The 72089-nt window shown below is 47.6% G+C and overlaps 3 protein-coding genes across 3 annotated transcripts in view; all 3 read left to right on the top strand.

Annotated features, from left to right (window-relative positions):
* Positions 1–1222, top strand: part of LOC143219944 (uncharacterized) — a 1503-nt gene extending 281 nt beyond the window's left edge. The window contains exon 1 of the mRNA XM_076445732.1: positions 1–1222. This exon is cut by the window's left edge and continues 281 nt beyond it. Within this exon, the coding sequence (XP_076301847.1) occupies positions 1–1222 (1222 nt within the window).
* Positions 1223–24197: 22975 nt separating this feature from the next.
* Positions 24198–25700, top strand: LOC143219942 (uncharacterized). Its single transcript, XM_076445730.1, has one exon. It carries the CDS (start codon positions 24198–24200, stop codon positions 25698–25700), a length of 1503 nt encoding a protein of 500 aa, XP_076301845.1.
* A 22978-nt stretch (positions 25701–48678) lies between these two features.
* LOC143219941 (uncharacterized) lies at positions 48679–50181 on the top strand. The gene has a single exon (XM_076445729.1). It carries the CDS (start codon positions 48679–48681, stop codon positions 50179–50181), a length of 1503 nt encoding a protein of 500 aa, XP_076301844.1.
* The last annotated feature ends 21908 nt before the right edge of the window (positions 50182–72089 follow it).

Genomic DNA, 72089 nt, shown 5'->3' with positions numbered 1-72089 from the left:
TTTCATCTCTTGCTACATCTCTCCAAATATAAGCTTGGAATCCTATACGGAAAGAATTTCAGAGTTAGAAAGGTTTTTAGACACTATAAACATAGATAAATGCATAATTGCTGGCGATTTCAATGCCAAGTCGACCGTATGGGGCTCAAGAATACTTGATGATCACGGCACGGTGGTAATGGAAATGTGCAATAATTTCGGACTGATTCCGAAAGTCAGTACAGGCTCGCACACGTTCGAAAGAAATGGTCACTATTCCACAATAGACATCCTACTATGCGGATCAACAGCATATAATGGTATCACTTCCAGCCAAATACTTGAAGACTACACGGCCTCCGATCATCGCTACCTGAAACATGTATTGTCTACGAACACAGCTAACACTGCCAACTTCGAGAGAAAGAAAAAATTCAAACTCGATGCTGATAGATTCTCCAAAACCTACCTTCAAATCACCAAGATTGCTGATCCCCTAAAAATTACATCAATAGAAGATATCGATGCATATATAGACATGATTACAGAAGTATTTGAATCCACCTCATACACACTACACCAAACCATTAGACGAAGGAAAGAGGTCTGGTGGTGGAATGCCGAAATTGCTGCTCTGAGAAAAGCGTCCATCAGCTCACGTCGATCGTTACAGAGAGCCCGCATCAAACTGAAGAAACACCCAGAAATATCCAATGAGGAGGTAGTCAGGAGTCTTAATAAACACAATAAAAATAAGAAGGCATTAAAACATGAGATAGCAAGAGCAAAAAGGAAATCGTGGACAACACTCATTGACGAAATAGATACTGACATCTGGGGAAGACCATACAAGGCCGTAATGGGAAGGGTGGCAGGTAAACCCCCGCCTAGTATTCCATCAGAAGAGGAGACCGAAGAGGTAATAAAAACCCTCTTTCAAACGTCACCCGAGCCAAACCAGACCAACCCTAACTCCGACGGGACAGACACTGCCTATGACGCTTCTGACCGTCCTTTCGCGGAAGCAGAGGTACTAAAGGCGATGAAGTCGGTGAAGAAGAAAGCGCCCGGCATAGACGACATTCCTTCTGAACTGGTGCAACTTCTCTCTAAAATAGCACTGCCTCACGTCACGCAGGTAATAAACACGTGTACAACCTGGGATATTTCCCAACACCCTGGAAGAAAGGACGTCTGGTTCTTATACCGAAGAAACCCGGGCCAGATGGACGTACGGGAGTGAGACCACTCTCGATTCTTTCTAATATGGCTAAGATATTAGAACATTGTCTCAAAGCAAGACTCCTTGAAACCATAAGTTACGAACCGAACCAGTATGGTTTTAAACGCGGCAAATGCATGGTCCACGCCATGCACGAGATCATAAAACGGTGGGACATGGCCAAAAATAAAACACACTACTGCGTACTAATTACCCTGGATGTTAAGAACGCATTTAACACAATAAAGTGGCACAATGTCATAAGGGCACTTAAAAAAAGAAAGCTACCGAGTAGACTCCTTAACATTCTGAAGAGCTATTTAGAAGACAGAAGAATTATTTACACTAAAGGTAACGGGCAAAACTGTGAAATCAGTTTTTATGCGGGAGTACCTCAGGGCTCGGTGCTTGCACCTATGCTCTGGAACCTGCAATACGACGATCTATTAAAAATGTTGCTCCCCAGAGGTGCTTATCTGTACGGTTATGCAGACGATGTCGCGCTGACTGTCACTGCCTCCACAGCAGAAGACCTATCCAGAATTGCTACGGAGGCTCTAGCAAAGATTAATAACTGGTTCCGAGTCAACCAACTTACACTTGCGCATGAAAAAACAGAAACGGTCTTATTGACAGGCAGAAAAGTGAGAAGAGGTATCGACATCAGACTCGGGAACTCAACTCTCGAGCTCAAAAAATCCACAAAATATCTGGGATTAATAATGGAGGGTAATCAGAACTTCACGGGTCACCTGAACTATGTCACAGAGAAGGCATCCAAGGTTGCAGGTGCATTAAACGGAATTATGCCCAATATCGGAAGTGGCTCATTCCTCTCACGGGTACTATATTACAGGGTAATAGAGTCCATCGTTCTATATGCGGCACCTATCTGGGCTAAATCAGCGAACAAAACTACCAAAGCCAAGACTCTGAACAGGATTCAGAAAATGTCACTGTCCAGAGTGATACGGGCATACAGGACGACTTCCCTGGATGCGTTGTGCGTACTGTCGGGTCTCCCCCCTCTCACATTGCTGGCAGAAGAGAGACGCCGCATTTTTGCTAGACAAGCTGAGATGGGCAATATCTCAGGGATAAACAATAAGAAAGAATGTGATAAAATCAAGGAAGAGGAAAGGGATACCACCCTGGAACTTTGGCAGACGCGCTGGAACGATGCCACACATGGACGACAAACATACAGCTTAATCCCGAAGATAGGGGAATGGATTAACTGGGGCCCTAATATCTTAGACTTCCACCTCACCCAGGTCCTAACAGGGCATGGGTGTTTCGCGGACTATCTCCATAAAATCGGAAAACGAAACGATTCAAATTGCATAATGTGCAAACAGAACCCTGACAGCCCCGAGCACACTGTGACGGAATGCCCAGCATGGAACTCCGAGAGGGAAGAACTGGTAGGCGAAAATGGTCAGTTGGAATGGAAAGAGATAGCTACGTGGCTAAAGGATCCCAGCAAGATGTCGAAATTGAGATTCTACATCAACAAGATAATGACGAAGAAAGAAGAGACGGAAAGAGAATTGCAGAACGAAGAGAGAAGAATAGCTAGACTAACGAGAGCTAGATAATGGCAACGATTGGACACCTACAGCAGCCCATACCCGTGTAGTAATGCTGTATAAGCGGTTCCGCGGGGAAGGGGTCTTTCCGTAGGGTTGTTAGACTGTGATTAGATAGAGGAGGAGGGGTTTTTAGGGGGTACACAACATCGGAGTCCCTCACTACGTACGCAAAGTATTTTCCCCTCCTCGTTAATAAAAAAAAAAAAAAAAAAAAAAGGTTAGGTTAGGTTAGGTTAGGTTAGGTTAGGTTAGGTTAGGTTAGGTTAGGTTAGGTTAGCCAGAGCGGTTTTAGCAGTTGAGGTAGAACAGCAATTGCGAAAATAGCGACCTTGAGTTATTCCGTTAGGATAGCTGGAGTATAGTGAGAATCGGGCGAACAGCGTTCGGTTTATTAGTGCAAGGTGTTAATTCCGAAGCTGGAGAGCGGCGAGTGGCGGACGGACGAGCGGGCACGCGACAACGAGGAGCCAATAAGGGATAGAAAAGGGATTTAACATCTGAGCATAGCTCGTCGGGTTCACCCTCCCTTTGGGAACAAAGCAAGGGTTGAGAACGTCGAGCAGGCTCCTCTTTTTTTTTTAAACTTACCTGCTCTCCACCCAGCTTTGGACACAAAGCTTGGGGTTGTGGAAGGGTTTCGGTGAGCTCCTCGGTGGCGCGTGGGCGTACGGCGGCGGTCTAGGGTGCTGTTGCTCTCGGGCTGCGGAAGAAGCCTGCAGTAGGATCCTAGGATAAAGAGTTAATTAGTGCGTTACTGTGATAGTGAGTGAACACTCAAACAGGGTAACAGAGTGTACGCAGCCTCACGCTCCGACCAGAAGCCAGGGTCACGCACGGACACAAACCGTGTAGGGAGGCGCTGGGAGGCGCGAAGGGTGAGCCTGCGTGCACACTGGTGTTAGAAAAACCGCCCGGGACTGTTCTAGTGTGTTCTAGTGTATTTTTGAAGAGCTAGGGTTGAGCCAGGACAGTAATAATAAATAGAATTACTCGATTGGCCGAGATAGGCGTGATAGTGCAGTGCGAAACAAACTTTGGAAAACTTCGCGAAAAATTCAAATCTAAAGTCCGTGTAAAGTCTGCGACGTTGTCCCTTTTTCGAACGGTTTTATGGCCGACGAAAAACGGTCAACCCCGAGATTTTATAGGCTCTGAGACCGGGCCGTGCGCGGCCGTGCGGACACGGTCCTCTCGGTGCAAAGGCGGAACTCGGTGGAGGCTTGAACGAACAACGCGACGATAGTTCGGGCGCCAGGTATTTAGAAAATACCACGCGAAACACGATGGTGACCTCGAACTCGGGGAAGCCGAGTCCGAGAGTCAAGCCTCCACGAAACGCGGTCTGAAATAATGACGCGAACGGCCAGATGATTCGAGCGCAGGAGATAACGGGGACAGCCCTCACGGCAGGACGGATCTCGCAGGTGAAGAATCAACAAACGGAATTGGCTCTTAATCTTTAATGGTCACGAAAGTAAAAGATACAGGTGAGCGGCCACGAGGCCGCGAACCGGGAGCCCGCGCTCCTTGTACACTTTAGCGGAAGATGATCGTTCGCTGAGCGCGTTAGTCTATCGTGATTCTATCGCGGACGTACGATGCTACGGTACAATATTCGATTTGTTCGTCGATACAAGATTCCGCGAGGCGCGGATGAACGGCGCAATTCCTACGACTGTCGCGAGAGTCCGAGACGAAGCGAAATTGCCGACGTGCGATGGATAATCCACGGCCGTACGCGGGATTCGAGGCGCGTAGACCGCCGCGGTTCACGCGTAATTCCGCCTACGCTTCTACCGTCGCCGACTATCCGAACCGAAGACTATTCGAGACTTATTCGATACCGACACAACTCCCGAGGAAGACTTCCGATTTACGAAATTAAGGGGAATTCTTGTCGCGAAGGCTCACAGCGTCCTTGAGGAGGACGCGAGCGAAGGCTCGAGGCGCCCTGCGCCTCGGCTCTTACGAAATCTCCGAGGACGAGACGAACACGTGTCGTCCTCGCGCGAATAACACGAGCCACCACGATTAACGAATCGAGGAATCACAGAATCGGCTTACCGTTGACGATATTTACGCTGGCCGCTACCGATGGACGTCGTAGGCCTCGCTGAAGGTTGCCCCTCGACCGAAATTCCGAGCTGGATCCGGAAAAGCCACCCGCGACGCGAAACTAAGCGGTATTCGGTAGTTGCAAGGACGAGATTATTTGAAGCGAAACGCGACTATACTCGATGAGCCTCTGTGCGACAGTGGTTCCTCGATCCGCATCGACGGAACGCATCGATCCTGGTTCCCCCCACTCCGAGCGTATTGCCGAATTTTCCGATAGGTGCCGTACGCAACGCAACTAGGTTGTCGCAGGATCGCAACTACGAAAAAGTCCTAGGGCCCCAGACTTTACGCGACCACTTAATTTACCGCGACCTTTGAATTCCCGCTCGCCCTCGGCGAGCGGTTCGCATAATCCTCGGCAGCCAATTCGACACACCACCCACGCTGAGATCCTAGTTGAGCGGGATGAGACGGCGGCGGGACTCGGGCATGCTGTTGTTCGCTATAGGATCTCTTCGTCCCACGACGGCGCCTCCGGGTTTGTTCGCCCGTGTGTGGTGACTTGTTTTGCTGCTTCCGGCGCCGGATTTGTTCGTTGGCCATCCTTTTATTCGGTATTTGATCCTTCGGCACCTTTTCGGACTCGTACGCTTTCTTTATGATCGATAATTGCCTGAAACGTCGTACTCCGTACGCACAACAGATGGCATTAGTACGGTGCACGAAATCGGAAGATTTTCCTCTCGGAGTGCTCTTATGGCCTGCGGGTGGCTTACGTAACCGAAAAAGGTCGGTCCGGTCCACACGTAATTCGGCTGTTTGACCGAGTTCAAACGGCGAAGTGACGTCGCACGCTTGCAACGTCACAACTCCCCCCCCCTTAAAAATGGACCGGACTGCCCCGTGGCTTGTCGACTCTGTGACTTTATGGCTCGCCAAATAAGAGCATTCCCTTCGGAAGTCAACCTTTACAGTAGAGCCTCCACCAGTGGACAAACACGTACCCAATTCTTACCCTTCGATAACCGCTATCTTCTTCATGCTTTTTCCTTCTACTTCGGACGAGACCTGTTCACTACACAAAAACGGAGGGAGAAGGTTCGCAAACTCGCAATGAATGTTACTACCTGTTACATACGAAAATATAAAGTTTTATTTATTCCCGCCTAACGGTCGGGACTGTCAACTTTCCGCTGCTGCGGATTTACACTTAGCGATATCTCCTCGGAACTAACAATCTGGACGGTCCAACAAAAAACAACAATTCGCCGACGCGTGGAACTAACAAAAAAAAAATGTCCTTGAGGAAAATAATCGTGCTCGCTCTTTTTGGCGGTATTATAACGAAATCTTTAGGAGACCGAAGTGGTTCCGGGAGTCGGTAGTGTTCCTCCCGATTTTATATTTCGCGGTATTCCCTTTTTGGAGCCCCGATTTTCGCGCGGTATTCTTCGTTCATTATGCGCCAAGCAGGCCCGCACGTCGGACACGTGCGCACCGACTTGCCGGGCTGGCCGCATTTAAAACAGTGTTCCTCCACTTTCTTCTTGCACTGGCTGCGGACGTGGCCATATTCACCGCAGTTCCAGCAAGCGTCCGGATCTTTGGCCCTGCTGGCGCTCGTCCCTTCCATTTTTGCTTCGAACTGCTTCCAGTTCGGAAGCTGGCGGCGGGGTTTGTGGTACTCCGGTACCTCCGCGGCCGCTTGCTGGGGTCGATCCGGTGTCGGTGGTCGCGCCGACGGTGCGGGGGCCGAGACTGGCAATTCCTCCCTTCTTGGGGCTGTTCCCGTGAGTCCGTACGGGGCTGCTCGTCTGGCCTCACAAACGGGGCATTTAGGCTCCGTTTTTGGAGGTTGGCGGAAGTATGCCCTCAAGGCCCTCAGGTGTTGTAGAGCCTTGCCAAAGTCGGTTGCCACCGCCTGGTAGCAACTATCCAGTTCCGGCCGAATTATCAAGGCCTCTTCTTCGGGTCCGTCGCGTGGTACTTCCGTCATGGTACCCTTTTCCACCGTGACCGGTTCGGGAGTGAGGAGTAACGCCAAGTTACTTTCCGCTTCGACTAGTGGTCCTAGTAAGTCGTCGACCGGAACTTCTGCGCCGGCCTTGGTTGGCGGTCGGAGAGCCAACTCGAGACCTTCGAGAGTTTTCTCTATCGACTCGATGTCGGAGTCGATTTGGCGGTACTGATTCCGCATCTCCGGATTCACCTCGAGATTCTGCATCTGTAATTGATTCCGTTGTCGTATCGAGTTGTTCTTCCTCGCTCTGCTTCGGCGGGGTGTACGTCTTAAGGTCTGACACGTGTGCTTTTCCTACGTCTTTGCCTTCCATTGTGGTCAGGCCGTAAACTACCGTCGAAAGTTTTTTCGCAATTCGCAACGGTCCGGCGTATTTCGGACATAATTTCGCAGCTATGTTCTGCGCTGCGGATGACAATACGCGATTTCGTCGCAGCACTAAGTCCCCTACCTCAAAACGCGTGTCCCTATGCCGTAGATTGTAATACCGCGATTGCGTTTCGTACGCCCTATCCAGATTTTCGGTTACCCAATGTCGTAGGGTCGCGAGGTGAGTCATGCGATTCCTCCACTCTCCTGTGAACGATACTTCAAGATCTACCGGCGGTTCCTGTTCCGCTCGACAACATTTTGCAGGTCTGGGCTCTCGTCCGAAGTTTAGGAACGCTGGCGATGTTTGCAGTACTGTGTGGTGTGCGGTATTGTATGCGAATCGAAATTTCGAGATATTCGCATCCCAATCGCGATGGTCTTTTCCGATATACGCGACGATCATTGTTTTCAATATCCTATTAACCCGTTCGACGGGATTTGCTTGGGGATGGTACGGCGGAGTTGTCGCGATTGTTATCCCGTAATCTTCTGCCAATTCGTGAATGGCCTTATTGACAAATTCGGTGCCGTTGTCTGTTAGTAATACGTCGGGGGTTCCCCATCGCGAAAATATTTGATCTTCTAATACTTCGGAAATTTTCGGTCCCGTGGCTCTACGGAGGGGGCAACATTCAACCCATTTCGTGAATAAATCTTGCATTACTAATAGATACGAGAATCCAGCACGACTGGGTGGAAGCGGGCCCATTATATCAGTGGCTACGACCATCCATGGTGCTGCGATGCGACGCCTTCCCATGAGCCCGGAGGGGAGGGATTGTTCCACCTTCGTAGCTTGGCACGTAGGGCAGCGTCGCACGTATTCCACGGCGGTTCGAAACATCCCCGGCCAATAATACTTGGTCGCGATGCGATGATATGTTTTCTCTACCCCTAGGTGCGCCGCTTGCACTTCGTCGTGTGCCTCTCTTAGTATCTCGGTTCTTTCGGCTAACGGGACTACGAGTTTCCACTCATTTAAATCTCCCCCAAGAATTTCCGAAATCAATGGGTCGGTACGACGGTGATATAGCCTACCCTCGCGAATTGACCAGTCGGGGTATTTTTCCGGATTCGATTCTACTACTTTGAATCTCTCGTCATGCCAGTCTAACTGTGTCGCGGCTACTATCGGAATCTGTTCCCCTTCTCCTTCTGTTCCTTCGAACATTCGCGAAAGTGCGTCTGGTACGTGATTTAACGCTCCTTGTCGGTATGTAATGTCGAAATCATACTCTAGCAGTTGTAATGCCCACCGCGCGAGCCTTCCCGAAGGGTTTTTCAATTGCCGTAACCAACGCAAACTACTATGATCCGTAATGATCGTAAAATGATACCCTTCGAGGTATGCTCGAAATTTTTCCACGGCCCACACGATAGCGAGACACTCTAATTCCGTCGCGGAGTACTTTCGTTCGGCGGAATTCAACGAGCGGCTCGCGAACGCGACTACCCTTTCCTCCCCCTCGATTTCTTGAACCAGTACTGCACCGAGCCCTACCGTGCTTGCGTCGGTCTGCAGGACGAATGGGATGTCAAAATGTGGACAAGCGAGAGTTGGCGCGGTTGCCACTAACGATCTTAATTTTTCGAAGGCGGTTTGTTGTCCGTCCTCCCATTTCCACGTCTTGCCTTTCCGTAGTAAGATATTTAAGGGCTCCGCTACAGTCGCGAAATCCGGAATAAATCTTCGATACCACGAAGCCATTCCGAGAAATCGTCGTAACTGTTTTAAATTCTTTGGAGCTGGGAAAGACAAGACGGGTTCAATTTTATCCGCGTCAACTTTTAACCCTTCGCGACTCACTACAAATCCCAGGTACCGAACTTCTTCCCTGCAGAACTCGCATTTTTCGGGATTTATAATTAATCCAGCTGATTTTATTTTATTTAATACCCGACGCAGCCACTCGAGGTGCTTTTCGAAAGTTGTTGTTGCGATAATTATATCGTCCAGATACGCAAAAACATGTGGCTCCATTTCTGGACCGATCAATCGATCTAACAGTCTCTGAAATGTTGCCGGTGCTCCTGTGAGTCCGTACGGCATTCGCTTAAATTGAAATAGCCCTTTTCCGGGGACTGTAAACGCGGTAATCTCACGGCTGTCTTTCTCTAGCGGTATTTGGAAGTAAGCCTGGCTCAGATCGAGAGTGGAAATGTAGCGCGCGGCGCGTAATTTATCGAGAATGCTCGTCATTATCGGTAGCGGGTACGCGTCCTTCTTGGAAACCGCATTGACTTTGCGAAAATCTAGACAAAATCGGTATTTGCCGTTGGGTTTTTTCACCATTACTACCGGACTGGACCATTCACTTTCAGATGGTTCAATAATATCGTTGGCCAGTAACGAATCTACCTCCTTGTAAATCGCTTCCTGTACCATAGGTGAGACAGGATAGTACCTTTGTTTAATAGGCCTATTCTCTCCCACATCAATTCTGTGAGTAGTCAAAGTGGTTAATCCCGGTACTTTGGCAAAGTCACTGAGTTCCTTTTCCAAGAATTCGCATAATTGTTCTTTTTCGCCGCCCGATAATATTTGCAGGCCGCAGCAAAGTTGCTCGTTCGAAATTGAACCGAAAGGGAATTCGATTCTCGGTCGCGACGCGAAGTACCAGCTTCCCCGGTGGTATTCGACAACGATACCGAATTGCGCTATTACGTCAATCCCTAGCAACAATGGATTCACAAGGTTATCGAGAACGCGAACGAAAATTTTTCGAGTTTCGTTCCGTATTGTTATATTTAATTCTGCCTGTTCCGAAGCTCTATCTACGGCCCCGGTGGCTAACAGAAAGTAGCAAGGTCTCTCCGAGATTGTTAACTTCGCGTGATTTCCGACAGCTTTTATTAACGCTCGATTAGCAAACGAAATGGATGATCCGGAATCTATTAACGCTCGTGCCCTGTACGTACCGATTTGCGCGTCGATAATTAATAAAGACGGTCGAGACTTGGAATCGTTCTCCGCGTTAGTTTCCGAAATTCGGGCCGAGATTATCATTTGGGAAACCGTTCCGACCCCTACGAGCGGTTCCGTCGGTAGTTTTCCGACTTCCGATCGCATTTACGACAGTCGCGAGTTGTTACGTCCGGTTCTCCGCAGCGATAGCAATGAATACGCGGTTTTTCCTTGCAATTCCTGGATCGATGACCAGGCTTAGTGCAATTCCAACAAAGCTCGTTGCTTCTCGGTTTGAATTCCGAGGAGCAGATAGCGCAGATGGTTTCGTATTCGACGCGTTTGCTATTCGGCTGATTTCGGGCGTTACCGCGCCTACTCGGATTTTCTCTCTGGCACGCGTGTCGTGTTACCGGACGGGACTGTTCGCGGGGACGGGGATTCCGTCCTCGGCAACCTCCCTTACATTCGGTCTCGGCGATGGCGTTTACCGATTCGTAACGCGGATTTCGATAAAATCTACCGCGACCAGATTCCTTCGACTGATTACTATCCTTCGGCGGTTGATATGCATAAATTTTATTGGCGATCTGCTGCGATCGATAATTATCTGCTCTACCGGGCGACACGTTGCTTTCCGCTTCGCGTAGTTTCTTTTCTACCTCTTTCATCGTTTTGATGTTATCGATCCCTAATACATTTCGAAGCTTTTCCCTCGCGTTCCAGATTATTCTCTTTACGCATTTTTCCTCCGACCACGGTTTATCTAATCGGCTCATCATAATTTCCATGCAAGCAAGATAATCTCGTACCGGTTCTTCTTCGCCCTGTTTCCGTACTCGTAAATCGTGTTCTAATAATTCCTGATAATCGGGATCGAAAAAATTTTGTCGCCACTCGGAGACGAATTCGGCCCACGAGGTTAATCTTCCGCGAGTCTTATACCAGAAGGCCGCGTTTCCCGAAAAACAAATTGGTAGACAGTCGAGGAGGTCTTCGTCCTCGATTTTCGAACTCGATCTCAAATCCTCTAGAGTGGAGAGAAACGTTTCCGCGTCCTCGTCCGCTCTCCCGGCAAAATTCAAACGCCACTTTCTAATGGTGTCGAATGCTGCTGAGGATTTATCTCGCTCATCGTCTGATGATTCGGAACTATCATCTGTCCTTCCTCCTCGAATCTCCGGTACTTTACGCGATCCGTATTGACGTGGGGACGGGCGTGGTGGCCGAAGTCTCGTATTATCGCTAGCTTTCGTTTCGTTTACGGTCTCTTCCTGTAGGAATGGACCGTGCGAGGGAGGATCGCGAGACGTCCCTTCTCCCGGATCATAATCGCTATCGCTGTAAGCGGAGCGATAGTCTCTGTCCATTTTCGAGTCACCCGATATATTCGGTACGAAATTCGGATGTTTATTTTCCCTACGATAGCTAGCGCGCGGTCCTTCGTCGCCAAGGCCTTCGGTCGCTCGCGTTGTTTACCTTCCGCGTCCGGACGCTCTATCTCCCCGTACGAGATCTCTTGTTACGCTCTGTCGCCACGCGGCTCGAAATTGTCTCTCGAAAGTCTCTTTGTTCTCGATAACCCTGACTCTCGAATTTGAAACCGTTGCCACACAGTACGCCTATTGTTCCTATTACCTTGAAGCGTTCTTGCTTCAACAAGGTCGCGAAGAAAAAAAAATTTAACCGATCGCGTAAATATTCTGTTCACGAACAAAGACGTGTACGACGAAATTCTAGGCTACGAAATTCTGGCCCAGCACCGTAAGACGTACACTCCCGTAATACAATTTATTACAATTTCACAATTATTACACGAAAATCAGTAAATCATGGCAATAAAATTGCTCGTCAATTTTGTACACAGAATATTTCGTGCTGGCTCTCCGGAATCTTCCTCGCCAGACTCGCAACGAATCGAAATCAAAATTTTTCGCTTTCGAATTGAGTGTGTTTCTCGTGTCTCACTGGGTCGGATCGAACAGTCTCTTTCGAACGTTCGCGATTTCACGATTCTACGAGAATACGACCTCGAGATTCCCGTAATTTACCACGATCAGGTAGTACCGTACGCTACCTGCGAGAGTCACCCGTTATTTTCCTGTGTCTCTCTCCGTTGTCGGGAAAAACCCTGGCGAGAGAGAGGTCCCTGTTCGGGCGCCAATTTGCGACGTTGTCCCTTTTTCGAACGGTTTTATGGCCGACGAAAAACGGTCAACCCCGAGATTTTATAGGCTCTGAGACCGGGCCGTGCGCGGCCGTGCGGACACGGTCCTCTCGGTGCAAAGGCGGAACTCGGTGGAGGCTTGAACGAACAACGCGACGATAGTTCGGGCGCCAGGTATTTAGAAAATACCACGCGAAACACGATGGTGACCTCGAACTCGGGGAAGCCGAGTCCGAGAGTCAAGCCTCCACGAAACGCGGTCTGAAATAATGACGCGAACGGCCAGATGATTCGAGCGCAGGAGATAACGGGGACAGCCCTCACGGCAGGACGGATCTCGCAGGTGAAGAATCAACAAACGGAATTGGCTCTTAATCTTTAATGGTCACGAAAGTAAAAGATACAGGTGAGCGGCCACGAGGCCGCGAACCGGGAGCCCGCGCTCCTTGTACACTTTAGCGGAAGATGATCGTTCGCTGAGCGCGTTAGTCTATCGTGATTCTATCGCGGACGTACGATGCTACGGTACAATATTCGATTTGTTCGTCGATACAAGATTCCGCGAGGCGCGGATGAACGGCGCAATTCCTACGACTGTCGCGAGAGTCCGAGACGAAGCGAAATTGCCGACGTGCGATGGATAATCCACGGCCGTACGCGGGATTCGAGGCGCGTAGACCGCCGCGGTTCACGCGTAATTCCGCCTACGCTTCTACCGTCGCCGACTATCCGAACCGAAGACTATTCGAGACTTATTCGATACCGACACAACTCCCGAGGAAGACTTCCGATTTACGAAATTAAGGGGAATTCTTGTCGCGAAGGCTCACAGCGTCCTTGAGGAGGACGCGAGCGAAGGCTCGAGGCGCCCTGCGCCTCGGCTCTTACGAAATCTCCGAGGACGAGACGAACACGTGTCGTCCTCGCGCGAATAACACGAGCCACCACGATTAACGAATCGAGGAATCACAGAATCGGCTTACCGTTGACGATATTTACGCTGGCCGCTACCGATGGACGTCGTAGGCCTCGCTGAAGGTTGCCCCTCGACCGAAATTCCGAGCTGGATCCGGAAAAGCCACCCGCGACGCGAAACTAAGCGGTATTCGGTAGTTGCAAGGACGAGATTATTTGAAGCGAAACGCGACTATACTCGATGAGCCTCTGTGCGACAGTGGTTCCTCGATCCGCATCGACGGAACGCATCGATCCTGGTTCCCCCCACTCCGAGCGTATTGCCGAATTTTCCGATAGGTGCCGTACGCAACGCAACTAGGTTGTCGCAGGATCGCAACTACGAAAAAGTCCTAGGGCCCCAGACTTTACGCGACCACTTAATTTACCGCGACCTTTGAATTCCCGCTCGCCCTCGGCGAGCGGTTCGCATAATCCTCGGCAGCCAATTCGACACACCACCCACGTTGAGATCCTAGTTGAGCGGGATGAGACGGCGGCGGGACTCGGGCATGCTGTTGTTCGCTATAGGATCTCTTCGTCCCACGACGGCGCCTCCGGGTTTGTTCGCCCGTGTGTGGTGACTTGTTTTGCTGCTTCCGGCGCCGGATTTGTTCGTTGGCCATCCTTTTATTCGGTATTTGATCCTTCGGCACCTTTTCGGACTCGTACGCTTTCTTTATGATCGATAATTGCCTGAAACGTCGTACTCCGTACGCACAACAGATGGCATTAGTACGGTGCACGAAATCGGAAGATTTTCCTCTCGGAGTGCTCTTATGGCCTGCGGGTGGCTTACGTAACCGAAAAAGGTCGGTCCGGTCCACACGTAATTCGGCTGTTTGACCGAGTTCAAACGGCGAAGTGACGTCGCACGCTTGCAACGTCACAAGTCTTACAATGATAGGTATAAGAATTTCTGGATAAATCTTTGACTTGAATCAAATCGGAAGTCTGTATAGACAAAAAATAAGAGATTTCGATACCAAACTTAAGGGGCTGTTCCAGAATTGTAAGGGTCAACTAACGCCAGTAAAGATTTGGCGAAATTTCAAAGTTTTAAATTTGGAAGAACTTTTGGGACAGCCGCTAGCGGTAGTCCCATAAATTCGACGTAAATTTAAAAAACACACAAACGGAGGTGTACTAGCCTAGGAAAACCGAGCCGTCTAGAATTTAGGTATTTTTTCAATTTTATCGCAAAATTCAGGTGAATTAGGGTGTTAAAATAGAAAACTGCGGAAAAGAGAGTAGGAGAATATTGTAAGGCAAGAGAGAGCTAAATTGTGGTATAAGTTATAGGACATAAATTATGAAATTTGAATTTTGAATTTAATAAATAAGTACAACTTTTCGAAAGGTTAGGTTAGGTTAGGTCAGGTCAGGTTAGGTTGGGGACCTAGGGATATGGGGCTCTCCAATGGTGACTCTGATCTATTGGAGGGTATGACTACAGGGGTGGTGTTCCATATCCTAAACCCTCTTGCTCCACCTCCACGTGGTGGTCCCTGGGGCACACTGCGGTGTGTGCTAACGGAGCGAGGGGTTACACAGGCACTCCCCGCTCTTTACTGCGTGCTTCTCACGCAGAAGGGCAGTGCCGGTGTACTGAGTGAATGTGTATGTATACATGTGTGTGTGTGTGGGCTGTGGCCGACTCACGGTGGATATTCCTCGTAGACTAAACAAGGGAGGAGTAGTAGCCTCCCGACCGGGGCTGAGGGATATGTCTGTACCTGACCTCTGTGCGTGGTAACACGTGCATGTTCAATGTGGGAAAACCGCTACCCTCAGCTGTCTGGAGCCTATGCGGGGGTTGAAGTCGTGAGATCGGGCGCAGGGATGGAGGATTACCTGGCCAGTATTTTCTCATACCCTGAGCGCTGGGGGGGTAAACCAGCGCACCGTCTAGCCTGAGGTTGGGGGAAAATCCGGTTCGGGCCCGGTGCCTCCCTTCGATAGGGGTGACGATAAACCTTTAACATAAGAATGGCGCGGGCCTATCCCGTTTAACCTTCAATTAGAGTCATTAAAAACACATTGATAGGCTTGGCCAGCTGACAAGTCGCCTCTCGACTTCGATGTGATTAACTAGGGCAAAACTCCGGCGGGGATAGTATCCCTACTGCGGTAGGGATCCCATGATGGGCGAACCGTCGTCAACTTTATAACTTACTAGCCATGGCAGGCATTTCTGAAAAAAATAAAATTATAAATGATCAAAAAACCCCAAAAAAAAATGAAGATGAAGAGATAGAAGAAGCAAGCTCTATGGACAAAATATACGAAATATCGGACACGACCTACATTGATACAACCGATATAGGCATAGACACTGGCATAAGACCGATCTCGTCTATGCCTACCACGTCCACCCCCTACAAGCAAACAACAGAAGACTGTTTCACACCTTTCACTCCTAAAAAGGCGCTTGCTAGGAGCCCAATAAGCTCCACAATTATGGCTGTTCCTGAGGTCAGAGAAATTGGACACAACACACAACCTACCAATATAGGTAGACAACGATCACGCTCTGATTCAGATCTTATTGAAGTGGTAGATGAGATGGAGCTTCTTGACTTCGATTTCGAGCACGAATCTCAATCCCCAGAGCAGCAAAGGAAAAGAAAAAGGACTACTAACAGAACTGAGACTACGACTAACAGCAATATTAATGCAAATGTTAAGACTCTAGCAGAAGCTTTAAAAGACCTTTCAGGCCTGGTCAAAGGACGAGAAGGTATTAAACTAGAAGTCAAATCAGCAATAACTAGGACAATAAAAATCTTTAATGGGATGCAACGAGCTATAAAAAATTCGTACTCTAGAGACCACTCTGTCAATAGACGAAACTTTCCCTCCGAGGATACACATAGTGGCAGAAAACCTAATAAGACTGATGATGCACTTAGAACACAGTTAAACCCTGCAGAACCACTTAAGAAGATCACTGAGACACGGACAATCGGAACACAGACGGGAAACCCCGATGAGCTGGATCCAGATGAGATGGAGACCTGGAAAGGCAAAGAAATTACATACGATAATTTCTGCACCTTACAAGACAGAAGTTGGAGTAACTTAATCTACCAGAGAACCTCAATTAGTAATGCTAATATACTTAGCATAAGAGAGTCTGATATAGCTTGCTTTGTCCCTGTTGACTTCGCGGTCGACAAAGGCCCCAGCAAGGCTATCCTAGATAAATATCAAGGACAGGAAGATATGAAGGAACAAGACCTTTCCCTAGGCTCGGTCTCATATCTGGTTGTAGCTACATGCCTGTCTGGCAGGAAAGGCAGGACTGGTCCAAAGATCCTGGACGAAAAATACGTTTATCATTTGATTGACAGAGAGCACGACGAGAGTCCTAGTAATCTGGAGACAATATATAACGCTATAAAAGAATTAAAAAACATCACACAAGAAAATGCCAGACAAAGAGTAGCAATTAGTCACGATCGAATAGACCCTATTATACTGAGAAAGATGGTGGAGGCCATCTTTTTCAATACAAATATTGAAATCAGCATCCATAGTAACCACTATAGAGGAGAGTACAAAAAATCTCAAACTGGTACCGAAACGGTCCTGGTCAACAATGGCACGAGATCTTATGCCGAGACCCTAAAGGCCCTTAAGAACAATATAAATATCGACAAGGAGGGTTTCTCCATTGCCGGAGTGAAATCAAATAAAAAAGGCGAAGTAATGGTCTCAATCAAAGGTGACACGGCTAAAGCCTCCATCTTTAGCTCGCTCATAAACACAAGAATTGCGGGAGCTAAATCTACGGTGTTTGGCACCTCTAAGAAAGTCCTACACCTTAAACAGCTGGACGGAGACGCCACAGCCGACGATATTAATAAGGCTATTATAAAACACTTACCTGGAACATCAGCTGATAGCATCTTAGTCAAGGCACTGCGACCTGCATACGCAGGTAGACAAAATGCAACGGTCATCGCACCCGCTGCAGTGGCTGACCAACTCCTATCCAGTCGGTCCCTTCGAGTGGGCTGGGGGATATGTAGAATAGTAGAACGCGAAGACATTTTACAATGTTTTAAATGTAGAGAGTATGGCCATACTACCAAGTCATGTCAGGGGGTCGACAGATCAAAGCTGTGTCGCCGTTGCGGCAGTGACGAACACCAGGTCTCCCAGTGTAACAACGCGGAGAAATGCATCTTATGTCAGGACGATGGCCATCGAGACGGTAGCCTGAAGTGCCCGATATACAGGAAGGCTCTGGAGACAGCTAGAATGAACAAAAAAACCAGAGAATCAATGGCTAGGAAAATCCTTCCGTCGGACAACAACTTACCTGCAGATAAACGACCTAACATATAATCACTATTATTTATACGAATCTATTTACTGTTTACTTCTGGTCTATTATACTTACCTGTCTATTTAATTTAGTTAGTTATCTATTGATACTTACCTACCTTTATTTATTGATATTCTATACTTACCTGTACCTATCGTCTTTACTTACCTGGATTTCTGTGTTATACCTGTTCCTATACTCACCTGTACCTATACTTACCAGTATTTATACCTATTTACTGATATTCTATACTTACCAGTACCTATTGTCCATACTTACCTTTCCTATACATACTTATTTATACCTACATCTACATACCTGTTTCTATCGATATTATTTATCGATTTCATTTTTTACCTGATTTTACCGATATTTTATACCTACCTTTATCCACTGATATTTATTTATACTTACCTGTATTTACTGATTATCTCCTTAATAGAAATTTTACACGTATAGCAAATGATGCCACCTTTAACAAACAATAAGGACAGCAAGAAATTTAAGATCCTACAGATTAATTTAAACCATTGCAGGATGGCTCAGGACCTGATCGCACATGCCGCAACTCAATACGAAGCCGACATCGTTATTATTGCCGAACCATGGTCACCTCTCTCCAGCTGGTTTAACGACGGGCACAAAAATTCTTCAATCTGGATCCCTCAAGGCACTCAAGGCGTGTTTAATAATATTAGAAGTATATACACCGGTAAGGGCATTGTGGCAGTTCAACTGGACACCTACATCGTCACGGCCTGCTACTTTTCTCCAAATATAACAACAGAGGCCTACGAGGATAGAATCTCAGAGCTGGAAAGATTCCTGGGAACAGTTGACGTAAGTAGATGCATCATCGCTGGTGATTTTAATGCAAAATCCCCTGCATGGGGCTCTGTGTCACTGGACACTCATGGAGGTATAATCATGGAGCTTTGCAATAGCTCAGAACTGATCCCTACCATCAGCCAAGGTACTTTCACATTTGAACGAAATGGCAGTAAGTCTCTGATCGATTTTATGATGTGCGGCAAGTACATGTCGGAATGCATAAACACTAGCCATATTCTGGACGAATTTACAGCTTCCGACCACCGTTACCTACTACACGAATTCTGTATGCAGGAACCTAAAAAGGCTAAACACTATACAGCGAAAAGGAAACTAAATACAAAGGAGTTCACCGAGATGTATAACCACATATCTGAAATAGCAGACCCGCTAAACATTGCCACCATTGATGACGTTGATGCATATATTCTACTTCTAGAAGAAATCTTCGAATCTACCAGCTATGACCCACACACATCTACGGGGAAAAGAAAAGAAGTATGGTGGTGGAATAAGGATATATACTCGCTTAGAAAGGCCGCTATTGCCTCACGACGAACTGTACAGAGAGCTCGAGCCAAAGACAAACCAACGGAAGAAATAGAGGAATGTCTTATCAAGCACAAAGAAGACAAGAAACAATTAAAACACGCAATCGCGAAATCGAAGAAAGATGCCTGGACTACCCTCATCGATGGAATCGAATCTGATATCTGGGGGAAACCTTATAAATGGGTAATGGGTACGGTGAAAGGTAGGCCCCCGCCTACAGTGCTATCCGACGAAGAAATGAAAAACACCATAGACTCTCTGTTTCAAACGTTCCCTGACCCGAGTACGCCGAACGCTATCGTTATAAACAACGCAACCGATGACCCGTTTACGGATACAGAAATACTAGAGGCTATAAAGTCGGTCAAGAAGAAGGCTCCTGGACTGGACGGCTTACCATCAGACCTGGCTAACCTATTAGGAAATATTGCAGCACCGCACTTAACTCATTTGGTCAACGTGTGTTACAATCTAGGCTACTTTCCCAAACCCTGGAAAAAAGGTAGATTGGTATTGATTCCAAAAAAACCGGGTCCGGATGGCCAGGTCGGGTGGAGGCCTTTGACCATCTTGTCGAACATAGCGAAAATACTCGAGCACTGCCTTAAAAACAGACTGTCTGACAAGATCAAATTCGAACACAATCAATACGGCTTTAGCCGTGGCAAAAGTACCATCCACGCGATCGCGGAGGTGGTTAAACGATGGGATGCGGCAAAACGAAGGCTACATCACTGCGCCATGGTTGCGCTCGATGTGCGTAACGCATTTAATACCATCAAATGGCAAAAACTAATTGAGGCACTGGCAGGCCGTAACCTTCCTGGAAAACTGTATAACATCCTAAAGAACTATCTTGAAGATAGATATGTGGTATATACGGATAGCCTGGGCCACGTAAATGAAATAAATATTTACGCAGGAGTTCCCCAGGGATCTGTCCTAGCCCCGATTTTATGGAACATTTTCTATGATGGTCTATTAAAATTAGCCCTCCCCAGAGGAGCATACTTATATGGTTTCGCCGACGATGTGGCGCTGATTATTACAGCCAAGGAGGCTGAAGATCTATCAAGGACAGCTACTGATGCCCTATCGATAATCTGTCGATGGTTCGAGTCGAACCACCTGACCCTGGCTCAGGAAAAAACGGAGCTGCTCCTACTTACGGGAAGGAAATCCACACGAGGAATAAACATAAGAATCAATAACACTACCCTTACTCCACAGAAAGAAATTAGATATCTTGGACTTACTCTAGAGGGTAATCAATTCTATACGAGTCATTTAAATTACACAACCACCAAAGCAGCTAAAGTGGCAGGAGCCCTAATAAGAATTATGCCGAATATCGGTGGAAGCTCTTATCACTCCCGGTTATTATACTACAGAGTAGTTGAATCGGTAGTATTATACGCCGCCCCCATCTGGGCAATAGTTGCAAGTCGGGTGACCAAGGCAAGAATTATTAACCGGATACAGAAAATGGCTTTGACGAGAGTTATAAGAGCCTATAGAACTACGTCCCTAGAAGCCCTTTGTGTGCTTTCGGGCATACCCCCTCTTACCCTTCTGGCAGAGGAGAGGCGACGCATTCTCTACAGAACACTCAACATAGATAGAACCTATGAAGACCAATATAGGATCAAACTAAACGAGATCAAACAAGAGGAAAGACTTCTTACTCTTAGGCTGTGGCAAGAACGGTGGGACAATGCATGCCATGGTCGGAAAACTTACGCCCTCATCCCCCACATAGACACTTGGCTAGGTTGGGGACCACAAGTTTTAGATTTCCACCTAACGCAGTTTCTGACAGGGCATGGCTGCTTCTCCGACTACCTCATGAGGATAGGCAAACGAAGAAACAATATATGTATAGCCTGTATGAATATGGTGGACAGCCCTATCCACACACTATTGGAGTGCCCATCCTGGGACGAACTAAGATCAACACTCATAAGTGAGATAGGCCCCTTAAGTTGGAATGATCTGATAACCGATCTAAATAACCCTAGCAAGATGCCCAAAATAAGAGGATTTATAAAGGCTATAATGGTAAATAAGGAAGAAAAGGAACGCCTAGCAGAACAGGAAGAACGTATACTCAGACGTGCACAAGTGAATACAAGAGCAACACTTTCCATTTAATTTGTAAATAATTTGTTTTTAAACCTTTTTTTTTATTATTATTGTTTTAATAATGTCCGTGTTATACAGTCTGTATGTACAGAGTAAAATAGTGAAATTAGAGTAATATCTGACGAAGGGCTTCATCATTCCGTGCAGTAATGCCGAACAGGCGGTTTCCGCGTTATGATGGACCCCTTTTTTTTCCCAGGTTAAGCTAGTAGGATTAGAGGGGGAGGGGTTTTTAGGGGGTATAAGAACTGAGTCCCTCACGACGTGCGTAAGGCATTTTCCCCTCCTCGTTAAAAAAAAAAAAAAAAAAAAAAGGTCAGGTTAGGTTAGGTTAGGTTAGGTTAGGTTAGGTTAGGTTGGGGTCTGAGGGATACGGGGTTCTCCAATGATGACTCGAAATCATTGGAGGATATGACTGCAGTGGCGGTGGTCCGTACCCTAAAATCCTCTCGCTCCACCTCCTCGTGGTGGACCCTGGGACACACTGCGGTGTGTGCTAACGGAGCGAGTGGTCGGAACTGGGCCGCAAGATGTCGGCCCAGGTCCGTAGACCGCAAACCGGAAGGTTCCGGAGCGGGGGGGCTTGCCTTTACCGGCCGGCCCTGCGAGGAGGAGAAACCTCTTTAAAAAAGTCCTTAACTCCAAGTTTCGGCATGCGGCGAAGGAGACTACTCCCGGGAACGCGGAGCGCCGGGAGTGGGTCTGGTGGGTGCACCGGACCAATAGCATGCCACCTCCGGGGTACCAGCCCGCCCCTCGGAGTATTTTGGGCCTCACCTGGTAAGGCGGCTCTACCAGGTGCGACCGTGTTTTCCGACCACTCTCGTGGGATTCATATGGATGACTATAAAGAAAAAACTAAAAACAAAAATAATAAAAAATCACCAAAAAAAAATCTTGAAGTCGCAGGAGCAACTAATGTGGAGCACAGCGTGCTGGAGATCTCCGACACCATCCAGGAAGGAGAACTCATCACGGCGGAGACTCGGACAGAGATGGAGGAAAAAAAGGCCACTTTTTTCACTTCCACCCCCTTCAAGTTGGTAGAAGAAAACCCTACGAGTGCTTTTACCCCTAGTAGAGTACTCTCGAGAAGCCCTACTAACTCCAACATTGTGAGTAGCCTAGACAGACTCAGCAGGCAACGATCGAGCTCTGCCTCGGACGTCATCGAAGGGGTAGAAGAGATGGAAATGCTGCAGTTTGAATTCGAACACGAAACCGTCTCACCTGAGCAACAGAGGAAGAGGAAAAGAACCACGAATCTTCCTGAAGCTACCAACAACACTAGCGTCAATGCAAACGTCAAATTGCTGGCAGAGGCATTGAAAGACCTATCTTGCCTGGTTAAAGGTCGGGACGGGATTAGACTGGAGGTCAAGTCTGCGATAACTAAGACGATAAAAACCTTCAATGAGATGCAGCGATCGATTAAAAGCTCGGCTTCAAGAGACCACTCGGTTAACAGACGTAGACCGCCTGCGGAGGAACCTCAAAAAAAAATGGACATAACTCCTACCCAGAGCTCTAAGCAGGACAACAAGACCCCGGAGACTCGTACTATCGGTACGCAAACCGGTAACCCAGACGAGATTGACATTGACGAATTAGAAAGATGGAAAGACAAAGATATAAATTATGAAAACTTCTGCGCACTTCAGGAAAGAAGATGGAATAAGTCAGCTTTCCAACGTACGTGCATGAGTAATGGAAACATGCTGCATGCAAAAGACACTGACGTAGCATGCTTTGTACCGGCTGACTTCGACGTGGACAAAGGATACAGTAAGGCAATTCTGGAGAAACACCAAGGACTAGAGGAAATGAGAGAACAACACCCTAGTTTGGGCTCTGTGGTATACTTAGTTGTAGCCGCCTGCCTGCCCGGTAAGAAAGGAACTGCGGGCTCCAAGGTACTGGGAGAGAAGTTCTTCTACCATTTGATCGATAGAGATAAGAATGGAAGTCCCACAAACCTGGAGACCATCTTCAAAGCTCTGAAAGAGCTAAAGGATATCTCCTTAGAAAATGGTAGATCAAAGATCGCTATAACTCACGATACGACAGACCCGTATACTCTAAGGAAGATGGTAGAGATCTTGTATATAAACACGGACATCGAAATCACCATATATAGTGATAAATACAGAAAAGACGTAAAAAAACCTCCCGGATTTGGAACGGTGCTGATTGAAACTGGCTCTAAGACCTTTGCCGAAACACTGAAGACCCTTAAAAAGGAGATCAACATCGACAAAGAAGGGTATACCATATCAGGCGTGAGGTCGAGCAGAAATGGGCACGTGTTAGTCGACATCAAAGGGGACGCATCCAAGGCTACCAGTTTTAGTAGACTTGTGAACTCCAAAATTTCGGGGGCCAAAGCCACGACGGGACCCAGGGCAAGAAACAAGGTACTTCACTTGAAGCAATTAGAAGGCGACGTCACTATCGAGGAGATTAAGGAGGCTATAGTGGCAGCCCTACCGGAGACCTCCATTGAGGGTATATCGGTGAAAGCTCTTCGCCCAGCCTTCGCAGGCAGGCAAAATGCCACCCTTATCCTGCCAACGGTAACAGCGGAAAAACTGTTAGAAAAACGCTCTTTACGCGTCGGCTGGGGTTTCTGCAGAGTGGTCGAGAGAGAAGAGGTCACCCTATGTTTCCGCTGCCGGGAATTTGGGCACATATCTAAAAATTGCCAGGGACCTGACAGGTCGAAACTGTGCAGAAGATGCGGAGGAGAGGGACACAATGCCACAGAATGCAGCAACCCCGAAAAGTGTATGGTGTGTTCGACAGAAGGACACAGGGACGGTAGCCTTAAATGCCCTGCCTACCGTAGGGCTCTTGAACTACGTCGGAGAGCTACAATGAGAGACAGAGATCCTGATAAAGGAAATAATAACAAAGAGAGACACACTGTGAACATACAACCAGGTCACGTACAACAAACAGGACAAGCACAACAAACAGAACAAACACAACAAACAGGACAAACACAACAAATCGAATAGTAAACTACAAACTTATATACCTACCCATCTAATACTTACCGAAATAAATGGAAATGCAAGGCGCAACTTCCACACCTGAAATAAACCATATTAAAATATTACAAATCAACCTAAATCACTGTAAGAACGCACAGGAACTACTCACCCAGTCAGCTATGCAATATGCGATAGACGTCGTACTCATCTCCGAGCCCTGGTCACCTCCATCATACTGGCATAATGATGGTCATAAATCCGCATCTATATGGTTACCACAACCTGGAAATAAACTTAATAGGGTTAAATGCCTCTTCAAATCGAAAGGGATTGTCGCCGTACAAATACAAGACCATACTTTCATCTCTTGCTACATCTCTCCAAATATAAGCTTGGTATCCTATACGGAAAGAATTTCAGAGTTAGAAAGGTTTTTAGACACTATAAACATAGATAAATGCATAATTGCTGGCGATTTCAATGCCAAGTCGACCGTATGGGGCTCAAGAATACTTGATGATCACGGCACGGTGGTAATGGAAATGTGCAATAATTTCGGACTGATTCCGAAAGTCAGTACAGGCTCGCACACGTTCGAAAGAAATGGTCACTATTCCACAATAGACATCCTACTATGCGGATCAACAGCATATAATGGTATCACTTCCAGCCAAATACTTGAAGACTACACGGCCTCCGATCATCGCTACCTGAAACATGTATTGTCTACGAACACAGCTAACACTGCCAACTTCGAGAGAAAGAAAAAATTCAAACTCGATGCTGATAGATTCTCCAAAACCTACCTTCAAATCACCAAGATTGCTGATCCCCTAAAAATTACATCAATAGAAGATATCGATGCATATATAGACATGATTACAGAAGTATTTGAATCCACCTCATACACACTACACCAAACCATTAGACGAAGGAAAGAGGTCTGGTGGTGGAATGCCGAAATTGCTGCTCTGAGAAAAGCGTCCATCAGCTCACGTCGATCGTTACAGAGAGCCCGCATCAAACTGAAGAAACACCCAGAAATATCCAATGAGGAGGTAGTCAGGAGTCTTAATAAACACAATAAAAATAAGAAGGCATTAAAACATGAGATAGCAAGAGCAAAAAGGAAATCGTGGACAACACTCATTGACGAAATAGATACTGACATCTGGGGAAGACCATACAAGGCCGTAATGGGAAGGGTGGCAGGTAAACCCCCGCCTAGTATTCCATCAGAAGAGGAGACCGAAGAGGTAATAAAAACCCTCTTTCAAACGTCACCCGAGCCAAACCAGACCAACCCTAACTCCGACGGGACAGACACTGCCTATGACGCTTCTGACCGTCCTTTCGCGGAAGCAGAGGTACTAAAGGCGATGAAGTCGGTGAAGAAGAAAGCGCCCGGCATAGACGACATTCCTTCTGAACTGGTGCAACTTCTCTCTAAAATAGCACTGCCTCACGTCACGCAGGTAATAAACACGTGTACAACCTGGGATATTTCCCAACACCCTGGAAGAAAGGACGTCTGGTTCTTATACCGAAGAAACCCGGGCCAGATGGACGTACGGGAGTGAGACCACTCTCGATTCTTTCTAATATGGCTAAGATATTAGAACATTGTCTCAAAGCAAGACTCCTTGAAACCATAAGTTACGAACCGAACCAGTATGGTTTTAAACGCGGCAAATGCATGGTCCACGCCATGCACGAGATCATAAAACGGTGGGACATGGCCAAAAATAAAACACACTACTGCGTACTAATTACCCTGGATGTTAAGAACGCATTTAACACAATAAAGTGGCACAATGTCATAAGGGCACTTAAAAAAAGAAAGCTACCGAGTAGACTCCTTAACATTCTGAAGAGCTATTTAGAAGACAGAAGAATTATTTACACTAAAGGTAACGGGCAAAACTGTGAAATCAGTTTTTATGCGGGAGTACCTCAGGGCTCGGTGCTTGCACCTATGCTCTGGAACCTGCAATACGACGATCTATTAAAAATGTTGCTCCCCAGAGGTGCTTATCTGTACGGTTATGCAGACGATGTCGCGCTGACTGTCACTGCCTCCACAGCAGAAGACCTATCCAGAATTGCTACGGAGGCTCTAGCAAAGATTAATAACTGGTTCCGAGTCAACCAACTTACACTTGCGCATGAAAAAACAGAAACGGTCTTATTGACAGGCAGAAAAGTGAGAAGAGGTATCGACATCAGACTCGGGAACTCAACTCTCGAGCTCAAAAAATCCACAAAATATCTGGGATTAATAATGGAGGGTAATCAGAACTTCACGGGTCACCTGAACTATGTCACAGAGAAGGCATCCAAGGTTGCAGGTGCATTAAACGGAATTATGCCCAATATCGGAAGTGGCTCATTCCTCTCACGGGTACTATATTACAGGGTAATAGAGTCCATCGTTCTATATGCGGCACCTATCTGGGCTAAATCAGCGAACAAAACTACCAAAGCCAAGACTCTGAACAGGATTCAGAAAATGTCACTGTCCAGAGTGATACGGGCATACAGGACGACTTCCCTGGATGCGTTGTGCGTACTGTCGGGTCTCCCCCCTCTCACATTGCTGGCAGAAGAGAGACGCCGCATTTTTGCTAGACAAGCTGAGATGGGCAATATCTCAGGGATAAACAATAAGAAAGAATGTGATAAAATCAAGGAAGAGGAAAGGGATACCACCCTGGAACTTTGGCAGACGCGCTGGAACGATGCCACACATGGACGACAAACATACAGCTTAATCCCGAAGATAGGGGAATGGATTAACTGGGGCCCTAATATCTTAGACTTCCACCTCACCCAGGTCCTAACAGGGCATGGGTGTTTCGCGGACTATCTCCATAAAATCGGAAAACGAAACGATTCAAATTGCATAATGTGCAAACAGAACCCTGACAGCCCCGAGCACACTGTGACGGAATGCCCAGCATGGAACTCCGAGAGGGAAGAACTGGTAGGCGAAAATGGTCAGTTGGAATGGAAAGAGATAGCTACGTGGCTAAAGGATCCCAGCAAGATGTCGAAATTGAGATTCTACATCAACAAGATAATGACGAAGAAAGAAGAGACGGAAAGAGAATTGCAGAACGAAGAGAGAAGAATAGCTAGACTAACGAGAGCTAGATAATGGCAACGATTGGACACCTACAGCAGCCCATACCCGTGTAGTAATGCTGTATAAGCGGTTCCGCGGGGAAGGGGTCTTTCCGTAGGGTTGTTAGACTGTGATTAGATAGAGGAGGAGGGGTTTTTAGGGGGTACACAACATCGGAGTCCCTCACTACGTACGCAAAGTATTTTCCCCTCCTCGTTAATAAAAAAAAAAAAAAAAAAAAAGGTTAGGTTAGGTTAGGTTAGGTTAGGTTAGGTTAGGTTAGGTTAGGTTAGGTTAGGTTAGGTTAGCCAGAGCGGTTTTAGCAGTTGAGGTAGAACAGCAATTGCGAAAATAGCGACCTTGAGTTATTCCGTTAGGATAGCTGGAGTATAGTGAGAATCGGGCGAACAGCGTTCGGTTTATTAGTGCAAGGTGTTAATTCCGAAGCTGGAGAGCGGCGAGTGGCGGACGGACGAGCGGGCACGCGACAACGAGGAGCCAATAAGGGATAGAAAAGGGATTTAACATCTGAGCATAGCTCGTCGGGTTCACCCTCCCTTTGGGAACAAAGCAAGGGTTGAGAACGTCGAGCAGGCTCCTCTTTTTTTTTTAAACTTACCTGCTCTCCACCCAGCTTTGGACACAAAGCTTGGTGTTGTGGAAGGGTTTCGGTGAGCTCCTCGGTGGCGCGTGGGCGTACGGCGGCGGTCTAGGGTGCTGTTGCTCTCGGGCTGCGGAAGAAGCCTGCAGTAGGATCCTAGGATAAAGAGTTAATTAGTGCGTTACTGTGATAGTGAGTGAACACTCAAACAGGGTAACAGAGTGTACGCAGCCTCACGCTCTGACCAGAAGCCAGGGTCACGCACGGACACAAACCGTGTAGGGAGGCGCTGGGAGGCGCGAAGGGTGAGCCTGCGTGCACACTGGTGTTAGAAAAACCGCCCGGGACTGTTCTAGTGTGTTCTAGTGTATTTTTGAAGAGCTAGGGTTGAGCCAGGACAGTAATAATAAATAGAATTACTCGATTGGCCGAGATAGGCGTGATAGTGCAGTGCGAAACAAACTTTGGAAAACTTCGCGAAAAATTCAAATCTAAAGTCCGTGTAAAGTCTGCGACGTTGTCCCTTTTTCGAACGGTTTTATGGCCGACGAAAAACGGTCAACCCCGAGATTTTATAGGCTCTGAGACCGGGCCGTGCGCGGCCGTGCGGACACGGTCCTCTCGGTGCAAAGGCGGAACTCGGTGGAGGCTTGAACGAACAACGCGACGATAGTTCGGGCGCCAGGTATTTAGAAAATACCACGCGAAACACGATGGTGACCTCGAACTCGGGGAAGCCGAGTCCGAGAGTCAAGCCTCCACGAAACGCGGTCTGAAATAATGACGCGAACGGCCAGATGATTCGAGCGCAGGAGATAACGGGGACAGCCCTCACGGCAGGACGGATCTCGCAGGTGAAGAATCAACAAACGGAATTGGCTCTTAATCTTTAATGGTCACGAAAGTAAAAGATACAGGTGAGCGGCCACGAGGCCGCGAACCGGGAGCCCGCGCTCCTTGTACACTTTAGCGGAAGATGATCGTTCGCTGAGCGCGTTAGTCTATCGTGATTCTATCGCGGACGTACGATGCTACGGTACAATATTCGATTTGTTCGTCGATACAAGATTCCGCGAGGCGCGGATGAACGGCGCAATTCCTACGACTGTCGCGAGAGTCCGAGACGAAGCGAAATTGCCGACGTGCGATGGATAATCCACGGCCGTACGCGGGATTCGAGGCGCGTAGACCGCCGCGGTTCACGCGTAATTCCGCCTACGCTTCTACCGTCGCCGACTATCCGAACCGAAGACTATTCGAGACTTATTCGATACCGACACAACTCCCGAGGAAGACTTCCGATTTACGAAATTAAGGGGAATTCTTGTCGCGAAGGCTCACAGCGTCCTTGAGGAGGACGCGAGCGAAGGCTCGAGGCGCCCTGCGCCTCGGCTCTTACGAAATCTCCGAGGACGAGACGAACACGTGTCGTCCTCGCGCGAATAACACGAGCCACCACGATTAACGAATCGAGGAATCACAGAATCGGCTTACCGTTGACGATATTTACGCTGGCCGCTACCGATGGACGTCGTAGGCCTCGCTGAAGGTTGCCCCTCGACCGAAATTCCGAGCTGGATCCGGAAAAGCCACCCGCGACGCGAAACTAAGCGGTATTCGGTAGTTGCAAGGACGAGATTATTTGAAGCGAAACGCGACTATACTCGATGAGCCTCTGTGCGACAGTGGTTCCTCGATCCGCATCGACGGAACGCATCGATCCTGGTTCCCCCCACTCCGAGCGTATTGCCGAATTTTCCGATAGGTGCCGTACGCAACGCAACTAGGTTGTCGCAGGATCGCAACTACGAAAAAGTCCTAGGGCCCCAGACTTTACGCGACCACTTAATTTACCGCGACCTTTGAATTCCCGCTCGCCCTCGGCGAGCGGTTCGCATAATCCTCGGCAGCCAATTCGACACACCACCCACGCTGAGATCCTAGTTGAGCGGGATGAGACGGCGGCGGGACTCGGGCATGCTGTTGTTCGCTATAGGATCTCTTCGTCCCACGACGGCGCCTCCGGGTTTGTTCGCCCGTGTGTGGTGACTTGTTTTGCTGCTTCCGGCGCCGGATTTGTTCGTTGGCCATCCTTTTATTCGGTATTTGATCCTTCGGCACCTTTTCGGACTCGTACGCTTTCTTTATGATCGATAATTGCCTGAAACGTCGTACTCCGTACGCACAACAGATGGCATTAGTACGGTGCACGAAATCGGAAGATTTTCCTCTCGGAGTGCTCTTATGGCCTGCGGGTGGCTTACGTAACCGAAAAAGGTCGGTCCGGTCCACACGTAATTCGGCTGTTTGACCGAGTTCAAACGGCGAAGTGACGTCGCACGCTTGCAACGTCACAACTCCCCCCCCCTTAAAAATGGACCGGACTGCCCCGTGGCTTGTCGACTCTGTGACTTTATGGCTCGCCAAATAAGAGCATTCCCTTCGGAAGTCAACCTTTACAGTAGAGCCTCCACCAGTGGACAAACACGTACCCAATTCTTACCCTTCGATAACCGCTATCTTCTTCATGCTTTTTCCTTCTACTTCGGACGAGACCTGTTCACTACACAAAAACGGAGGGAGAAGGTTCGCAAACTCGCAATGAATGTTACTACCTGTTACATACGAAAATATAAAGTTTTATTTATTCCCGCCTAACGGTCGGGACTGTCAACTTTCCGCTGCTGCGGATTTACACTTAGCGATATCTCCTCGGAACTAACAATCTGGACGGTCCAACAAAAAACAACAATTCGCCGACGCGTGGAACTAACAAAAAAAAAATGTCCTTGAGGAAAATAATCGTGCTCGCTCTTTTTGGCGGTATTATAACGAAATCTTTAGGAGACCGAAGTGGTTCCGGGAGTCGGTAGTGTTCCTCCCGATTTTATATTTCGCGGTATTCCCTTTTTGGAGCCCCGATTTTCGCGCGGTATTCTTCGTTCATTATGCGCCAAGCAGGCCCGCACGTCGGACACGTGCGCACCGACTTGCCGGGCTGGCCGCATTTAAAACAGTGTTCCTCCACTTTCTTCTTGCACTGGCTGCGGACGTGGCCATATTCACCGCAGTTCCAGCAAGCGTCCGGATCTTTGGCCCTGCTGGCGCTCGTCCCTTCCATTTTTGCTTCGAACTGCTTCCAGTTCGGAAGCTGGCGGCGGGGTTTGTGGTACTCCGGTACCTCCGCGGCCGCTTGCTGGGGTCGATCCGGTGTCGGTGGTCGCGCCGACGGTGCGGGGGCCGAGACTGGCAATTCCTCCCTTCTTGGGGCTGTTCCCGTGAGTCCGTACGGGGCTGCTCGTCTGGCCTCACAAACGGGGCATTTAGGCTCCGTTTTTGGAGGTTGGCGGAAGTATGCCCTCAAGGCCCTCAGGTGTTGTAGAGCCTTGCCAAAGTCGGTTGCCACCGCCTGGTAGCAACTATCCAGTTCCGGCCGAATTATCAAGGCCTCTTCTTCGGGTCCGTCGCGTGGTACTTCCGTCATGGTACCCTTTTCCACCGTGACCGGTTCGGGAGTGAGGAGTAACGCCAAGTTACTTTCCGCTTCGACTAGTGGTCCTAGTAAGTCGTCGACCGGGACTTCTGCGCCGGCCTTGGTTGGCGGTCGGAGAGCCAACTCGAGACCTTCGAGAGTTTTCTCTATCGACTCGATGTCGGAGTCGATTTGGCGGTACTGATTCCGCATCTCCGGATTCACCTCGAGATTCTGCATCTGTAATTGATTCCGTTGTCGTATCGAGTTGTTCTTCCTCGCTCTGCTTCGGCGGGGTGTACGTCTTAAGGTCTGACACGTGTGCTTTTCCTACGTCTTTGCCTTCCATTGTGGTCAGGCCGTAAACTACCGTCGAAAGTTTTTTCGCAATTCGCAACGGTCCGGCGTATTTCGGACATAATTTCGCAGCTATGTTCTGCGCTGCGGATGACAATACGCGATTTCGTCGCAGCACTAAGTCCCCTACCTCAAAACGCGTGTCCCTATGCCGTAGATTGTAATACCGCGATTGCGTTTCGTACGCCCTATCCAGATTTTCGGTTACCCAATGTCGTAGGGTCGCGAGGTGAGTCATGCGATTCCTCCACTCTCCTGTGAACGATACTTCAAGATCTACCGGCGGTTCCTGTTCCGCTCGACAACATTTTGCAGGTCTGGGCTCTCGTCCGAAGTTTAGGAACGCTGGCGATGTTTGCAGTACTGTGTGGTGTGCGGTATTGTATGCGAATCGAAATTTCGAGATATTCGCATCCCAATCGCGATGGTCTTTTCCGATATACGCGACGATCATTGTTTTCAATATCCTATTAACCCGTTCGACGGGATTTGCTTGGGGATGGTACGGCGGAGTTGTCGCGATTGTTATCCCGTAATCTTCTGCCAATTCGTGAATGGCCTTATTGACAAATTCGGTGCCGTTGTCTGTTAGTAATACGTCGGGGGTTCCCCATCGCGAAAATATTTGATCTTCTAATACTTCGGAAATTTTCGGTCCCGTGGCTCTACGGAGGGGGCAACATTCAACCCATTTCGTGAATAAATCTTGCATTACTAATAGATACGAGAATCCAGCACGACTGGGTGGAAGCGGGCCCATTATATCAGTGGCTACGACCATCCATGGTGCTGCGATGCGACGCCTTCCCATGAGCCCGGAGGGGAGGGATTGTTCCACCTTCGTAGCTTGGCACGTAGGGCAGCGTCGCACGTATTCCACGGCGGTTCGAAACATCCCCGGCCAATAATACTTGGTCGCGATGCGATGATATGTTTTCTCTACCCCTAGGTGCGCCGCTTGCACTTCGTCGTGTGCCTCTCTTAGTATCTCGGTTCTTTCGGCTAACGGGACTACGAGTTTCCACTCATTTAAATCTCCCCCAAGAATTTCCGAAATCAATGGGTCGGTACGACGGTGATATAGCCTACCCTCGCGAATTGACCAGTCGGGGTATTTTTCCGGATTCGATTCTACTACTTTGAATCTCTCGTCATGCCAGTCTAACTGTGTCGCGGCTACTATCGGAATCTGTTCCCCTTCTCCTTCTGTTCCTTCGAACATTCGCGAAAGTGCGTCTGGTACGTGATTTAACGCTCCTTGTCGGTATGTAATGTCGAAATCATACTCTAGCAGTTGTAATGCCCACCGCGCGAGCCTTCCCGAAGGGTTTTTCAATTGCCGTAACCAACGCAAACTACTATGATCCGTAATGATCGTAAAATGATACCCTTCGAGGTATGCTCGAAATTTTTCCACGGCCCACACGATAGCGAGACACTCTAATTCCGTCGCGGAGTACTTTCGTTCGGCGGAATTCAACGAGCGGCTCGCGAACGCGACTACCCTTTCCTCCCCCTCGATTTCTTGAACCAGTACTGCACCGAGCCCTACCGTGCTTGCGTCGGTCTGCAGGACGAATGGGATGTCAAAATGTGGACAAGCGAGAGTTGGCGCGGTTGCCACTAACGATCTTAATTTTTCGAAGGCGGTTTGTTGTCCGTCCTCCCATTTCCACGTCTTGCCTTTCCGTAGTAAGATATTTAAGGGCTCCGCTACAGTCGCGAAATCCGGAATAAATCTTCGATACCACGAAGCCATTCCGAGAAATCGTCGTAACTGTTTTAAATTCTTTGGAGCTGGGAAAGACAAGACGGGTTCAATTTTATCCGCGTCAACTTTTAACCCTTCGCGACTCACTACAAATCCCAGGTACCGAACTTCTTCCCTGCAGAACTCGCATTTTTCGGGATTTATAATTAATCCAGCTGATTTTATTTTATTTAATACCCGACGCAGCCACTCGAGGTGCTTTTCGAAAGTTGTTGTTGCGATAATTATATCGTCCAGATACGCAAAAACATGTGGCTCCATTTCTGGACCGATCAATCGATCTAACAGTCTCTGAAATGTTGCCGGTGCTCCTGTGAGTCCGTACGGCATTCGCTTAAATTGAAATAGCCCTTTTCCGGGGACTGTAAACGCGGTAATCTCACGGCTGTCTTTCTCTAGCGGTATTTGGAAGTAAGCCTGGCTCAGATCGAGAGTGGAAATGTAGCGCGCGGCGCGTAATTTATCGAGAATGCTCGTCATTATCGGTAGCGGGTACGCGTCCTTCTTGGAAACCGCATTGACTTTGCGAAAATCTAGACAAAATCGGTATTTGCCGTTGGGTTTTTTCACCATTACTACCGGACTGGACCATTCACTTTCAGATGGTTCAATAATATCGTTGGCCAGTAACGAATCTACCTCCTTGTAAATCGCTTCCTGTACCATAGGTGAGACAGGATAGTACCTTTGTTTAATAGGCCTATTCTCTCCCACATCAATTCTGTGAGTAGTCAAAGTGGTTAATCCCGGTACTTTGGCAAAGTCACTGAGTTCCTTTTCCAAGAATTCGCATAATTGTTCTTTTTCGCCGCCCGATAATATTTGCAGGCCGCAGCAAAGTTGCTCGTTCGAAATTGAACCGAAAGGGAATTCGATTCTCGGTCGCGACGCGAAGTACCAGCTTCCCCGGTGGTATTCGACAACGATACCGAATTGCGCTATTACGTCAATCCCTAGCAACAATGGATTCACAAGGTTATCGAGAACGCGAACGAAAATTTTTCGAGTTTCGTTCCGTATTGTTATATTTAATTCTGCCTGTTCCGAAGCTCTATCTACGGCCCCGGTGGCTAACAGAAAGTAGCAAGGTCTCTCCGAGATTGTTAACTTCGCGTGATTTCCGACAGCTTTTATTAACGCTCGATTAGCAAACGAAATGGATGATCCGGAATCTATTAACGCTCGTGCCCTGTACGTACCGATTTGCGCGTCGATAATTAATAAAGACGGTCGAGACTTGGAATCGTTCTCCGCGTTAGTTTCCGAAATTCGGGCCGAGATTATCATTTGGGAAACCGTTCCGACCCCTACGAGCGGTTCCGTCGGTAGTTTTCCGACTTCCGATCGCATTTACGACAGTCGCGAGTTGTTACGTCCGGTTCTCCGCAGCGATAGCAATGAATACGCGGTTTTTCCTTGCAATTCCTGGATCGATGACCAGGCTTAGTGCAATTCCAACAAAGCTCGTTGCTTCTCGGTTTGAATTCCGAGGAGCAGATAGCGCAGATGGTTTCGTATTCGACGCGTTTGCTATTCGGCTGATTTCGGGCGTTACCGCGCCTACTCGGATTTTCTCTCTGGCACGCGTGTCGTGTTACCGGACGGGACTGTTCGCGGGGACGGGGATTCCGTCCTCGGCAACCTCCCTTACATTCGGTCTCGGCGATGGCGTTTACCGATTCGTAACGCGGATTTCGATAAAATCTACCGCGACCAGATTCCTTCGACTGATTACTATCCTTCGGCGGTTGATATGCATAAATTTTATTGGCGATCTGCTGCGATCGATAATTATCTGCTCTACCGGGCGACACGTTGCTTTCCGCTTCGCGTAGTTTCTTTTCTACCTCTTTCATCGTTTTGATGTTATCGATCCCTAATACATTTCGAAGCTTTTCCCTCGCGTTCCAGATTATTCTCTTTACGCATTTTTCCTCCGACCACGGTTTATCTAATCGGCTCATCATAATTTCCATGCAAGCAAGATAATCTCGTACCGGTTCTTCTTCGCCCTGTTTCCGTACTCGTAAATCGTGTTCTAATAATTCCTGATAATCGGGATCGAAAAAATTTTGTCGCCACTCGGAGACGAATTCGGCCCACGAGGTTAATCTTCCGCGAGTCTTATACCAGAAGGCCGCGTTTCCCGAAAAACAAATTGGTAGACAGTCGAGGAGGTCTTCGTCCTCGATTTTCGAACTCGATCTCAAATCCTCTAGAGTGGAGAGAAACGTTTCCGCGTCCTCGTCCGCTCTCCCGGCAAAATTCAAACGCCACTTTCTAATGGTGTCGAATGCTGCTGAGGATTTATCTCGCTCATCGTCTGATGATTCGGAACTATCATCTGTCCTTCCTCCTCGAATCTCCGGTACTTTACGCGATCCGTATTGACGTGGGGACGGGCGTGGTGGCCGAAGTCTCGTATTATCGCTAGCTTTCGTTTCGTTTACGGTCTCTTCCTGTAGGAATGGACCGTGCGAGGGAGGATCGCGAGACGTCCCTTCTCCCGGATCATAATCGCTATCGCTGTAAGCGGAGCGATAGTCTCTGTCCATTTTCGAGTCACCCGATATATTCGGTACGAAATTCGGATGTTTATTTTCCCTACGATAGCTAGCGCGCGGTCCTTCGTCGCCAAGGCCTTCGGTCGCTCGCGTTGTTTACCTTCCGCGTCCGGACGCTCTATCTCCCCGTACGAGATCTCTTGTTACGCTCTGTCGCCACGCGGCTCGAAATTGTCTCTCGAAAGTCTCTTTGTTCTCGATAACCCTGACTCTCGAATTTGAAACCGTTGCCACACAGTACGCCTATTGTTCCTATTACCTTGAAGCGTTCTTGCTTCAACAAGGTCGCGAAGAAAAAAAAATTTAACCGATCGCGTAAATATTCTGTTCACGAACAAAGACGTGTACGACGAAATTCTAGGCTACGAAATTCTGGCCCAGCACCGTAAGACGTACACTCCCGTAATACAATTTATTACAATTTCACAATTATTACACGAAAATCAGTAAATCATGGCAATAAAATTGCTCGTCAATTTTGTACACAGAATATTTCGTGCTGGCTCTCCGGAATCTTCCTCGCCAGACTCGCAACGAATCGAAATCAAAATTTTTCGCTTTCGAATTGAGTGTGTTTCTCGTGTCTCACTGGGTCGGATCGAACAGTCTCTTTCGAACGTTCGCGATTTCACGATTCTACGAGAATACGACCTCGAGATTCCCGTAATTTACCACGATCAGGTAGTACCGTACGCTACCTGCGAGAGTCACCCGTTATTTTCCTGTGTCTCTCTCCGTTGTCGGGAAAAACCCTGGCGAGAGAGAGGTCCCTGTTCGGGCGCCAATTTGCGACGTTGTCCCTTTTTCGAACGGTTTTATGGCCGACGAAAAACGGTCAACCCCGAGATTTTATAGGCTCTGAGACCGGGCCGTGCGCGGCCGTGCGGACACGGTCCTCTCGGTGCAAAGGCGGAACTCGGTGGAGGCTTGAACGAACAACGCGACGATAGTTCGGGCGCCAGGTATTTAGAAAATACCACGCGAAACACGATGGTGACCTCGAACTCGGGGAAGCCGAGTCCGAGAGTCAAGCCTCCACGAAACGCGGTCTGAAATAATGACGCGAACGGCCAGATGATTCGAGCGCAGGAGATAACGGGGACAGCCCTCACGGCAGGACGGATCTCGCAGGTGAAGAATCAACAAACGGAATTGGCTCTTAATCTTTAATGGTCACGAAAGTAAAAGATACAGGTGAGCGGCCACGAGGCCGCGAACCGGGAGCCCGCGCTCCTTGTACACTTTAGCGGAAGATGATCGTTCGCTGAGCGCGTTAGTCTATCGTGATTCTATCGCGGACGTACGATGCTACGGTACAATATTCGATTTGTTCGTCGATACAAGATTCCGCGAGGCGCGGATGAACGGCGCAATTCCTACGACTGTCGCGAGAGTCCGAGACGAAGCGAAATTGCCGACGTGCGATGGATAATCCACGGCCGTACGCGGGATTCGAGGCGCGTAGACCGCCGCGGTTCACGCGTAATTCCGCCTACGCTTCTACCGTCGCCGACTATCCGAACCGAAGACTATTCGAGACTTATTCGATACCGACACAACTCCCGAGGAAGACTTCCGATTTACGAAATTAAGGGGAATTCTTGTCGCGAAGGCTCACAGCGTCCTTGAGGAGGACGCGAGCGAAGGCTCGAGGCGCCCTGCGCCTCGGCTCTTACGAAATCTCCGAGGACGAGACGAACACGTGTCGTCCTCGCGCGAATAACACGAGCCACCACGATTAACGAATCGAGGAATCACAGAATCGGCTTACCGTTGACGATATTTACGCTGGCCGCTACCGATGGACGTCGTAGGCCTCGCTGAAGGTTGCCCCTCGACCGAAATTCCGAGCTGGATCCGGAAAAGCCACCCGCGACGCGAAACTAAGCGGTATTCGGTAGTTGCAAGGACGAGATTATTTGAAGCGAAACGCGACTATACTCGATGAGCCTCTGTGCGACAGTGGTTCCTCGATCCGCATCGACGGAACGCATCGATCCTGGTTCCCCCCACTCCGAGCGTATTGCCGAATTTTCCGATAGGTGCCGTACGCAACGCAACTAGGTTGTCGCAGGATCGCAACTACGAAAAAGTCCTAGGGCCCCAGACTTTACGCGACCACTTAATTTACCGCGACCTTTGAATTCCCGCTCGCCCTCGGCGAGCGGTTCGCATAATCCTCGGCAGCCAATTCGACACACCACCCACGTTGAGATCCTAGTTGAGCGGGATGAGACGGCGGCGGGACTCGGGCATGCTGTTGTTCGCTATAGGATCTCTTCGTCCCACGACGGCGCCTCCGGGTTTGTTCGCCCGTGTGTGGTGACTTGTTTTGCTGCTTCCGGCGCCGGATTTGTTCGTTGGCCATCCTTTTATTCGGTATTTGATCCTTCGGCACCTTTTCGGACTCGTACGCTTTCTTTATGATCGATAATTGCCTGAAACGTCGTACTCCGTACGCACAACAGATGGCATTAGTACGGTGCACGAAATCGGAAGATTTTCCTCTCGGAGTGCTCTTATGGCCTGCGGGTGGCTTACGTAACCGAAAAAGGTCGGTCCGGTCCACACGTAATTCGGCTGTTTGACCGAGTTCAAACGGCGAAGTGACGTCGCACGCTTGCAACGTCACAAGTCTTACAATGATAGGTATAAGAATTTCTGGATAAATCTTTGACTTGAATCAAATCGGAAGTCTGTATAGACAAAAAATAAGAGATTTCGATACCAAACTTAAGGGGCTGTTCCAGAATTGTAAGGGTCAACTAACGCCAGTAAAGATTTGGCGAAATTTCAAAGTTTTAAATTTGGAAGAACTTTTGGGACAGCCGCTAGCGGTAGTCCCATAAATTCGACGTAAATTTAAAAAACACACAAACGGAGGTGTACTAGCCTAGGAAAACCGAGCCGTCTAGAATTTAGGTATTTTTTCAATTTTATCGCAAAATTCAGGTGAATTAGGGTGTTAAAATAGAAAACTGCGGAAAAGAGAGTAGGAGAATATTGTAAGGCAAGAGAGAGCTAAATTGTGGTATAAGTTATAGGACATAAATTATGAAATTTGAATTTTGAATTTAATAAATAAGTACAACTTTTCGAAAGGTTAGGTTAGGTTAGGTCAGGTCAGGTTAGGTTGGGGACCTAGGGATATGGGGCTCTCCAATGGTGACTCTGATCTATTGGAGGGTATGACTACAGGGGTGGTGTTCCATATCCTAAACCCTCTTGCTCCACCTCCACGTGGTGGTCCCTGGGGCACACTGCGGTGTGTGCTAACGGAGCGAGGGGTTACACAGGCACTCCCCGCTCTTTACTGCGTGCTTCTCACGCAGAAGGGCAGTGCCGGTGTACTGAGTGAATGTGTATGTATACATGTGTGTGTGTGTGGGCTGTGGCCGACTCACGGTGGATATTCCTCGTAGACTAAACAAGGGAGGAGTAGTAGCCTCCCGACCGGGGCTGAGGGATATGTCTGTACCTGACCTCTGTGCGTGGTAACACGTGCATGTTCAATGTGGGAAAACCGCTACCCTCAGCTGTCTGGAGCCTATGCGGGGGTTGAAGTCGTGAGATCGGGCGCAGGGATGGAGGATTACCTGGCCAGTATTTTCTCATACCCTGAGCGCTGGGGGGGTAAACCAGCGCACCGTCTAGCCTGAGGTTGGGGGAAAATCCGGTTCGGGCCCGGTGCCTCCCTTCGATAGGGGTGACGATAAACCTTTAACATAAGAATGGCGCGGGCCTATCCCGTTTAACCTTCAATTAGAGTCATTAAAAACACATTGATAGGCTTGGCCAGCTGACAAGTCGCCTCTCGACTTCGATGTGATTAACTAGGGCAAAACTCCGGCGGGGATAGTATCCCTACTGCGGTAGGGATCCCATGATGGGCGAACCGTCGTCAACTTTATAACTTACTAGCCATGGCAGGCATTTCTGAAAAAAATAAAATTATAAATGATCAAAAAACCCCAAAAAAAAATGAAGATGAAGAGATAGAAGAAGCAAGCTCTATGGACAAAATATACGAAATATCGGACACGACCTACATTGATACAACCGATATAGGCATAGACACTGGCATAAGACCGATCTCGTCTATGCCTACCACGTCCACCCCCTACAAGCAAACAACAGAAGACTGTTTCACACCTTTCACTCCTAAAAAGGCGCTTGCTAGGAGCCCAATAAGCTCCACAATTATGGCTGTTCCTGAGGTCAGAGAAATTGGACACAACACACAACCTACCAATATAGGTAGACAACGATCACGCTCTGATTCAGATCTTATTGAAGTGGTAGATGAGATGGAGCTTCTTGACTTCGATTTCGAGCACGAATCTCAATCCCCAGAGCAGCAAAGGAAAAGAAAAAGGACTACTAACAGAACTGAGACTACGACTAACAGCAATATTAATGCAAATGTTAAGACTCTAGCAGAAGCTTTAAAAGACCTTTCAGGCCTGGTCAAAGGACGAGAAGGTATTAAACTAGAAGTCAAATCAGCAATAACTAGGACAATAAAAATCTTTAATGGGATGCAACGAGCTATAAAAAATTCGTACTCTAGAGACCACTCTGTCAATAGACGAAACTTTCCCTCCGAGGATACACATAGTGGCAGAAAACCTAATAAGACTGATGATGCACTTAGAACACAGTTAAACCCTGCAGAACCACTTAAGAAGATCACTGAGACACGGACAATCGGAACACAGACGGGAAACCCCGATGAGCTGGATCCAGATGAGATGGAGACCTGGAAAGGCAAAGAAATTACATACGATAATTTCTGCACCTTACAAGACAGAAGTTGGAGTAACTTAATCTACCAGAGAACCTCAATTAGTAATGCTAATATACTTAGCATAAGAGAGTCTGATATAGCTTGCTTTGTCCCTGTTGACTTCGCGGTCGACAAAGGCCCCAGCAAGGCTATCCTAGATAAATATCAAGGACAGGAAGATATGAAGGAACAAGACCTTTCCCTAGGCTCGGTCTCATATCTGGTTGTAGCTACATGCCTGTCTGGCAGGAAAGGCAGGACTGGTCCAAAGATCCTGGACGAAAAATACGTTTATCATTTGATTGACAGAGAGCACGACGAGAGTCCTAGTAATCTGGAGACAATATATAACGCTATAAAAGAATTAAAAAACATCACACAAGAAAATGCCAGACAAAGAGTAGCAATTAGTCACGATCGAATAGACCCTATTATACTGAGAAAGATGGTGGAGGCCATCTTTTTCAATACAAATATTGAAATCAGCATCCATAGTAACCACTATAGAGGAGAGTACAAAAAATCTCAAACTGGTACCGAAACGGTCCTGGTCAACAATGGCACGAGATCTTATGCCGAGACCCTAAAGGCCCTTAAGAACAATATAAATATCGACAAGGAGGGTTTCTCCATTGCCGGAGTGAAATCAAATAAAAAAGGCGAAGTAATGGTCTCAATCAAAGGTGACACGGCTAAAGCCTCCATCTTTAGCTCGCTCATAAACACAAGAATTGCGGGAGCTAAATCTACGGTGTTTGGCACCTCTAAGAAAGTCCTACACCTTAAACAGCTGGACGGAGACGCCACAGCCGACGATATTAATAAGGCTATTATAAAACACTTACCTGGAACATCAGCTGATAGCATCTTAGTCAAGGCACTGCGACCTGCATACGCAGGTAGACAAAATGCAACGGTCATCGCACCCGCTGCAGTGGCTGACCAACTCCTATCCAGTCGGTCCCTTCGAGTGGGCTGGGGGATATGTAGAATAGTAGAACGCGAAGACATTTTACAATGTTTTAAATGTAGAGAGTATGGCCATACTACCAAGTCATGTCAGGGGGTCGACAGATCAAAGCTGTGTCGCCGTTGCGGCAGTGACGAACACCAGGTCTCCCAGTGTAACAACGCGGAGAAATGCATCTTATGTCAGGACGATGGCCATCGAGACGGTAGCCTGAAGTGCCCGATATACAGGAAGGCTCTGGAGACAGCTAGAATGAACAAAAAAACCAGAGAATCAATGGCTAGGAAAATCCTTCCGTCGGACAACAACTTACCTGCAGATAAACGACCTAACATATAATCACTATTATTTATACGAATCTATTTACTGTTTACTTCTGGTCTATTATACTTACCTGTCTATTTAATTTAGTTAGTTATCTATTGATACTTACCTACCTTTATTTATTGATATTCTATACTTACCTGTACCTATCGTCTTTACTTACCTGGATTTCTGTGTTATACCTGTTCCTATACTCACCTGTACCTATACTTACCAGTATTTATACCTATTTACTGATATTCTATACTTACCAGTACCTATTGTCCATACTTACCTTTCCTATACATACTTATTTATACCTACATCTACATACCTGTTTCTATCGATATTATTTATCGATTTCATTTTTTACCTGATTTTACCGATATTTTATACCTACCTTTATCCACTGATATTTATTTATACTTACCTGTATTTACTGATTATCTCCTTAATAGAAATTTTACACGTATAGCAAATGATGCCACCTTTAACAAACAATAAGGACAGCAAGAAATTTAAGATCCTACAGATTAATTTAAACCATTGCAGGATGGCTCAGGACCTGATCGCACATGCCGCAACTCAATACGAAGCCGACATCGTTATTATTGCCGAACCATGGTCACCTCTCTCCAGCTGGTTTAACGACGGGCACAAAAATTCTTCAATCTGGATCCCTCAAGGCACTCAAGGCGTGTTTAATAATATTAGAAGTATATACACCGGTAAGGGCATTGTGGCAGTTCAACTGGACACCTACATCGTCACGGCCTGCTACTTTTCTCCAAATATAACAACAGAGGCCTACGAGGATAGAATCTCAGAGCTGGAAAGATTCCTGGGAACAGTTGACGTAAGTAGATGCATCATCGCTGGTGATTTTAATGCAAAATCCCCTGCATGGGGCTCTGTGTCACTGGACACTCATGGAGGTATAATCATGGAGCTTTGCAATAGCTCAGAACTGATCCCTACCATCAGCCAAGGTACTTTCACATTTGAACGAAATGGCAGTAAGTCTCTGATCGATTTTATGATGTGCGGCAAGTACATGTCGGAATGCATAAACACTAGCCATATTCTGGACGAATTTACAGCTTCCGACCACCGTTACCTACTACACGAATTCTGTATGCAGGAACCTAAAAAGGCTAAACACTATACAGCGAAAAGGAAACTAAATACAAAGGAGTTCACCGAGATGTATAACCACATATCTGAAATAGCAGACCCGCTAAACATTGCCACCATTGATGACGTTGATGCATATATTCTACTTCTAGAAGAAATCTTCGAATCTACCAGCTATGACCCACACACATCTACGGGGAAAAGAAAAGAAGTATGGTGGTGGAATAAGGATATATACTCGCTTAGAAAGGCCGCTATTGCCTCACGACGAACTGTACAGAGAGCTCGAGCCAAAGACAAACCAACGGAAGAAATAGAGGAATGTCTTATCAAGCACAAAGAAGACAAGAAACAATTAAAACACGCAATCGCGAAATCGAAGAAAGATGCCTGGACTACCCTCATCGATGGAATCGAATCTGATATCTGGGGGAAACCTTATAAATGGGTAATGGGTACGGTGAAAGGTAGGCCCCCGCCTACAGTGCTATCCGACGAAGAAATGAAAAACACCATAGACTCTCTGTTTCAAACGTTCCCTGACCCGAGTACGCCGAACGCTATCGTTATAAACAACGCAACCGATGACCCGTTTACGGATACAGAAATACTAGAGGCTATAAAGTCGGTCAAGAAGAAGGCTCCTGGACTGGACGGCTTACCATCAGACCTGGCTAACCTATTAGGAAATATTGCAGCACCGCACTTAACTCATTTGGTCAACGTGTGTTACAATCTAGGCTACTTTCCCAAACCCTGGAAAAAAGGTAGATTGGTATTGATTCCAAAAAAACCGGGTCCGGATGGCCAGGTCGGGTGGAGGCCTTTGACCATCTTGTCGAACATAGCGAAAATACTCGAGCACTGCCTTAAAAACAGACTGTCTGACAAGATCAAATTCGAACACAATCAATACGGCTTTAGCCGTGGCAAAAGTACCATCCACGCGATCGCGGAGGTGGTTAAACGATGGGATGCGGCAAAACGAAGGCTACATCACTGCGCCATGGTTGCGCTCGATGTGCGTAACGCATTTAATACCATCAAATGGCAAAAACTAATTGAGGCACTGGCAGGCCGTAACCTTCCTGGAAAACTGTATAACATCCTAAAGAACTATCTTGAAGATAGATATGTGGTATATACGGATAGCCTGGGCCACGTAAATGAAATAAATATTTACGCAGGAGTTCCCCAGGGATCTGTCCTAGCCCCGATTTTATGGAACATTTTCTATGATGGTCTATTAAAATTAGCCCTCCCCAGAGGAGCATACTTATATGGTTTCGCCGACGATGTGGCGCTGATTATTACAGCCAAGGAGGCTGAAGATCTATCAAGGACAGCTACTGATGCCCTATCGATAATCTGTCGATGGTTCGAGTCGAACCACCTGACCCTGGCTCAGGAAAAAACGGAGCTGCTCCTACTTACGGGAAGGAAATCCACACGAGGAATAAACATAAGAATCAATAACACTACCCTTACTCCACAGAAAGAAATTAGATATCTTGGACTTACTCTAGAGGGTAATCAATTCTATACGAGTCATTTAAATTACACAACCACCAAAGCAGCTAAAGTGGCAGGAGCCCTAATAAGAATTATGCCGAATATCGGTGGAAGCTCTTATCACTCCCGGTTATTATACTACAGAGTAGTTGAATCGGTAGTATTATACGCCGCCCCCATCTGGGCAATAGTTGCAAGTCGGGTGACCAAGGCAAGAATTATTAACCGGATACAGAAAATGGCTTTGACGAGAGTTATAAGAGCCTATAGAACTACGTCCCTAGAAGCCCTTTGTGTGCTTTCGGGCATACCCCCTCTTACCCTTCTGGCAGAGGAGAGGCGACGCATTCTCTACAGAACACTCAACATAGATAGAACCTATGAAGACCAATATAGGATCAAACTAAACGAGATCAAACAAGAGGAAAGACTTCTTACTCTTAGGCTGTGGCAAGAACGGTGGGACAATGCATGCCATGGTCGGAAAACTTACGCCCTCATCCCCCACATAGACACTTGGCTAGGTTGGGGACCACAAGTTTTAGATTTCCACCTAACGCAGTTTCTGACAGGGCATGGCTGCTTCTCCGACTACCTCATGAGGATAGGCAAACGAAGAAACAATATATGTATAGCCTGTATGAATATGGTGGACAGCCCTATCCACACACTATTGGAGTGCCCATCCTGGGACGAACTAAGATCAACACTCATAAGTGAGATAGGCCCCTTAAGTTGGAATGATCTGATAACCGATCTAAATAACCCTAGCAAGATGCCCAAAATAAGAGGATTTATAAAGGCTATAATGGTAAATAAGGAAGAAAAGGAACGCCTAGCAGAACAGGAAGAACGTATACTCAGACGTGCACAAGTGAATACAAGAGCAACACTTTCCATTTAATTTGTAAATAATTTGTTTTTAAACCTTTTTTTTTATTATTATTGTTTTAATAATGTCCGTGTTATACAGTCTGTATGTACAGAGTAAAATAGTGAAATTAGAGTAATATCTGACGAAGGGCTTCATCATTCCGTGCAGTAATGCCGAACAGGCGGTTTCCGCGTTATGATGGACCCCTTTTTTTCCCAGGTTAAGCTAGTAGGATTAGAGGGGGAGGGGTTTTTAGGGGGTATAAGAACTGAGTCCCTCACGACGTGCGTAAGGCATTTTCCCCTCCTCGTTAAAAAAAAAAAAAAAAAAAAAAGGTCAGGTTAGGTTAGGTTAGGTTAGGTTAGGTTAGGTTAGGTTGGGGTCTGAGGGATACGGGGTTCTCCAATGATGACTCGAAATCATTGGAGGATATGACTGCAGTGGCGGTGGTCCGTACCCTAAAATCCTCTCGCTCCACCTCCTCGTGGTGGACCCTGGGACACACTGCGGTGTGTGCTAACGGAGCGAGTGGTCGGAACTGGGCCGCAAGATGTCGGCCCAGGTCCGTAGACCGCAAACCGGAAGGTTCCGGAGCGGGGGGGCTTGCCTTTACCGGCCGGCCCTGCGAGGAGGAGAAACCTCTTTAAAAAAGTCCTTAACTCCAAGTTTCGGCATGCGGCGAAGGAGACTACTCCCGGGAACGCGGAGCGCCGGGAGTGGGTCTGGTGGGTGCACCGGACCAATAGCATGCCACCTCCGGGGTACCAGCCCGCCCCTCGGAGTATTTTGGGCCTCACCTGGTAAGGCGGCTCTACCAGGTGCGACCGTGTTTTCCGACCACTCTCGTGGGATTCATATGGATGACTATAAAGAAAAAACTAAAAACAAAAATAATAAAAAATCACCAAAAAAAAATCTTGAAGTCGCAGGAGCAACTAATGTGGAGCACAGCGTGCTGGAGATCTCCGACACCATCCAGGAAGGAGAACTCATCACGGCGGAGACTCGGACAGAGATGGAGGAAAAAAAGGCCACTTTTTTCACTTCCACCCCCTTCAAGTTGGTAGAAGAAAACCCTACGAGTGCTTTTACCCCTAGTAGAGTACTCTCGAGAAGCCCTACTAACTCCAACATTGTGAGTAGCCTAGACAGACTCAGCAGGCAACGATCGAGCTCTGCCTCGGACGTCATCGAAGGGGTAGAAGAGATGGAAATGCTGCAGTTTGAATTCGAACACGAAACCGTCTCACCTGAGCAACAGAGGAAGAGGAAAAGAACCACGAATCTTCCTGAAGCTACCAACAACACTAGCGTCAATGCAAACGTCAAATTGCTGGCAGAGGCATTGAAAGACCTATCTTGCCTGGTTAAAGGTCGGGACGGGATTAGACTGGAGGTCAAGTCTGCGATAACTAAGACGATAAAAACCTTCAATGAGATGCAGCGATCGATTAAAAGCTCGGCTTCAAGAGACCACTCGGTTAACAGACGTAGACCGCCTGCGGAGGAACCTCAAAAAAAAATGGACATAACTCCTACCCAGAGCTCTAAGCAGGACAACAAGACCCCGGAGACTCGTACTATCGGTACGCAAACCGGTAACCCAGACGAGATTGACATTGACGAATTAGAAAGATGGAAAGACAAAGATATAAATTATGAAAACTTCTGCGCACTTCAGGAAAGAAGATGGAATAAGTCAGCTTTCCAACGTACGTGCATGAGTAATGGAAACATGCTGCATGCAAAAGACACTGACGTAGCATGCTTTGTACCGGCTGACTTCGACGTGGACAAAGGATACAGTAAGGCAATTCTGGAGAAACACCAAGGACTAGAGGAAATGAGAGAACAACACCCTAGTTTGGGCTCTGTGGTATACTTAGTTGTAGCCACCTGCCTGCCCGGTAAGAAAGGAACTGCGGGCTCCAAGGTACTGGGAGAGAAGCTCTTCTACCATTTGATCGATAGAGATAAGAATGGAAGTCCCACAAACCTGGAGACCATCTTCAAAGCTCTGAAAGAGCTAAAGGATATCTCCTTAGAAAATGGTAGATCAAAGATCGCTATAACTCACGATACGACAGACCCGTATACTCTAAGGAAGATGGTAGAGATCTTGTATATAAACACGGACATCGAAATCACCATATATAGTGATAAATACAGAAAAGACGTAAAAAAACCTCCCGGATTTGGAACGGTGCTGATTGAAACTGGCTCTAAGACCTTTGCCGAAACACTGAAGACCCTTAAAAAGGAGATCAACATCGACAAAGAAGGGTATACCATATCAGGCGTGAGGTCGAGCAGAAATGGGCACGTGTTAGTCGACATCAAAGGGGACGCATCCAAGGCTACCAGTTTTAGTAGACTTGTGAACTCCAAAATTTCGGGGGCCAAAGCCACGACGGGACCCAGGGCAAGAAACAAGGTACTTCACTTGAAGCAATTAGAAGGCGACGTCACTATCGAGGAGATTAAGGAGGCTATAGTGGCAGCCCTACCGGAGACCTCCATTGAGGGTATATCGGTGAAAGCTCTTCGCCCAGCCTTCGCAGGCAGGCAAAATGCCACCCTTATCCTGCCAACGGTAACAGCGGAAAAACTGTTAGAAAAACGCTCTTTACGCGTCGGCTGGGGTTTCTGCAGAGTGGTCGAGAGAGAAGAGGTCACCCTATGTTTCCGCTGCCGGGAATTTGGGCACATATCTAAAAATTGCCAGGGACCTGACAGGTCGAAACTGTGCAGAAGATGCGGAGGAGAGGGACACAATGCCACAGAATGCAGCAACCCCGAAAAGTGTATGGTGTGTTCGACAGAAGGACACAGGGACGGTAGCCTTAAATGCCCTGCCTACCGTAGGGCTCTTGAACTACGTCGGAGAGCTACAATGAGAGACAGAGATCCTGATAAAGGAAATAATAACAAAGAGAGACACACTGTGAACATACAACCAGGTCACGTACAACAAACAGGACAAGCACAACAAACAGAACAAACACAACAAACAGGACAAACACAACAAATCGAATAGTAAACTACAAACTTATATACCTACCCATCTAATACTTACCGAAATAAATGGAAATGCAAGGCGCAACTTCCACACCTGAAATAAACCATATTAAAATATTACAAATCAACCTAAATCACTGTAAGAACGCACAGGAACTACTCACCCAGTCAGCTATGCAATATGCGATAGACGTCGTACTCATCTCCGAGCCCTGGTCACCTCCATCATACTGGCATAATGATGGTCATAAATCCGCATCTATATGGTTACCACAACCTGGAAATAAACTTAATAGGGTTAAATGCCTCTTCAAATCGAAAGGGATTGTCGCCGTACAAATACAAGACCATACTTTCATCTCTTGCTACATCTCTCCAAATATAAGCTTGGTATCCTATACGGAAAGAATTTCAGAGTTAGAAAGGTTTTTAGACACTATAAACATAGATAAATGCATAATTGCTGGCGATTTCAATGCCAAGTCGACCGTATGGGGCTCAAGAATACTTGATGATCACGGCACGGTGGTAATGGAAATGTGCAATAATTTCGGACTGATTCCGAAAGTCAGTACAGGCTCGCACACGTTCGAAAGAAATGGTCACTATTCCACAATAGACATCCTACTATGCGGATCAACAGCATATAATGGTATCACTTCCAGCCAAATACTTGAAGACTACACGGCCTCCGATCATCGCTACCTGAAACATGTATTGTCTACGAACACAGCTAACACTGCCAACTTCGAGAGAAAGAAAAAATTCAAACTCGATGCTGATAGATTCTCCAAAACCTACCTTCAAATCACCAAGATTGCTGATCCCCTAAAAATTACATCAATAGAAGATATCGATGCATATATAGACATGATTACAGAAGTATTTGAATCCACCTCATACACACTACACCAAACCATTAGACGAAGGAAAGAGGTCTGGTGGTGGAATGCCGAAATTGCTGCTCTGAGAAAAGCGTCCATCAGCTCACGTCGATCGTTACAGAGAGCCCGCATCAAACTGAAGAAACACCCAGAAATATCCAATGAGGAGGTAGTCAGGAGTCTTAATAAACACAATAAAAATAAGAAGGCATTAAAACATGAGATAGCAAGAGCAAAAAGGAAATCGTGGACAACACTCATTGACGAAATAGATACTGACATCTGGGGAAGACCATACAAGGCCGTAATGGGAAGGGTGGCAGGTAAACCCCCGCCTAGTATTCCATCAGAAGAGGAGACCGAAGAGGTAATAAAAACCCTCTTTCAAACGTCACCCGAGCCAAACCAGACCAACCCTAACTCCGACGGGACAGACACTGCCTATGACGCTTCTGACCGTCCTTTCGCGGAAGCAGAGGTACTAAAGGCGATGAAGTCGGTGAAGAAGAAAGCGCCCGGCATAGACGACATTCCTTCTGAACTGGTGCAACTTCTCTCTAAAATAGCACTGCCTCACGTCACGCAGGTAATAAACACGTGTACAACCTGGGATATTTCCCAACACCCTGGAAGAAAGGACGTCTGGTTCTTATACCGAAGAAACCCGGGCCAGATGGACGTACGGGAGTGAGACCACTCTCGATTCTTTCTAATATGGCTAAGATATTAGAACATTGTCTCAAAGCAAGACTCCTTGAAACCATAAGTTACGAACCGAACCAGTATGGTTTTAAACGCGGCAAATGCATGGTCCACGCCATGCACGAGATCATAAAACGGTGGGACATGGCCAAAAATAAAACACACTACTGCGTACTAATTACCCTGGATGTTAAGAACGCATTTAACACAATAAAGTGGCACAATGTCATAAGGGCACTTAAAAAAAGAAAGCTACCGAGTAGACTCCTTAACATTCTGAAGAGCTATTTAGAAGACAGAAGAATTATTTACACTAAAGGTAACGGGCAAAACTGTGAAATCAGTTTTTATGCGGGAGTACCTCAGGGCTCGGTGCTTGCACCTATGCTCTGGAACCTGCAATACGACGATCTATTAAAAATGTTGCTCCCCAGAGGTGCTTATCTGTACGGTTATGCAGACGATGTCGCGCTGACTGTCACTGCCTCCACAGCAGAAGACCTATCCAGAATTGCTACGGAGGCTCTAGCAAAGATTAATAACTGGTTCCGAGTCAACCAACTTACACTTGCGCATGAAAAAACAGAAACGGTCTTATTGACAGGCAGAAAAGTGAGAAGAGGTATCGACATCAGACTCGGGAACTCAACTCTCGAGCTCAAAAAATCCACAAAATATCTGGGATTAATAATGGAGGGTAATCAGAACTTCACGGGTCACCTGAACTATGTCACAGAGAAGGCATCCAAGGTTGCAGGTGCATTAAACGGAATTATGCCCAATATCGGAAGTGGCTCATTCCTCTCACGGGTACTATATTACAGGGTAATAGAGTCCATCGTTCTATATGCGGCACCTATCTGGGCTAAATCAGCGAACAAAACTACCAAAGCCAAGACTCTGAACAGGATTCAGAAAATGTCACTGTCCAGAGTGATACGGGCATACAGGACGACTTCCCTGGATGCGTTGTGCGTACTGTCGGGTCTCCCCCCTCTCACATTGCTGGCAGAAGAGAGACGCCGCATTTTTGCTAGACAAGCTGAGATGGGCAATATCTCAGGGATAAACAATAAGAAAGAATGTGATAAAATCAAGGAAGAGGAAAGGGATACCACCCTGGAACTTTGGCAGACGCGCTGGAACGATGCCACACATGGACGACAAACATACAGCTTAATCCCGAAGATAGGGGAATGGATTAACTGGGGCCCTAATATCTTAGACTTCCACCTCACCCAGGTCCTAACAGGGCATGGGTGTTTCGCGGACTATCTCCATAAAATCGGAAAACGAAACGATTCAAATTGCATAATGTGCAAACAGAACCCTGACAGCCCCGAGCACACTGTGACGGAATGCCCAGCATGGAACTCCGAGAGGGAAGAACTGGTAGGCGAAAATGGTCAGTTGGAATGGAAAGAGATAGCTACGTGGCTAAAGGATCCCAGCAAGATGTCGAAATTGAGATTCTACATCAACAAGATAATGACGAAGAAAGAAGAGACGGAAAGAGAATTGCAGAACGAAGAGAGAAGAATAGCTAGACTAACGAGAGCTAGATAATGGCAACGATTGGACACCTACAGCAGCCCATACCCGTGTAGTAATGCTGTATAAGCGGTTCCGCGGGGAAGGGGTCTTTCCGTAGGGTTGTTAGACTGTGATTAGATAGAGGAGGAGGGGTTTTTAGGGGGTACACAACATCGGAGTCCCTCACTACGTACGCAAAGTATTTTCCCCTCCTCGTTAATAAAAAAAAAAAAAAAAAAAAAAGGTTAGGTTAGGTTAGGTTAGGTTAGGTTAGGTTAGGTTAGGTTAGGTTAGGTTAGGTTAGGTTAGCCAGAGCGGTTTTAGCAGTTGAGGTAGAACAGCAATTGCGAAAATAGCGACCTTGAGTTATTCCGTTAGGATAGCTGGAGTATAGTGAGAATCGGGCGAACAGCGTTCGGTTTATTAGTGCAAGGTGTTAATTCCGAAGCTGGAGAGCGGCGAGTGGCGGACGGACGAGCGGGCACGCGACAACGAGGAGCCAATAAGGGATAGAAAAGGGATTTAACATCTGAGCATAGCTCGTCGGGTTCACCCTCCCTTTGGGAACAAAGCAAGGGTTGAGAACGTCGAGCAGGCTCCTCTTTTTTTTTTAAACTTACCTGCTCTCCACCCAGCTTTGGACACAAAGCTTGGGGTTGTGGAAGGGTTTCGGTGAGCTCCTCGGTGGCGCGTGGGCGTACGGCGGCGGTCTAGGGTGCTGTTGCTCTCGGGCTGCGGAAGAAGCCTGCAGTAGGATCCTAGGATAAAGAGTTAATTAGTGCGTTACTGTGATAGTGAGTGAACACTCAAACAGGGTAACAGAGTGTACGCAGCCTCACGCTCTGACCAGAAGCCAGGGTCACGCACGGACACAAACCGTGTAGGGAGGCGCTGGGAGGCGCGAAGGGTGAGCCTGCGTGCACACTGGTGTTAGAAAAACCGCCCGGGACTGTTCTAGTGTGTTCTAGTGTATTTTTGAAGAGCTAGGGTTGAGCCAGGACAGTAATAATAAATAGAATTACTCGATTGGCCGAGATAGGCGTGATAGTGCAGTGCGAAACAAACTTTGGAAAACTTCGCGAAAAATTCAAATCTAAAGTCCGTGTAAAGTCTGCGACGTTGTCCCTTTTTCGAACGGTTTTATGGCCGACGAAAAACGGTCAACCCCGAGATTTTATAGGCTCTGAGACCGGGCCGTGCGCGGCCGTGCGGACACGGTCCTCTCGGTGCAAAGGCGGAACTCGGTGGAGGCTTGAACGAACAACGCGACGATAGTTCGGGCGCCAGGTATTTAGAAAATACCACGCGAAACACGATGGTGACCTCGAACTCGGGGAAGCCGAGTCCGAGAGTCAAGCCTCCACGAAACGCGGTCTGAAATAATGACGCGAACGGCCAGATGATTCGAGCGCAGGAGATAACGGGGACAGCCCTCACGGCAGGACGGATCTCGCAGGTGAAGAATCAACAAACGGAATTGGCTCTTAATCTTTAATGGTCACGAAAGTAAAAGATACAGGTGAGCGGCCACGAGGCCGCGAACCGGGAGCCCGCGCTCCTTGTACACTTTAGCGGAAGATGATCGTTCGCTGAGCGCGTTAGTCTATCGTGATTCTATCGCGGACGTACGATGCTACGGTACAATATTCGATTTGTTCGTCGATACAAGATTCCGCGAGGCGCGGATGAACGGCGCAATTCCTACGACTGTCGCGAGAGTCCGAGACGAAGCGAAATTGCCGACGTGCGATGGATAATCCACGGCCGTACGCGGGATTCGAGGCGCGTAGACCGCCGCGGTTCACGCGTAATTCCGCCTACGCTTCTACCGTCGCCGACTATCCGAACCGAAGACTATTCGAGACTTATTCGATACCGACACAACTCCCGAGGAAGACTTCCGATTTACGAAATTAAGGGGAATTCTTGTCGCGAAGGCTCACAGCGTCCTTGAGGAGGACGCGAGCGAAGGCTCGAGGCGCCCTGCGCCTCGGCTCTTACGAAATCTCCGAGGACGAGACGAACACGTGTCGTCCTCGCGCGAATAACACGAGCCACCACGATTAACGAATCGAGGAATCACAGAATCGGCTTACCGTTGACGATATTTACGCTGGCCGCTACCGATGGACGTCGTAGGCCTCGCTGAAGGTTGCCCCTCGACCGAAATTCCGAGCTGGATCCGGAAAAGCCACCCGCGACGCGAAACTAAGCGGTATTCGGTAGTTGCAAGGACGAGATTATTTGAAGCGAAACGCGACTATACTCGATGAGCCTCTGTGCGACAGTGGTTCCTCGATCCGCATCGACGGAACGCATCGATCCTGGTTCCCCCCACTCCGAGCGTATTGCCGAATTTTCCGATAGGTGCCGTACGCAACGCAACTAGGTTGTCGCAGGATCGCAACTACGAAAAAGTCCTAGGGCCCCAGACTTTACGCGACCACTTAATTTACCGCGACCTTTGAATTCCCGCTCGCCCTCGGCGAGCGGTTCGCATAATCCTCGGCAGCCAATTCGACACACCACCCACGCTGAGATCCTAGTTGAGCGGGATGAGACGGCGGCGGGACTCGGGCATGCTGTTGTTCGCTATAGGATCTCTTCGTCCCACGACGGCGCCTCCGGGTTTGTTCGCCCGTGTGTGGTGACTTGTTTTGCTGCTTCCGGCGCCGGATTTGTTCGTTGGCCATCCTTTTATTCGGTATTTGATCCTTCGGCACCTTTTCGGACTCGTACGCTTTCTTTATGATCGATAATTGCCTGAAACGTCGTACTCCGTACGCACAACAGATGGCATTAGTACGGTGCACGAAATCGGAAGATTTTCCTCTCGGAGTGCTCTTATGGCCTGCGGGTGGCTTACGTAACCGAAAAAGGTCGGTCCGGTCCACACGTAATTCGGCTGTTTGACCGAGTTCAAACGGCGAAGTGACGTCGCACGCTTGCAACGTCACAACTCCCCCCCCCTTAAAAATGGACCGGACTGCCCCGTGGCTTGTCGACTCTGTGACTTTATGGCTCGCCAAATAAGAGCATTCCCTTCGGAAGTCAACCTTTACAGTAGAGCCTCCACCAGTGGACAAACACGTACCCAATTCTTACCCTTCGATAACCGCTATCTTCTTCATGCTTTTTCCTTCTACTTCGGACGAGACCTGTTCACTACACAAAAACGGAGGGAGAAGGTTCGCAAACTCGCAATGAATGTTACTACCTGTTACATACGAAAATATAAAGTTTTATTTATTCCCGCCTAACGGTCGGGACTGTCAACTTTCCGCTGCTGCGGATTTACACTTAGCGATATCTCCTCGGAACTAACAATCTGGACGGTCCAACAAAAAACAACAATTCGCCGACGCGTGGAACTAACAAAAAAAAAATGTCCTTGAGGAAAATAATCGTGCTCGCTCTTTTTGGCGGTATTATAACGAAATCTTTAGGAGACCGAAGTGGTTCCGGGAGTCGGTAGTGTTCCTCCCGATTTTATATTTCGCGGTATTCCCTTTTTGGAGCCCCGATTTTCGCGCGGTATTCTTCGTTCATTATGCGCCAAGCAGGCCCGCACGTCGGACACGTGCGCACCGACTTGCCGGGCTGGCCGCATTTAAAACAGTGTTCCTCCACTTTCTTCTTGCACTGGCTGCGGACGTGGCCATATTCACCGCAGTTCCAGCAAGCGTCCGGATCTTTGGCCCTGCTGGCGCTCGTCCCTTCCATTTTTGCTTCGAACTGCTTCCAGTTCGGAAGCTGGCGGCGGGGTTTGTGGTACTCCGGTACCTCCGCGGCCGCTTGCTGGGGTCGATCCGGTGTCGGTGGTCGCGCCGACGGTGCGGGGGCCGAGACTGGCAATTCCTCCCTTCTTGGGGCTGTTCCCGTGAGTCCGTACGGGGCTGCTCGTCTGGCCTCACAAACGGGGCATTTAGGCTCCGTTTTTGGAGGTTGGCGGAAGTATGCCCTCAAGGCCCTCAGGTGTTGTAGAGCCTTGCCAAAGTCGGTTGCCACCGCCTGGTAGCAACTATCCAGTTCCGGCCGAATTATCAAGGCCTCTTCTTCGGGTCCGTCGCGTGGTACTTCCGTCATGGTACCCTTTTCCACCGTGACCGGTTCGGGAGTGAGGAGTAACGCCAAGTTACTTTCCGCTTCGACTAGTGGTCCTAGTAAGTCGTCGACCGGGACTTCTGCGCCGGCCTTGGTTGGCGGTCGGAGAGCCAACTCGAGACCTTCGAGAGTTTTCTCTATCGACTCGATGTCGGAGTCGATTTGGCGGTACTGATTCCGCATCTCCGGATTCACCTCGAGATTCTGCATCTGTAATTGATTCCGTTGTCGTATCGAGTTGTTCTTCCTCGCTCTGCTTCGGCGGGGTGTACGTCTTAAGGTCTGACACGTGTGCTTTTCCTACGTCTTTGCCTTCCATTGTGGTCAGGCCGTAAACTACCGTCGAAAGTTTTTTCGCAATTCGCAACGGTCCGGCGTATTTCGGACATAATTTCGCAGCTATGTTCTGCGCTGCGGATGACAATACGCGATTTCGTCGCAGCACTAAGTCCCCTACCTCAAAACGCGTGTCCCTATGCCGTAGATTGTAATACCGCGATTGCGTTTCGTACGCCCTATCCAGATTTTCGGTTACCCAATGTCGTAGGGTCGCGAGGTGAGTCATGCGATTCCTCCACTCTCCTGTGAACGATACTTCAAGATCTACCGGCGGTTCCTGTTCCGCTCGACAACATTTTGCAGGTCTGGGCTCTCGTCCGAAGTTTAGGAACGCTGGCGATGTTTGCAGTACTGTGTGGTGTGCGGTATTGTATGCGAATCGAAATTTCGAGATATTCGCATCCCAATCGCGATGGTCTTTTCCGATATACGCGACGATCATTGTTTTCAATATCCTATTAACCCGTTCGACGGGATTTGCTTGGGGATGGTACGGCGGAGTTGTCGCGATTGTTATCCCGTAATCTTCTGCCAATTCGTGAATGGCCTTATTGACAAATTCGGTGCCGTTGTCTGTTAGTAATACGTCGGGGGTTCCCCATCGCGAAAATATTTGATCTTCTAATACTTCGGAAATTTTCGGTCCCGTGGCTCTACGGAGGGGGCAACATTCAACCCATTTCGTGAATAAATCTTGCATTACTAATAGATACGAGAATCCAGCACGACTGGGTGGAAGCGGGCCCATTATATCAGTGGCTACGACCATCCATGGTGCTGCGATGCGACGCCTTCCCATGAGCCCGGAGGGGAGGGATTGTTCCACCTTCGTAGCTTGGCACGTAGGGCAGCGTCGCACGTATTCCACGGCGGTTCGAAACATCCCCGGCCAATAATACTTGGTCGCGATGCGATGATATGTTTTCTCTACCCCTAGGTGCGCCGCTTGCACTTCGTCGTGTGCCTCTCTTAGTATCTCGGTTCTTTCGGCTAACGGGACTACGAGTTTCCACTCATTTAAATCTCCCCCAAGAATTTCCGAAATCAATGGGTCGGTACGACGGTGATATAGCCTACCCTCGCGAATTGACCAGTCGGGGTATTTTTCCGGATTCGATTCTACTACTTTGAATCTCTCGTCATGCCAGTCTAACTGTGTCGCGGCTACTATCGGAATCTGTTCCCCTTCTCCTTCTGTTCCTTCGAACATTCGCGAAAGTGCGTCTGGTACGTGATTTAACGCTCCTTGTCGGTATGTAATGTCGAAATCATACTCTAGCAGTTGTAATGCCCACCGCGCGAGCCTTCCCGAAGGGTTTTTCAATTGCCGTAACCAACGCAAACTACTATGATCCGTAATGATCGTAAAATGATACCCTTCGAGGTATGCTCGAAATTTTTCCACGGCCCACACGATAGCGAGACACTCTAATTCCGTCGCGGAGTACTTTCGTTCGGCGGAATTCAACGAGCGGCTCGCGAACGCGACTACCCTTTCCTCCCCCTCGATTTCTTGAACCAGTACTGCACCGAGCCCTACCGTGCTTGCGTCGGTCTGCAGGACGAATGGGATGTCAAAATGTGGACAAGCGAGAGTTGGCGCGGTTGCCACTAACGATCTTAATTTTTCGAAGGCGGTTTGTTGTCCGTCCTCCCATTTCCACGTCTTGCCTTTCCGTAGTAAGATATTTAAGGGCTCCGCTACAGTCGCGAAATCCGGAATAAATCTTCGATACCACGAAGCCATTCCGAGAAATCGTCGTAACTGTTTTAAATTCTTTGGAGCTGGGAAAGACAAGACGGGTTCAATTTTATCCGCGTCAACTTTTAACCCTTCGCGACTCACTACAAATCCCAGGTACCGAACTTCTTCCCTGCAGAACTCGCATTTTTCGGGATTTATAATTAATCCAGCTGATTTTATTTTATTTAATACCCGACGCAGCCACTCGAGGTGCTTTTCGAAAGTTGTTGTTGCGATAATTATATCGTCCAGATACGCAAAAACATGTGGCTCCATTTCTGGACCGATCAATCGATCTAACAGTCTCTGAAATGTTGCCGGTGCTCCTGTGAGTCCGTACGGCATTCGCTTAAATTGAAATAGCCCTTTTCCGGGGACTGTAAACGCGGTAATCTCACGGCTGTCTTTCTCTAGCGGTATTTGGAAGTAAGCCTGGCTCAGATCGAGAGTGGAAATGTAGCGCGCGGCGCGTAATTTATCGAGAATGCTCGTCATTATCGGTAGCGGGTACGCGTCCTTCTTGGAAACCGCATTGACTTTGCGAAAATCTAGACAAAATCGGTATTTGCCGTTGGGTTTTTTCACCATTACTACCGGACTGGACCATTCACTTTCAGATGGTTCAATAATATCGTTGGCCAGTAACGAATCTACCTCCTTGTAAATCGCTTCCTGTACCATAGGTGAGACAGGATAGTACCTTTGTTTAATAGGCCTATTCTCTCCCACATCAATTCTGTGAGTAGTCAAAGTGGTTAATCCCGGTACTTTGGCAAAGTCACTGAGTTCCTTTTCCAAGAATTCGCATAATTGTTCTTTTTCGCCGCCCGATAATATTTGCAGGCCGCAGCAAAGTTGCTCGTTCGAAATTGAACCGAAAGGGAATTCGATTCTCGGTCGCGACGCGAAGTACCAGCTTCCCCGGTGGTATTCGACAACGATACCGAATTGCGCTATTACGTCAATCCCTAGCAACAATGGATTCACAAGGTTATCGAGAACGCGAACGAAAATTTTTCGAGTTTCGTTCCGTATTGTTATATTTAATTCTGCCTGTTCCGAAGCTCTATCTACGGCCCCGGTGGCTAACAGAAAGTAGCAAGGTCTCTCCGAGATTGTTAACTTCGCGTGATTTCCGACAGCTTTTATTAACGCTCGATTAGCAAACGAAATGGATGATCCGGAATCTATTAACGCTCGTGCCCTGTACGTACCGATTTGCGCGTCGATAATTAATAAAGACGGTCGAGACTTGGAATCGTTCTCCGCGTTAGTTTCCGAAATTCGGGCCGAGATTATCATTTGGGAAACCGTTCCGACCCCTACGAGCGGTTCCGTCGGTAGTTTTCCGACTTCCGATCGCATTTACGACAGTCGCGAGTTGTTACGTCCGGTTCTCCGCAGCGATAGCAATGAATACGCGGTTTTTCCTTGCAATTCCTGGATCGATGACCAGGCTTAGTGCAATTCCAACAAAGCTCGTTGCTTCTCGGTTTGAATTCCGAGGAGCAGATAGCGCAGATGGTTTCGTATTCGACGCGTTTGCTATTCGGCTGATTTCGGGCGTTACCGCGCCTACTCGGATTTTCTCTCTGGCACGCGTGTCGTGTTACCGGACGGGACTGTTCGCGGGGACGGGGATTCCGTCCTCGGCAACCTCCCTTACATTCGGTCTCGGCGATGGCGTTTACCGATTCGTAACGCGGATTTCGATAAAATCTACCGCGACCAGATTCCTTCGACTGATTACTATCCTTCGGCGGTTGATATGCATAAATTTTATTGGCGATCTGCTGCGATCGATAATTATCTGCTCTACCGGGCGACACGTTGCTTTCCGCTTCGCGTAGTTTCTTTTCTACCTCTTTCATCGTTTTGATGTTATCGATCCCTAATACATTTCGAAGCTTTTCCCTCGCGTTCCAGATTATTCTCTTTACGCATTTTTCCTCCGACCACGGTTTATCTAATCGGCTCATCATAATTTCCATGCAAGCAAGATAATCTCGTACCGGTTCTTCTTCGCCCTGTTTCCGTACTCGTAAATCGTGTTCTAATAATTCCTGATAATCGGGATCGAAAAAATTTTGTCGCCACTCGGAGACGAATTCGGCCCACGAGGTTAATCTTCCGCGAGTCTTATACCAGAAGGCCGCGTTTCCCGAAAAACAAATTGGTAGACAGTCGAGGAGGTCTTCGTCCTCGATTTTCGAACTCGATCTCAAATCCTCTAGAGTGGAGAGAAACGTTTCCGCGTCCTCGTCCGCTCTCCCGGCAAAATTCAAACGCCACTTTCTAATGGTGTCGAATGCTGCTGAGGATTTATCTCGCTCATCGTCTGATGATTCGGAACTATCATCTGTCCTTCCTCCTCGAATCTCCGGTACTTTACGCGATCCGTATTGACGTGGGGACGGGCGTGGTGGCCGAAGTCTCGTATTATCGCTAGCTTTCGTTTCGTTTACGGTCTCTTCCTGTAGGAATGGACCGTGCGAGGGAGGATCGCGAGACGTCCCTTCTCCCGGATCATAATCGCTATCGCTGTAAGCGGAGCGATAGTCTCTGTCCATTTTCGAGTCACCCGATATATTCGGTACGAAATTCGGATGTTTATTTTCCCTACGATAGCTAGCGCGCGGTCCTTCGTCGCCAAGGCCTTCGGTCGCTCGCGTTGTTTACCTTCCGCGTCCGGACGCTCTATCTCCCCGTACGAGATCTCTTGTTACGCTCTGTCGCCACGCGGCTCGAAATTGTCTCTCGAAAGTCTCTTTGTTCTCGATAACCCTGACTCTCGAATTTGAAACCGTTGCCACACAGTACGCCTATTGTTCCTATTACCTTGAAGCGTTCTTGCTTCAACAAGGTCGCGAAGAAAAAAAAATTTAACCGATCGCGTAAATATTCTGTTCACGAACAAAGACGTGTACGACGAAATTCTAGGCTACGAAATTCTGGCCCAGCACCGTAAGACGTACACTCCCGTAATACAATTTATTACAATTTCACAATTATTACACGAAAATCAGTAAATCATGGCAATAAAATTGCTCGTCAATTTTGTACACAGAATATTTCGTGCTGGCTCTCCGGAATCTTCCTCGCCAGACTCGCAACGAATCGAAATCAAAATTTTTCGCTTTCGAATTGAGTGTGTTTCTCGTGTCTCACTGGGTCGGATCGAACAGTCTCTTTCGAACGTTCGCGATTTCACGATTCTACGAGAATACGACCTCGAGATTCCCGTAATTTACCACGATCAGGTAGTACCGTACGCTACCTGCGAGAGTCACCCGTTATTTTCCTGTGTCTCTCTCCGTTGTCGGGAAAAACCCTGGCGAGAGAGAGGTCCCTGTTCGGGCGCCAATTTGCGACGTTGTCCCTTTTTCGAACGGTTTTATGGCCGACGAAAAACGGTCAACCCCGAGATTTTATAGGCTCTGAGACCGGGCCGTGCGCGGCCGTGCGGACACGGTCCTCTCGGTGCAAAGGCGGAACTCGGTGGAGGCTTGAACGAACAACGCGACGATAGTTCGGGCGCCAGGTATTTAGAAAATACCACGCGAAACACGATGGTGACCTCGAACTCGGGGAAGCCGAGTCCGAGAGTCAAGCCTCCACGAAACGCGGTCTGAAATAATGACGCGAACGGCCAGATGATTCGAGCGCAGGAGATAACGGGGACAGCCCTCACGGCAGGACGGATCTCGCAGGTGAAGAATCAACAAACGGAATTGGCTCTTAATCTTTAATGGTCACGAAAGTAAAAGATACAGGTGAGCGGCCACGAGGCCGCGAACCGGGAGCCCGCGCTCCTTGTACACTTTAGCGGAAGATGATCGTTCGCTGAGCGCGTTAGTCTATCGTGATTCTATCGCGGACGTACGATGCTACGGTACAATATTCGATTTGTTCGTCGATACAAGATTCCGCGAGGCGCGGATGAACGGCGCAATTCCTACGACTGTCGCGAGAGTCCGAGACGAAGCGAAATTGCCGACGTGCGATGGATAATCCACGGCCGTACGCGGGATTCGAGGCGCGTAGACCGCCGCGGTTCACGCGTAATTCCGCCTACGCTTCTACCGTCGCCGACTATCCGAACCGAAGACTATTCGAGACTTATTCGATACCGACACAACTCCCGAGGAAGACTTCCGATTTACGAAATTAAGGGGAATTCTTGTCGCGAAGGCTCACAGCGTCCTTGAGGAGGACGCGAGCGAAGGCTCGAGGCGCCCTGCGCCTCGGCTCTTACGAAATCTCCGAGGACGAGACGAACACGTGTCGTCCTCGCGCGAATAACACGAGCCACCACGATTAACGAATCGAGGAATCACAGAATCGGCTTACCGTTGACGATATTTACGCTGGCCGCTACCGATGGACGTCGTAGGCCTCGCTGAAGGTTGCCCCTCGACCGAAATTCCGAGCTGGATCCGGAAAAGCCACCCGCGACGCGAAACTAAGCGGTATTCGGTAGTTGCAAGGACGAGATTATTTGAAGCGAAACGCGACTATACTCGATGAGCCTCTGTGCGACAGTGGTTCCTCGATCCGCATCGACGGAACGCATCGATCCTGGTTCCCCCCACTCCGAGCGTATTGCCGAATTTTCCGATAGGTGCCGTACGCAACGCAACTAGGTTGTCGCAGGATCGCAACTACGAAAAAGTCCTAGGGCCCCAGACTTTACGCGACCACTTAATTTACCGCGACCTTTGAATTCCCGCTCGCCCTCGGCGAGCGGTTCGCATAATCCTCGGCAGCCAATTCGACACACCACCCACGCTGAGATCCTAGTTGAGCGGGATGAGACGGCGGCGGGACTCGGGCATGCTGTTGTTCGCTATAGGATCTCTTCGTCCCACGACGGCGCCTCCGGGTTTGTTCGCCCGTGTGTGGTGACTTGTTTTGCTGCTTCCGGCGCCGGATTTGTTCGTTGGCCATCCTTTTATTCGGTATTTGATCCTTCGGCACCTTTTCGGACTCGTACGCTTTCTTTATGATCGATAATTGCCTGAAACGTCGTACTCCGTACGCACAACAGATGGCATTAGTACGGTGCACGAAATCGGAAGATTTTCCTCTCGGAGTGCTCTTATGGCCTGCGGGTGGCTTACGTAACCGAAAAAGGTCGGTCCGGTCCACACGTAATTCGGCTGTTTGACCGAGTTCAAACGGCGAAGTGACGTCGCACGCTTGCAACGTCACAAGTCTTACAATGATAGGTATAAGAATTTCTGGATAAATCTTTGACTTGAATCAAATCGGAAGTCTGTATAGACAAAAAATAAGAGATTTCGATACCAAACTTAAGGGGCTGTTCCAGAATTGTAAGGGTCAACTAACGCCAGTAAAGATTTGGCGAAATTTCAAAGTTTTAAATTTGGAAGAACTTTTGGGACAGCCGCTAGCGGTAGTCCCATAAATTCGACGTAAATTTAAAAAACACACAAACGGAGGTGTACTAGCCTAGGAAAACCGAGCCGTCTAGAATTTAGGTATTTTTTCAATTTTATCGCAAAATTCAGGTGAATTAGGGTGTTAAAATAGAAAACTGCGGAAAAGAGAGTAGGAGAATATTGTAAGGCAAGAGAGAGCTAAATTGTGGTATAAGTTATAGGACATAAATTATGAAATTTGAATTTTGAATTTAATAAATAAGTACAACTTTTCGAAAGGTTAGGTTAGGTTAGGTCAGGTCAGGTTAGGTTGGGGACCTAGGGATATGGGGCTCTCCAATGGTGACTCTGATCTATTGGAGGGTATGACTACAGGGGTGGTGTTCCATATCCTAAACCCTCTTGCTCCACCTCCACGTGGTGGTCCCTGGGGCACACTGCGGTGTGTGCTAACGGAGCGAGGGGTTACACAGGCACTCCCCGCTCTTTACTGCGTGCTTCTCACGCAGAAGGGCAGTGCCGGTGTACTGAGTGAATGTGTATGTATACATGTGTGTGTGTGTGGGCTGTGGCCGACTCACGGTGGATATTCCTCGTAGACTAAACAAGGGAGGAGTAGTAGCCTCCCGACCGGGGCTGAGGGATATGTCTGTACCTGACCTCTGTGCGTGGTAACACGTGCATGTTCAATGTGGGAAAACCGCTACCCTCAGCTGTCTGGAGCCTATGCGGGGGTTGAAGTCGTGAGATCGGGCGCAGGGATGGAGGATTACCTGGCCAGTATTTTCTCATACCCTGAGCGCTGGGGGGGTAAACCAGCGCACCGTCTAGCCTGAGGTTGGGGGAAAATCCGGTTCGGGCCCGGTGCCTCCCTTCGATAGGGGTGACGATAAACCTTTAACATAAGAATGGCGCGGGCCTATCCCGTTTAACCTTCAATTAGAGTCATTAAAAACACATTGATAGGCTTGGCCAGCTGACAAGTCGCCTCTCGACTTCGATGTGATTAACTAGGGCAAAACTCCGGCGGGGATAGTATCCCTACTGCGGTAGGGATCCCATGATGGGCGAACCGTCGTCAACTTTATAACTTACTAGCCATGGCAGGCATTTCTGAAAAAAATAAAATTATAAATGATCAAAAAACCCCAAAAAAAAATGAAGATGAAGAGATAGAAGAAGCAAGCTCTATGGACAAAATATACGAAATATCGGACACGACCTACATTGATACAACCGATATAGGCATAGACACTGGCATAAGACCGATCTCGTCTATGCCTACCACGTCCACCCCCTACAAGCAAACAACAGAAGACTGTTTCACACCTTTCACTCCTAAAAAGGCGCTTGCTAGGAGCCCAATAAGCTCCACAATTATGGCTGTTCCTGAGGTCAGAGAAATTGGACACAACACACAACCTACCAATATAGGTAGACAACGATCACGCTCTGATTCAGATCTTATTGAAGTGGTAGATGAGATGGAGCTTCTTGACTTCGATTTCGAGCACGAATCTCAATCCCCAGAGCAGCAAAGGAAAAGAAAAAGGACTACTAACAGAACTGAGACTACGACTAACAGCAATATTAATGCAAATGTTAAGACTCTAGCAGAAGCTTTAAAAGACCTTTCAGGCCTGGTCAAAGGACGAGAAGGTATTAAACTAGAAGTCAAATCAGCAATAACTAGGACAATAAAAATCTTTAATGGGATGCAACGAGCTATAAAAAATTCGTACTCTAGAGACCACTCTGTCAATAGACGAAACTTTCCCTCCGAGGATACACATAGTGGCAGAAAACCTAATAAGACTGATGATGCACTTAGAACACAGTTAAACCCTGCAGAACCACTTAAGAAGATCACTGAGACACGGACAATCGGAACACAGACGGGAAACCCCGATGAGCTGGATCCAGATGAGATGGAGACCTGGAAAGGCAAAGAAATTACATACGATAATTTCTGCACCTTACAAGACAGAAGTTGGAGTAACTTAATCTACCAGAGAACCTCAATTAGTAATGCTAATATACTTAGCATAAGAGAGTCTGATATAGCTTGCTTTGTCCCTGTTGACTTCGCGGTCGACAAAGGCCCCAGCAAGGCTATCCTAGATAAATATCAAGGACAGGAAGATATGAAGGAACAAGACCTTTCCCTAGGCTCGGTCTCATATCTGGTTGTAGCTACATGCCTGTCTGGCAGGAAAGGCAGGACTGGTCCAAAGATCCTGGACGAAAAATACGTTTATCATTTGATTGACAGAGAGCACGACGAGAGTCCTAGTAATCTGGAGACAATATATAACGCTATAAAAGAATTAAAAAACATCACACAAGAAAATGCCAGACAAAGAGTAGCAATTAGTCACGATCGAATAGACCCTATTATACTGAGAAAGATGGTGGAGGCCATCTTTTTCAATACAAATATTGAAATCAGCATCCATAGTAACCACTATAGAGGAGAGTACAAAAAATCTCAAACTGGTACCGAAACGGTCCTGGTCAACAATGGCACGAGATCTTATGCCGAGACCCTAAAGGCCCTTAAGAACAATATAAATATCGACAAGGAGGGTTTCTCCATTGCCGGAGTGAAATCAAATAAAAAAGGCGAAGTAATGGTCTCAATCAAAGGTGACACGGCTAAAGCCTCCATCTTTAGCTCGCTCATAAACACAAGAATTGCGGGAGCTAAATCTACGGTGTTTGGCACCTCTAAGAAAGTCCTACACCTTAAACAGCTGGACGGAGACGCCACAGCCGACGATATTAATAAGGCTATTATAAAACACTTACCTGGAACATCAGCTGATAGCATCTTAGTCAAGGCACTGCGACCTGCATACGCAGGTAGACAAAATGCAACGGTCATCGCACCCGCTGCAGTGGCTGACCAACTCCTATCCAGTCGGTCCCTTCGAGTGGGCTGGGGGATATGTAGAATAGTAGAACGCGAAGACATTTTACAATGTTTTAAATGTAGAGAGTATGGCCATACTACCAAGTCATGTCAGGGGGTCGACAGATCAAAGCTGTGTCGCCGTTGCGGCAGTGACGAACACCAGGTCTCCCAGTGTAACAACGCGGAGAAATGCATCTTATGTCAGGACGATGGCCATCGAGACGGTAGCCTGAAGTGCCCGATATACAGGAAGGCTCTGGAGACAGCTAGAATGAACAAAAAAACCAGAGAATCAATGGCTAGGAAAATCCTTCCGTCGGACAACAACTTACCTGCAGATAAACGACCTAACATATAATCACTATTATTTATACGAATCTATTTACTGTTTACTTCTGGTCTATTATACTTACCTGTCTATTTAATTTAGTTAGTTATCTATTGATACTTACCTACCTTTATTTATTGATATTCTATACTTACCTGTACCTATCGTCTTTACTTACCTGGATTTCTGTGTTATACCTGTTCCTATACTCACCTGTACCTATACTTACCAGTATTTATACCTATTTACTGATATTCTATACTTACCAGTACCTATTGTCCATACTTACCTTTCCTATACATACTTATTTATACCTACATCTACATACCTGTTTCTATCGATATTATTTATCGATTTCATTTTTTACCTGATTTTACCGATATTTTATACCTACCTTTATCCACTGATATTTATTTATACTTACCTGTATTTACTGATTATCTCCTTAATAGAAATTTTACACGTATAGCAAATGATGCCACCTTTAACAAACAATAAGGACAGCAAGAAATTTAAGATCCTACAGATTAATTTAAACCATTGCAGGATGGCTCAGGACCTGATCGCACATGCCGCAACTCAATACGAAGCCGACATCGTTATTATTGCCGAACCATGGTCACCTCTCTCCAGCTGGTTTAACGACGGGCACAAAAATTCTTCAATCTGGATCCCTCAAGGCACTCAAGGCGTGTTTAATAATATTAGAAGTATATACACCGGTAAGGGCATTGTGGCAGTTCAACTGGACACCTACATCGTCACGGCCTGCTACTTTTCTCCAAATATAACAACAGAGGCCTACGAGGATAGAATCTCAGAGCTGGAAAGATTCCTGGGAACAGTTGACGTAAGTAGATGCATCATCGCTGGTGATTTTAATGCAAAATCCCCTGCATGGGGCTCTGTGTCACTGGACACTCATGGAGGTATAATCATGGAGCTTTGCAATAGCTCAGAACTGATCCCTACCATCAGCCAAGGTACTTTCACATTTGAACGAAATGGCAGTAAGTCTCTGATCGATTTTATGATGTGCGGCAAGTACATGTCGGAATGCATAAACACTAGCCATATTCTGGACGAATTTACAGCTTCCGACCACCGTTACCTACTACACGAATTCTGTATGCAGGAACCTAAAAAGGCTAAACACTATACAGCGAAAAGGAAACTAAATACAAAGGAGTTCACCGAGATGTATAACCACATATCTGAAATAGCAGACCCGCTAAACATTGCCACCATTGATGACGTTGATGCATATATTCTACTTCTAGAAGAAATCTTCGAATCTACCAGCTATGACCCACACACATCTACGGGGAAAAGAAAAGAAGTATGGTGGTGGAATAAGGATATATACTCGCTTAGAAAGGCCGCTATTGCCTCACGACGAACTGTACAGAGAGCTCGAGCCAAAGACAAACCAACGGAAGAAATAGAGGAATGTCTTATCAAGCACAAAGAAGACAAGAAACAATTAAAACACGCAATCGCGAAATCGAAGAAAGATGCCTGGACTACCCTCATCGATGGAATCGAATCTGATATCTGGGGGAAACCTTATAAATGGGTAATGGGTACGGTGAAAGGTAGGCCCCCGCCTACAGTGCTATCCGACGAAGAAATGAAAAACACCATAGACTCTCTGTTTCAAACGTTCCCTGACCCGAGTACGCCGAACGCTATCGTTATAAACAACGCAACCGATGACCCGTTTACGGATACAGAAATACTAGAGGCTATAAAGTCGGTCAAGAAGAAGGCTCCTGGACTGGACGGCTTACCATCAGACCTGGCTAACCTATTAGGAAATATTGCAGCACCGCACTTAACTCATTTGGTCAACGTGTGTTACAATCTAGGCTACTTTCCCAAACCCTGGAAAAAAGGTAGATTGGTATTGATTCCAAAAAAACCGGGTCCGGATGGCCAGGTCGGGTGGAGGCCTTTGACCATCTTGTCGAACATAGCGAAAATACTCGAGCACTGCCTTAAAAACAGACTGTCTGACAAGATCAAATTCGAACACAATCAATACGGCTTTAGCCGTGGCAAAAGTACCATCCACGCGATCGCGGAGGTGGTTAAACGATGGGATGCGGCAAAACGAAGGCTACATCACTGCGCCATGGTTGCGCTCGATGTGCGTAACGCATTTAATACCATCAAATGGCAAAAACTAATTGAGGCACTGGCAGGCCGTAACCTTCCTGGAAAACTGTATAACATCCTAAAGAACTATCTTGAAGATAGATATGTGGTATATACGGATAGCCTGGGCCACGTAAATGAAATAAATATTTACGCAGGAGTTCCCCAGGGATCTGTCCTAGCCCCGATTTTATGGAACATTTTCTATGATGGTCTATTAAAATTAGCCCTCCCCAGAGGAGCATACTTATATGGTTTCGCCGACGATGTGGCGCTGATTATTACAGCCAAGGAGGCTGAAGATCTATCAAGGACAGCTACTGATGCCCTATCGATAATCTGTCGATGGTTCGAGTCGAACCACCTGACCCTGGCTCAGGAAAAAACGGAGCTGCTCCTACTTACGGGAAGGAAATCCACACGAGGAATAAACATAAGAATCAATAACACTACCCTTACTCCACAGAAAGAAATTAGATATCTTGGACTTACTCTAGAGGGTAATCAATTCTATACGAGTCATTTAAATTACACAACCACCAAAGCAGCTAAAGTGGCAGGAGCCCTAATAAGAATTATGCCGAATATCGGTGGAAGCTCTTATCACTCCCGGTTATTATACTACAGAGTAGTTGAATCGGTAGTATTATACGCCGCCCCCATCTGGGCAATAGTTGCAAGTCGGGTGACCAAGGCAAGAATTATTAACCGGATACAGAAAATGGCTTTGACGAGAGTTATAAGAGCCTATAGAACTACGTCCCTAGAAGCCCTTTGTGTGCTTTCGGGCATACCCCCTCTTACCCTTCTGGCAGAGGAGAGGCGACGCATTCTCTACAGAACACTCAACATAGATAGAACCTATGAAGACCAATATAGGATCAAACTAAACGAGATCAAACAAGAGGAAAGACTTCTTACTCTTAGGCTGTGGCAAGAACGGTGGGACAATGCATGCCATGGTCGGAAAACTTACGCCCTCATCCCCCACATAGACACTTGGCTAGGTTGGGGACCACAAGTTTTAGATTTCCACCTAACGCAGTTTCTGACAGGGCATGGCTGCTTCTCCGACTACCTCATGAGGATAGGCAAACGAAGAAACAATATATGTATAGCCTGTATGAATATGGTGGACAGCCCTATCCACACACTATTGGAGTGCCCATCCTGGGACGAACTAAGATCAACACTCATAAGTGAGATAGGCCCCTTAAGTTGGAATGATCTGATAACCGATCTAAATAACCCTAGCAAGATGCCCAAAATAAGAGGATTTATAAAGGCTATAATGGTAAATAAGGAAGAAAAGGAACGCCTAGCAGAACAGGAAGAACGTATACTCAGACGTGCACAAGTGAATACAAGAGCAACACTTTCCATTTAATTTGTAAATAATTTGTTTTTAAACCTTTTTTTTTATTATTATTGTTTTAATAATGTCCGTGTTATACAGTCTGTATGTACAGAGTAAAATAGTGAAATTAGAGTAATATCTGACGAAGGGCTTCATCATTCCGTGCAGTAATGCCGAACAGGCGGTTTCCGCGTTATGATGGACCCCTTTTTTTTCCCAGGTTAAGCTAGTAGGATTAGAGGGGGAGGGGTTTTTAGGGGGTATAAGAACTGAGTCCCTCACGACGTGCGTAAGGCATTTTCCCCTCCTCGTTAAAAAAAAAAAAAAAAAAAAAAGGTCAGGTTAGGTTAGGTTAGGTTAGGTTAGGTTAGGTTAGGTTGGGGTCTGAGGGATACGGGGTTCTCCAATGATGACTCGAAATCATTGGAGGATATGACTGCAGTGGCGGTGGTCCGTACCCTAAAATCCTCTCGCTCCACCTCCTCGTGGTGGACCCTGGGACACACTGCGGTGTGTGCTAACGGAGCGAGTGGTCGGAACTGGGCCGCAAGATGTCGGCCCAGGTCCGTAGACCGCAAACCGGAAGGTTCCGGAGCGGGGGGGCTTGCCTTTACCGGCCGGCCCTGCGAGGAGGAGAAACCTCTTTAAAAAAGTCCTTAACTCCAAGTTTCGGCATGCGGCGAAGGAGACTACTCCCGGGAACGCGGAGCGCCGGGAGTGGGTCTGGTGGGTGCACCGGACCAATAGCATGCCACCTCCGGGGTACCAGCCCGCCCCTCGGAGTATTTTGGGCCTCACCTGGTAAGGCGGCTCTACCAGGTGCGACCGTGTTTTCCGACCACTCTCGTGGGATTCATATGGATGACTATAAAGAAAAAACTAAAAACAAAAATAATAAAAAATCACCAAAAAAAAATCTTGAAGTCGCAGGAGCAACTAATGTGGAGCACAGCGTGCTGGAGATCTCCGACACCATCCAGGAAGGAGAACTCATCACGGCGGAGACTCGGACAGAGATGGAGGAAAAAAAGGCCACTTTTTTCACTTCCACCCCCTTCAAGTTGGTAGAAGAAAACCCTACGAGTGCTTTTACCCCTAGTAGAGTACTCTCGAGAAGCCCTACTAACTCCAACATTGTGAGTAGCCTAGACAGACTCAGCAGGCAACGATCGAGCTCTGCCTCGGACGTCATCGAAGGGGTAGAAGAGATGGAAATGCTGCAGTTTGAATTCGAACACGAAACCGTCTCACCTGAGCAACAGAGGAAGAGGAAAAGAACCACGAATCTTCCTGAAGCTACCAACAACACTAGCGTCAATGCAAACGTCAAATTGCTGGCAGAGGCATTGAAAGACCTATCTTGCCTGGTTAAAGGTCGGGACGGGATTAGACTGGAGGTCAAGTCTGCGATAACTAAGACGATAAAAACCTTCAATGAGATGCAGCGATCGATTAAAAGCTCGGCTTCAAGAGACCACTCGGTTAACAGACGTAGACCGCCTGCGGAGGAACCTCAAAAAAAAATGGACATAACTCCTACCCAGAGCTCTAAGCAGGACAACAAGACCCCGGAGACTCGTACTATCGGTACGCAAACCGGTAACCCAGACGAGATTGACATTGACGAATTAGAAAGATGGAAAGACAAAGATATAAATTATGAAAACTTCTGCGCACTTCAGGAAAGAAGATGGAATAAGTCAGCTTTCCAACGTACGTGCATGAGTAATGGAAACATGCTGCATGCAAAAGACACTGACGTAGCATGCTTTGTACCGGCTGACTTCGACGTGGACAAAGGATACAGTAAGGCAATTCTGGAGAAACACCAAGGACTAGAGGAAATGAGAGAACAACACCCTAGTTTGGGCTCTGTGGTATACTTAGTTGTAGCCACCTGCCTGCCCGGTAAGAAAGGAACTGCGGGCTCCAAGGTACTGGGAGAGAAGTTCTTCTACCATTTGATCGATAGAGATAAGAATGGAAGTCCCACAAACCTGGAGACCATCTTCAAAGCTC

Source organism: Lasioglossum baleicum, unplaced genomic scaffold, assembly GCF_051020765.1.
Source record: "Lasioglossum baleicum unplaced genomic scaffold, iyLasBale1 scaffold0107, whole genome shotgun sequence".
Classification (NCBI taxonomy): Eukaryota; Metazoa; Arthropoda; class Insecta; order Hymenoptera; family Halictidae; genus Lasioglossum; species Lasioglossum baleicum.
This window is presented reverse-complemented; position numbering and strand designations above follow the sequence as displayed.

Bases quoted from the DNA above. Each gene is read 5' to 3' on its own strand.
- LOC143219942 (XM_076445730.1), top strand. From the start codon at position 24,198: ATGCAAGGCGCAACTTCCACACCTGAAATAAACCATATTAAAATATTA.
- LOC143219941 (XM_076445729.1), top strand. From the start codon at position 48,679: ATGCAAGGCGCAACTTCCACACCTGAAATAAACCATATTAAAATATTA.